The sequence below is a fragment of the Dromiciops gliroides genome, chromosome 6 (assembly GCF_019393635.1).
Source record: "Dromiciops gliroides isolate mDroGli1 chromosome 6, mDroGli1.pri, whole genome shotgun sequence".
NCBI classification, from domain to species: Eukaryota; Metazoa; Chordata; class Mammalia; order Microbiotheria; family Microbiotheriidae; genus Dromiciops; species Dromiciops gliroides.
The window spans coordinates 13,654,041-13,720,549 of record NC_057866.1 but is presented as its reverse complement, the minus strand read 5'-3'; the positions used below and the strand labels follow the sequence as shown (position 1 = coordinate 13,720,549).

The 66,509-nt window shown below is 53.8% G+C and overlaps 4 protein-coding genes across 9 annotated transcripts; 2 read left to right on the top strand and 2 right to left on the bottom strand.

Annotated features, from left to right (window-relative positions):
• Window positions 1–8,562: 8,562 nt before the first annotated feature.
• DDB1 (damage specific DNA binding protein 1) lies at window positions 8,563–34,328 on the bottom strand. 2 transcript variants are annotated; one of them, XM_043971454.1, is made up of 27 exons: window positions 34,074–34,328; window positions 31,966–32,114; window positions 28,806–28,922; window positions 28,063–28,284; window positions 26,197–26,311; window positions 23,964–24,061; window positions 23,082–23,240; window positions 22,390–22,473; window positions 21,766–21,882; window positions 20,726–20,828; window positions 20,156–20,231; window positions 19,958–20,066; window positions 16,535–16,713; window positions 16,286–16,449; window positions 16,092–16,199; window positions 15,712–15,919; window positions 15,493–15,588; window positions 15,254–15,365; window positions 14,927–15,050; window positions 14,345–14,509; window positions 12,793–12,887; window positions 11,911–12,081; window positions 11,437–11,546; window positions 10,778–10,947; window positions 10,501–10,603; window positions 9,618–9,741; window positions 8,563–9,256 (listed from the first exon to the last, which is right to left on the bottom strand). In XM_043971454.1, exons 1-27 carry the CDS (start codon window positions 34,132–34,134, stop codon window positions 9,173–9,175), a joined length of 3,423 nt encoding a protein of 1,140 aa, XP_043827389.1. In that variant the 5' UTR covers window positions 34,135–34,328; the 3' UTR covers window positions 8,563–9,172. The 2 variants fall into 2 exon arrangements, with proteins under 2 accessions (XP_043827389.1, XP_043827390.1); XM_043971455.1 differs by lacking the exon at window positions 34,074–34,328 and adding an exon at window positions 33,133–33,269.
• Window positions 34,329–34,474: 146 nt separating this feature from the next.
• Window positions 34,475–48,734, top strand: TKFC (triokinase and FMN cyclase). The gene is made up of 18 exons (XM_043971456.1): window positions 34,475–34,540; window positions 36,427–36,554; window positions 41,047–41,236; window positions 42,271–42,381; window positions 42,461–42,642; window positions 43,218–43,296; window positions 43,977–44,066; window positions 44,215–44,249; window positions 44,341–44,425; window positions 45,158–45,247; window positions 45,457–45,573; window positions 45,891–46,010; window positions 46,105–46,242; window positions 46,436–46,542; window positions 46,716–46,819; window positions 46,958–46,991; window positions 47,111–47,200; window positions 47,968–48,734. The coding sequence occupies exons 2-18, from the start codon at window positions 36,552–36,554 to the stop codon at window positions 48,127–48,129; spliced, it is 1,737 nt and encodes a 578-aa protein (XP_043827391.1). The 5' UTR covers window positions 34,475–34,540; window positions 36,427–36,551; the 3' UTR covers window positions 48,130–48,734.
• A 1,595-nt stretch (window positions 48,735–50,329) lies between these two features.
• LOC122731394 (lysosomal membrane ascorbate-dependent ferrireductase CYB561A3) lies at window positions 50,330–59,451 on the bottom strand. 4 transcript variants are annotated; one of them, XM_043971468.1, is made up of 8 exons: window positions 59,170–59,299; window positions 57,799–58,554; window positions 54,523–54,652; window positions 54,209–54,399; window positions 53,067–53,275; window positions 52,462–52,616; window positions 52,078–52,234; window positions 50,330–51,689 (listed from the first exon to the last, which is right to left on the bottom strand). In XM_043971468.1, the coding sequence occupies exons 4-8, from the start codon at window positions 54,390–54,392 to the stop codon at window positions 51,666–51,668; spliced, it is 729 nt and encodes a 242-aa protein (XP_043827403.1). In that variant the 5' UTR covers window positions 54,393–54,399; window positions 54,523–54,652; window positions 57,799–58,554; window positions 59,170–59,299; the 3' UTR covers window positions 50,330–51,665. The 4 variants fall into 4 exon arrangements, with proteins under 4 accessions (XP_043827403.1, XP_043827404.1, XP_043827402.1 ...); XM_043971469.1 differs by lacking the exon at window positions 57,799–58,554 and having other exon boundaries at window positions 59,170–59,305; XM_043971467.1 differs by lacking the exons at window positions 54,523–54,652; window positions 57,799–58,554 and having other exon boundaries at window positions 59,170–59,451.
• Window positions 59,452–59,462: 11 nt separating this feature from the next.
• Window positions 59,463–66,150, top strand: TMEM138 (transmembrane protein 138). Of its 2 annotated transcripts, none has more exons than XM_043971474.1 (5): window positions 59,463–59,806; window positions 60,378–60,597; window positions 60,760–60,858; window positions 65,269–65,344; window positions 65,573–66,150. In XM_043971474.1, the coding sequence occupies exons 2-5, from the start codon at window positions 60,436–60,438 to the stop codon at window positions 65,683–65,685; spliced, it is 450 nt and encodes a 149-aa protein (XP_043827409.1). In that variant the 5' UTR covers window positions 59,463–59,806; window positions 60,378–60,435; the 3' UTR covers window positions 65,686–66,150. The 2 variants fall into 2 exon arrangements, with proteins under 2 accessions (XP_043827409.1, XP_043827408.1); XM_043971473.1 differs by having other exon boundaries at window positions 60,687–60,858; window positions 65,573–66,141.
• The last annotated feature ends 359 nt before the right edge of the window (window positions 66,151–66,509 follow it).

Sequence of the window (66,509 nt, the reverse complement as noted above, 5' to 3'; positions counted from 1 at the left end):
GTAAAGAGCTGGGGCCCTGGGAAACCCGTTCGGATCTCTCCCCTGAGGTCGATGACGCCTCGGAACCCTGACCTGCGGGTATCCGGAAGAAGAGCCAGCCCCCTTTACGACAGGCCTTTTCATCCTAAATACTCGTTCCTCCAGAATAAGAGTGAGTGGCTCAACCGAGAAGCTGCCGCATCTCTATCGGACAGCCGCACGAGAGTGGATCTGGTCTGACTGAGAGACCCTAATGGCTACAGGGAGCCCCTAGGGACTCACAGAGCATCCAGTGCAGTGGCTAAGACTGGCAACAGAAACGGGGCACAGGGGAACACCTATTCAGAGGGAAGTGCAGAAGGAATCATAGAACAGGCTATTTAATTGTCATCTCCTGCCAGAAGTTGGGAGGACCTGGGTTCAAATCTCACCTCAGACACTTACCGTGTGACCCTGGGCAAGTCACTTCACTCCAACTGCCTTAAACATCCAGGGCCATCTCCAGTCGTCCTGGTTATACATACACACACATACACATACATATATATATATATATACACACACATATATAAATATACATACATATACACATATATACATATATATGTATCTTGCTGCTGGACCCAGATGGCTCTGGAGGAGAGAGGGAGGTTGGTGACCTTGCACAGCCCCCCCTCATGGAAATCCAATTCACTGCAAGTCATGACATCACCCTGATGTCATGGTCCTCTTCGAGAATGAAGGACAAACAACAACACCCCTTGCTATTAACGCCTACAAGTCTTAGCCTCTGCTTGGACACTTCCAGTGACAGGAAGCTCACTACCTCACAGGTCGGCCTTTTCCATTGTTGGGCAAGGGCTGATTGGTAGAAGGTTCTGCCTTCTCAGGGACTGCATAGGATTTAGATCTAGAGAGGACCTTAGGGGTCATTTAGTTTAACCTCCATTCGGAGAGAAAGAACCTGAGGCTCCTGATAGAGTGGGAAGAGCCCAGGGTTGGGAGGGGGTGTCGGGCTTTAAATCCTCACTCTGCTGCTTTCTGTGGGATTTTGGCTGAGGTATTTAGCTTCTCTGGGCCTCAGTTTCCTCATCTGTAAAACAAGGGAGTTTTGAACTAGATTCTCACTTCAAATGGATGACTTTATGTCCTCTAGGGACCACTAGGTGGCGCCATAGTGCACAGACTATATAGAGACTGAGCTTTCCAAGTTCAAATCCCAACTCAGACACTAACTGAGTCACCCTGGGCAAGTCACTTCACCCTGTTTGCCTCAGTTTCCTCATCTGTAAAATGAGCTGGAGAGGGAAATGGCAAGCCTCTCCAGTATCCCTGCCAAGAAAACCCCAAATGGGGTCACCAAGAGTCGGGCGTGACTGGAAACAACCAAACAAGTCCCCTGTGACTAGCTCAAGGTTCCCTTACCTTACCTGGTAAGGTTCCCTGCAATCTGGCTCCAGGCCCAGAGTACTGCTCAACTTGCACCCCAGCTCTGCTCCTTGAAGGAACAGCTCACTTCCTTTTTCCACATATCTGCTTTCCCATGGGTCTTGTCTCTTTCCCAGGTAAAACCTAGCTCATTGATCTAACTAGAGCTGGAAAAAACCTCAAAACTATTGAGTGACAGGACCAGGGAATTGGAGGGTTGAAAGAGACATCCTCAGGGATTCTCTGGTCCAGCCCAGGAACAGAGGGAATTCTTGCTCTGACTCTGGGTTCGCTCCAGCCTAGGCTCAAAGACCCCAAGCAGGAAGGTTCCTCTAAAGGCAGCACTTTCCCATTTTGGACGCCTGTAGTTGGTAGGAAGTTCTTTCTGACATCAAGCCTAAATTTGCTTCCATGCCCCTTCTACCCAGTGCTCCTGGTTGTGTCCTCTAAGGTTGAACAGAGCAAATCCAATTCCTCTTCCACAGGAAAGTCCCTCAAATACTTGAAGCCAACCACCATGTTCCCTCAGAATCTCTTCTCTGGGCTAGACCTGCTCAGGTCTTTTAGCTTGTTCCCATACACCATAGACTCCAAGCGTGTCCTGGTCCCCTCCTCTGGACACTCTCCACTTTACTACCCGCCCCCCACCTTAAACCACGGTGCCCAAAAGCAAGCACAGTACTCTAGCTCAAGGAGGGTAAGAGCAGAGGGCCCAAGGAACGTAAGGGAGGACTGCTGCTACCTTCAAGGTTCTAAAGGTAAGCCATGGTGGCTGTCCTCACAACAACTAGATCAAGAGCCCACTCCGGTGTGCTTCCCCCTTAACAATCAATCAGTAGGTCCAGCTAGTTCTTTAGCAAAAACATTTATTTACCCCAATGGCACAGTAAGAAGGGCAGTTACAAAGCATTTCCCCCCAACTTGGGGAAGGGAGTGTCCTCATAGGGCAGTGTATCAGTGGCTGCCAGGACGCACCTGGCAAGTCACAGATACATCCTGCCCGTCCCTTATCAGGAAGCCGCTGACTTGGCGGCACTCATCAGTGGGAATGCTACATTGTTCTTGAAGCTAGAACTTGGGAGCCTCAGCTTGGGATAAGCAGAAGCCTCTTTCTTCCTTCTTAGTTCCCTCAGAGATTCAACTTATAATGTCACTTCCACACTCACTCAAAAGCCCCCTTTCCACAGTAAGACATTCCACCTTGCCTTGGGTAATCTGCTCCAGTTCAGTCAGTTCTCCTCCCCATAATCCTTTGTTGACTTTATGTAGATGAGTGAGTTGGGACCAAGAGATATATTTAGTCTGTACCCCAGAGGCACGTTCATTGTCTCCCTGGCCTCTCCCTAAGTAATTGAGCTTATGAAGGCTGTGAGACTTCCTAGGGCTGGGAAGGCCTATTTGGCTTCTCAAGGATTCCCTCTTTATGTTCCAATGTCTCTGTGGTCCCTCCAGACCCTTAGACTTGGTTAAAGTCTCCCAGGGCTCCCTTGGACGCCTCGAAGTTACACTCCACTTCTTGCAGCCCAAGATGTTATTTGATTTTTAGCGGCTTCATCACGTTGCTGATTCATCCCAAGCTTGCTGTTCACTAACCCCCAATGGCCTTTTCGGAACCACTGTTATCTCTCCATGCCTCCCCCATCTTATACTTGTGAAGCTGATTGTTTGTGCCCAAGTGCAAGACTATATTTATCCCCACTGACTTTCATATTAGCTACAGCCCAGTATTCCAGCTTGTCTTGGTCCTTTTGGATCCGGACTCGGTCATCCCATGTGTGAGCGAGACTCTCCAGGCTTTGTGTCTTCTGCATGTTTTGTGTGTGTGCCGTTTATCGCCCTATCCAAGTCATTGGTAGCCCAGTGCAGATCCCTGGAGCCCTCCCCTGGAGACCTCAAGCACATGGAGCCATAGACTCTGAGCCAGGCCAAGCAACAAATTCCAAGTCAAGTATATTATCATCGAATCAATTTCTCCAACCCCTGGCTTTGGAGACAGGGAAACTGCCTACAGAAGGGTTTAGCTGCCTTGCCCATCTCTGACTCTTCCCCCCATTCCTTCTGTAGCATGGCTTCCTGACTTCTCTATCCTGGTCACCCTCTACACACTCATCTCTAGACAAACTAAGCTGTCAGTGAAGGTTTTTAAATGTGCTACCCACAGCCGAGCACAATATTCCAAATGCGGTCTGACCAGAGCATCAGGTCAAGGCTCCACATCCCAGTGTTCGCTCACATTGGATTTAGAAGTAGGGGCAGCTGGATGGTGCACTGGTTAGAGCACCGGCCCTGGATTCAGGAGTACCTGAGTTCAAATCCGGCCTCGGACACTTGACACTTGCTGGCTGTGTGACCCTGGGCAAGTCACTTAACCCCCATTGCCTAAAATAAATAAATAAATAAATAAATAAATAAAGAAGTAAAGGATTTAGAATCAGGAGAGACCTTAATGGTTCATCCAGTCTTACGGTGAGGGAAGAATAGGAAGCCCAGTAACAGGGACTGATCCAAAGTCACACAGATTGTGGGTATTGGGGCAAATATTTGAATCGTGTCCATGGACTCCAGACCTGAAGCTGATCCCTTCGTAAACATTCTGTCCTCTCTGAACGCAGTCTTCTAAAAGTCCCAAGTCAGTTTGAAACGACTTTAAGCTAACTTGGCACCATCTTACACCTGTGTAGTTGCTTTTGGACCTACACGCTAGACTTGAAGTTTATCACCCTCTTACTTCATCCTATTAGATTCAGCCCAATGTTCCAGCCTAAATTTAAAGGAAAGGAAGTCATGTCTGGTAAATAAATAGGTGAACCCAATTCAAGGAACAGCATGAGTCTAGCCAAAAGGTACCGGCCCTAAAAATAAAGATCAACGGGATCAACCAAGCCCATGCTGCCCTCCCTTAACAGTGTCTAAGTCCAAGGATACCAAACATCCTTCCCTCCTACCTGATCCCCCCAAGCCAGCTCCCTTCTCCACTTGGGCACCCCAGTGCTTTGTGCCACATTTACATCGCCTATAAAGTGTCTTCAGTGGGACTAGACATCCTCTAAGGCAGGGGTGCCAAATGGGCCACCTTTGGGGAATATGGCAGGAAATGCTCCCCATCTGAGTACATCCCCAACAGCATTAAAATATAATTGGGATGGGGGCAGCTAGGTGGCGCAGTGGATAGAGCACCGGCCCTGGATTCAGGAGGACCTGAGTTCAAATCCGGCCTCAGACACTTAACACTTACTGGCTGTGTGACCCTGGGCAAGTCACTTAACCCCAATTGCCTCACTAAAAAAATAAAAAATAAAGTTCCCATACAATGGGATTTCTTCCTCTTCTCTGGCAAGTGGACTGCCACAGACAGTTGTTAATCACCTTCTCCTTTTTATCCAGTAGAAGACACATTCCATAAGCCCACCAACTGCGCCCCCCAGCCCCTCAGCCCTGAAGTGCTAGTGCATCACTTCCCCTTTAGCCTCATTCAAGACCCAGTTCGACTGCCATGTGCACTGGAAGCCTTTCTTCCCAATAGCCTCGGTAGTGCTTGTTCCCTCCTCAAATTATCTCATACTTATGTGCTGTTTACGTGATGCGTGTCTCAATAGATTGTGAGCTCCTTGAGGTTTCGTCCATGCCTTTCTGTCCTCGGTGCTTGGCTCGGTGCCTGGCCCGTGCCAGATTAGGTTTTTATCAATATTTGCTCAGTTGAGTAAGTCACTTAACAGGTATTTGTTCATTATGAATTCTCAATTCCTCTCACCCCTCTAAATGCAGGAGCCTTCATGTCTCTGGGCATCTCTCTCCCGCTTACTGCTTGTCCACTTCCCCACCCTTCTCTGACTTGCTTGTACTGGAGTTAAGAACTCAGAGGTTCTCTGCCAGATTGGCCTGATACCCCATCAGGGCAGGTTGGGTAAATCTCATAATTAAATCCCTCTCCCCCGGACTCCAACCCAGTTTTATAATCCTGCCCATCTTGGTAACTCATACATTCAGTGAGATGAAAGGGATCCCTAACTCCTGTGGCTGCTAAGAAGGCTGGCTTGCAACCCATTCCAAACAATCATGTGATGAGTCAGTAAGTTTCTATTATTTTCCCAAAGGTCAGTTCGTGCTGAAGCCTGGAGCGAGGTTAGCTCATCAGAGGCTTCATGGAAAGGGGCCATTCCAGCTGGCTGCAGTCAAGCTCCAGTGATTCATGGTGTTTGAGGGGGGCTGTAAGAGCAGAACATCATTCCCCCAAGGGTTGCTGCTGGTGGGACATGTGATGATGAAACTTAATTCTGAATGACAATTCCCAGGAGTGTGGGCCCCAAGGAATGAAAGTGCCAAAAGGCTTCAGGGGTCATGAGACCCAAGACGGGGCTACAGCCGGCTACTCTCCAAATAACAGAGGTGGAATAGGGCCCAGTCACCTTACCAGTGGGGAAACCGAGGCTATGACAGTCTAAGATTACAGTGGTTGGGGAAATCTCTCTTGATCGCTGGCCCTATACTGTGGGCCACAGCCACGAGAAGGTGTGAGGAAGCCACTCGGGCTGAGCCTCAGTGTCGATGAGATTCTCCCCAGGTCCGAGGGGGGTGCTCCTGAGCGGTGCAGGCTCTGCATAGCGGAAGAACACCAAACGCACAAGAGACTGAGTCATAAACCTAAAAGTCAATTTATTAACATACAACGGGGTTAGAAGGGATAGATCCTTCCAGTGACTGAGACACTCAAGTCCATACCCCAGAACACCCCTTTCTCAAGACTTCAGAAAAAAAACCCAAATCCCATTAGGAGGCCCCCTAGAGAGCAAGTGGTCAGAGCTGAGGAAGGTGGTTTTGAGGGATGTTCCTCTTGGGCCGGGCAGGGGGAGACCATGGAAGATCATCCCTGCTCCAGCAGAGGGCGCGTCCTTGGAGGGAACAGAAATGCCTGTGCCGACGTTAGCTTCTCCCTTGGATGGCACTGGATCAATGTTGCCAAATCGTCTCTCCTTGGATCTTCTCACTTGGAGCACTTTGTTCATGGTAGATGACATGTGATGACTAACTAGATCATGTCTAACTGAATTAATGTTTCCCACACAGGAGGTCATGTAATCCAAATCCAGTCTCCTTATTTTAGGGATAAAACTGAGGCCCAGAGAGTTCTATCCAGTGTTACACAGGCACAGTAAGTGCTAGTGCCTGTATTTGAACACGTCTTTCTACACACAAACACTATTTTTTCCACATTATAACCTGGTAAAGTCTTGATAGATGGCCCATTATCTTGAGTGCATTTGGGAGACACCTCCATTTCATCAGTGATCCATTGATAAACCACCATGGCATGGGCAGCTTCTGCTATTAATCTTACCTATGCTATATAGATTCTTAGTTTGAGTTTCAGGTGGTGACATTTTCTGATTTTGTCCCTAAATTCCTATTTGGGGCCTACTTGTTGGCCACTCTGCTCTTAATATGCACTGAATATAATAATGAGCCAACCCAATCGCTAAAGACAACTTGGATAATCTTGGTCAATCACATGGGCATTGTCTTCCAGACCTTAGTTGGACACCTCCCTTGCCAAGACCGGTCCCCGGCACGGGGACAAGCCTGATCAAATTCAAACCTTGTCTTTAAACAATTAAGTTCTGCATTTCGGTTAGCGAGGTCTGAGACTGAAGGATCCCATGAGAGAGAAATCATTTGATTTCCCTCATCAGAAGCCAGTAGGAAAAAAAAGGAAGTCCCAATGCAGGGACGTCTGTCCTTCCACTCACTGAAAATCTGTTCGACCTGGGGAACAACTCCCAACTTTCTGGTGTTACTGGGGCTCATCCAACAGTCTCGAGCAGTGTGAATGCTCAACCCCTGTCCCTCTGCTCTCTAGCCCAGCCTCATCATGTCCTGCCAAAGTGACCTTCCAAGTCTACAGGGATGGCAGTTCCTGGCTCTGCAGTGCTTGTAGGACCCAAGTCTAAGTTCTTCGCCTGGCATTCTAGGCCTCTCACAACCCAGCTCAATCTGGTTCATTGCACAACCCTCCACATCCCAGCGATGGCATACTACCCACCATATTGGAATTGTCTCCTGCCTAGCTCTACCTCCCCAAATCTACCTCCCCTGCTGCTCACTGGGCCTGGGACACACTCCCCACCTCCTAAACTGATACCTGTTGAAAGCCTTCTCCTTTGTTCAGAGCCCAGGTCAGGGGCTAGGTGCCTGTCCTCAAAGCTGCCCTTGGCTACGGTGTCCCTCCTGCAAGACTCCTCCCGAAAGCACCGCTGTTTACATTCATCTTCTCTACCCCCTTGGAGCCCCAAAGTTGCCTCACCCCCACCCCCCCATCCCTTGACTGAAGCACTCTCAGAATGACTCGGGCACACCCCTGGAGGAAAGGTGGGGTCCACATACGCTTTGCCTCCGAGCTGAGACAGGCTGAATGTAGAGTCCATGGGCACCCAAAGCTTCCCGAATGGACTTAGAAAGGGCGGAGAACCAGACCCTCGGCCCATTCTTGTGCTTCTTGCTCCAAAGCTATCAGTTGCTTACTTAACCTGGCCAGGCTCAACCAAGATGCAAAGGGAGAATATGATTGTGTGGCACCAGGAGGCTGGCTGATAGATCAGTATGTTTTATAGGGGAGCCCAAGGAACTATCCCCTGGTATCTCTTCCAGGCCTCTGAGCCTGGTGGGAGGGTGCTGGGCACCTGCAGGATCATTCAGGGTAGACCAGAACACCACAGGACTTTGGGAAAATCTGCCTCTCGGCTGCTCTCTCCACATTCTGACCACTGGTAGGAGAAGCAGGCAAAGAAAGTGCCATCGTACACTGGGCAAAGGGAATCTAGAAGAAATGGAAGCAGTGGCGGCTTCCCAAAGGAAACTGTCCCTGGCAGAAGCCAACTAGCCCACAGCACAGGAAAGGGAGACTGGGCGGAAGGCTGGGCTTGGGAGAGGAAAGCAGCGAGGGGCAAAGAAACATGGGTTCCTCAGATACGACGTCCCTGGCTGGGAGGCCATCCCGGACAACCAGAGAGGTGGAGGCGTGAAGAGTCGCTTCAGCAATAGGACCCAGGGACAGTGATGCTGTCCCGCACACAGGGACGTGGGAGAAGAGCTGCGAGGTGTTTCCCTAATGGGACTAGCCAGGCCAGGCAGAGGGGGAGGAGAAGCAGAAACAATGGGCTCTTTCCTCTTGGATTCTACTTTATTTGGTAAAACTCAGAAACCAACAACCCGTTTGCTCCCCCCACTCTCCTTGTCCCCAGAGGCAGCAGCTCCCAAGAGCCCCGTGGGCTGGGTCACCCCATTGCCTTGTGGTCAAGGACTGACCGAGGGAAGCTCTCAGAGGCAGCAGTGGGACCTGGCTTCAAAGACGATGACCCCCCCACCCCCACCCCTGCCTCCCCCCCAGCAAATTCAATCCAAAGATCCTAGAGAACAGTGAAGGAGTGAGTCACAGATCTTCCCTTCAGCTCAGCCAGAGGTACAGAAGAGGACGATTGGCCAAGACCAAGGCTTGGTGGTCCCTGGTGACAGCTGAACTGTGGGGCAGGTGAAAACCTAGGCAGGAAAGTACTGTCACCCCCAGCCCATTTCCAGTATCTCTAGTGAGGTGGCCTTAGTTCCAACAACACCCGCTTCCAGGGAGGGCAGCAAACAGGTGGCCCTTGGGGCTGTTGGACAGCTCGCTTGGGGAAAGGGTCCCTCCTCTGCTAAAGAAAGAAGGGGGCGGGGGGAGACTCCAGGTGCAAAACATGGAGAGAGGTTCTAGTAAGGATGGATCCCGGCCAACTGGCTAATGGATCCGAGTCAGCTCCTCCACAACCTTGATCAGGTCGTCTGCGGTGGCTTCGCGCTTCATACCACTGCCATCATCGTACTGTAACAAGGAAGCCCGGTTTGGGAAGAAAGTCAGTCAAGAAGAAATGAGGCACCACCCTTCCCCATAGGGAGACCGGGGTAGGTAGAGATATCCTCTCAAAGGAACCAAAGTAGAAAAGATTCAGAGAAAGCAGCTCTTCTGTCCCAGAGAAGACAGGACTCACCAAAAAGTCCACAGCATGTGGACAGGTAGCGGGTAAGGGAGGGTTATGAGCTCCTGCCTGACCGTGTATGGGCTGGGGCATGACGGCCTCTTCAATCCCCCCCCCCCATGAGGACAAAAGGATGAGAAGGGAGATGCTCCCAAAGGGTCCTGAGCCCCACACCCCTCCCTACCCTCGTGGTAGCCCCAGGCGCACCTGTAAGTTAGCCACAACTTCTTGCATCTTGGGTCGGCTGATATCCAGGAAACTTTCGATCAGATCGCCATCAATGAAACCTGTAGCTGGCTCTGTCTTGCGCTCAGTATGAAACGATCTCCAGGTACGAGGATGGGTTAAGGAAATACACAGACCCCCCCACTCATCCCGGCCTCCTACGAGACCTCCCCGCCAAAGTACAGCTCTCCCCGTACTGAGCAGTCTCCTAGTCAAAGACTTAAAAGCAGATGAGACCCTGAAGAGCATCTACTTCAAACCCCACATTTTGCAGGCGAAGCAGCTGAGGCTCATAGAGAAGTGACTGGCCCAAGGTCCAGCCCTCGAGAGTAACCTCTCCACTCCTTGCCCAAAGTTTTAGAGCTTCTGTTAGGATATTGAGGAAGAGCTTGGGGTTTCTTAATAGCACACACACTCTTTTTTTTTTTTTTTTGCAGGGCAATGAGGGTTAAGTGACTTGCCCAGGGTCACACAGCTAGTCAAGTGTCTGAGGCTAGATTTGAACTCGGGTCCTCCTGAATCCAGGGTCGGTGCTTTATCCACTGCACCACCTAGCTGCCCCCTGCACACACACACACACTCTCAATGCTTAGGTCACCTCTGAGGACATGTCCAGGGTGACACTTAGCCTGGTGCTTTATCTCAGGCCCCTGTGATCCAGCCTCGTCTCCTCCCTCCAAACCCCTTCATCAAAGACAAGCTCCGGCATCCCAGTGTGAGCTGTTGCTCTGCCCAAAGAAAGGCCAGCAGCATTTTCCTAGGGTGCCCTGTCACCGGCAACCAAGGCAGATATGTAGGGCACCCTGGGTAGATTGGGGTCTGGACTCAGAAGGACACGGGGTAACAAGAACTCCAGGAAGGATATAAGGAGTGCTCAATCTTGCCAACACTTTTGATGACTTTATTGAGTCGGTTCTGCATGTCCAAGAGGAGATTGTACCAACTTTCTGACAGTGAAGTCACCAGACCTGACAAAGCAGAAATAAGAGGGAGCTGGGGCACAGGTCTGAGTGGCCACTTGCCCCAGGGTAGCTGAGGCCACAGAGCCCCGTGACACGACACGGAGTCGTGAAGCCAAAACAGGAGAGTGAAGGAAGGTGGAGGTACGCGTGGGGAAGGTGCCCTGGGAAGGCCAGCCTTACCGATCATGCCGTTGACTGTGCCGAAGAGCACAGAGCCTTGCGTGGGGGTGGAGGTCTCCCCCAGGTTCTGCATCACCAGGGAGCCATGGCAGAAGACATTGACAAACTCCCCCAGGTGGAAGAGCCCCACCTCCTGCAGATGCTGCCGCTCCTCATCAGTGGTGGCAGCACTGGAAAGCACAAGGGAGTGGGTGCTCACCACCCCGCCCCCCCACCATGCCACTCCTGTCTCTGGGGGCTCAGCTACACCTCCGAAGTGAGTGACACCGCACAGCAGGCTGGCTGGTCACTGCTCTGGAGGATGGCCAAGAGTGGCCCTCTGAGAAGGGAATATGCCAGCATGGCTTAGGGCCTCGAGAGAGCAGATGCCTCAGTCTCAAAAACAGAGGTCTCTGGCTGGCAGAACTGACCTCAGATGTGACCTGCAGAGGCCACTGGACACTCGTACTTGAGCAGATGTGGAGAAGGATCCAGAGAAATGGTCCAGTGGTGCAAGAACATCTGCTTTCTAAATTCCATCGATCGGTATTCCTAAAGCCGCATGATCTCTGGCAAGCCTGCCAAACCACTCTATGGGCAGTGCAGAGAGGCCAAATATACAGAACCCCCCTCTCTCTACCTCGTCCCCCTTCCCGTCACTCTCACACGAGGTCACTCACCTGTCCTTCTGACACACAAACAAATTAAAAGCGTTCTCAGCCCCCAGGAAATTGTCGTCATCCAAGATTTCTACAGCGCTCATCCAGTTGGGGTTAAAGTCCCGGGCAATCTTGAAGGAAGAGGAGGAGGATCAGTGAGTCCCATGGAACACAGTCTGGGGATGGTCTGAATTCTGGCCAGAAGGCCGAGCATCTTATTTAAGGACGGGCCCGCGGTGTGGCCCCCAGCCCTACTGCACATCCCAGTCTGGCAAAGGGCACTGACTTTCCCGAGTCCTTGGGGGCTAGAAATCACACAAAGCAGGTCCATTCCTACCGGCACCACAAAGGTCACCCATTCAGGCCAGATGTATAACCCCGGCAGAGCAGCTGTCCTTAGCCAGACGCCTGGCCATCCCCCACACTGCCTCCTCTAGACTCAGCCTCATGTCACAGCAATGCCTTTGCTGAACAAGAACCACTGACGGCTCCTACCTCTTCGAAGTTGCCCTCCATGGGCTTGTAGGCGAGAAGCAGCACCGAACGCATCAAGTCGCCAACCAGGATGAAATCCCCCTTTGTCTTCAAGTATAAAGCCATGATGTTGTTGTAGTGATTGCACTCTGTCCTAAGCTCCTTCTCTGCTGTCCACTCGTAAAGTCGCACCTTGGAAAGACAACATATCCCTCTCAAACTGATGCAGAAAGATTTCCTCCTAATGAACCAGAGAGCCCTTCTTGGCTATGAGGTTCGCCGTGCTAAGAAATCTCCCTGGAAAGGAAAGGTCACTCCCCAAAGTTCTGACGTCCAATTAGAAATGGACGGCATCCCTCTCCCGTGCCAGCCGCCCTCTCTTAAATATTTCCTCACAACTCAGGCCCTTCCCCTGACCTACACGCCTGGAGAGTGGGCTGAATACAAAGAGCTAGACTGACGGTGTATGTACGTAGAGATGAAATCGAATCATTAATATTAACTATGTAGAGAAATCTCCCCTATTCCCTCGAGCTCCCTGATCGGGGCCATGGATGTCCAACTTGACGCCCCTGTGAGTTCCCCTGGTCCCAAGGCAGAGAAGCCTGGCCACCAGAACCCACTAAGCACCAGTCCTCCTGTTTCTGCTCGAGAAGGCCTCCTTACGAACGTCTGTCTGGCTTTCTCCAGGAGGACGCTTCAAGAGCAGGACCGTCATTTCCTTTTCTCTTTGTAACTGCTAAGGATTCTGTGCAAAGTGAAATGTCAATACAAGCCCAAGTCTTTCATCTTATCTTCCTAAGAGAGTGAGTCCCCCATCCAAAGGTGGGGCCCACATGTCTGATATCAAGGACGACGAGCCCATCAGAGAGGCCCCATGCAGGCAGTAAGAGGAGGTCTCACCGTACTGTTGATGCTGGCTAACAGCTTCCCATTGAATTCCACCATGGAGTATACAGCCCCTTTCACTTCCTTCTCGGCTACAGTTTGCAGTTTGCCTGGGAAAGTAAGAAACGTCCTTCCGTCCATTTCTGTCCTGCTCCTCCTCCCCCTCTTTCACTCTCCACTCCAGCAGGGCCTTTCCTTCCCCCGGGTCACTCTCTCATTCATTTTCTGCCTGGCTCTCTGCCAGACTGGGGCAGATCGACAGCAACCCTCCCATCTAGTGAGGAGGTCCAAGAGGCATTACACCTCTTTATCCAGTCACAGACAGACTATTCATGAGAGAAATAGCAAACTGCTTTATTAGGTGAAAAGGGATACGCTCTGCTATACCAGGTCCCTGCTAGTCCACACTGGGGAAGATACAAAGACAGCTAAGACACAGGCCCTGCCCTGAAGGTGCTTACCAACCAGTAGGGGATACAGAGCAAGCACACCATCAAACAGCCAAGGAGAAAGCCACAAGAGAGCTACAAGAAGCCCCGTGCCTTAGGAGAGCTCCCAGAGGAAGAGTTCACTTCTGACTAGCAGGATGTACATGGGTCACATGAATCAGTCAGAGAGCTTGCTGCGGTGCTGGGTGCAAAACCTCCCACAGGCTTGTGTCAATGCCAGTCTCCAGTCAGACTGAGGTATCTCGATGTGGGCAGAACCTCCCAGTGGGTGCTGATGTGGATGCTGCTGGCACAAGGCAGGACATCCCCCCAGCTCAACACGCTATCCAGGAAGTGGTGACCAAAATGACACAAAACGGCTGCTGGTCTAGGGACCCAAAGCAAGGCTCTCATACCCACTTCCTTCTGAGAGCTGCTTGTGGGCAGGGGGCCTAACAGTCTGATAAAGCTCATCGACTCAGGTTCAGGCCTTGTATGCCTTGTTTCTGGCCCACCCCTCTGAGAGAGCAGGGAGCAACAGACCGGTGCTCAGGGCACTGTGGCGGTGAGGAAATGAGAATGGATGACCCACATGTTGTGAACGACCTCACTCAAAGCTAGATGCACTGCCTTTCAATTCTAGGACGTCTTTAGAACAAGGTCACAAACATTCTCCCCATTTTATGGATGGAGAAAACTAAGGGCTACTGATAGTAAATAGAAATGTCCAAGTTACCTGACCACTAATTCCTTCCCAGCCCTGCTCCACACTCCAATAAAGTCCCCACCTTTTAATTGATTTTTTTTGGTGAGGAAATTGGAGTTAAGTGACTTGCCCAGGGTCACACAGCTAGTAAGTATCAAGTGTCTGAGGCCAGATTTGAACTCAAGTCCTCCTGAATCCAGGGCCGGTGCTTTATCCACCACACCACCTAGCTGTCCCCAGCCCCAACCTTTTAAAAGTGAAAACAGCGAGAAGTAGAAGAAACAGGAAAGAACAGGGAAGGCACGTCCTGCTGTGCAGGCCTCCCTGAAGCCTTAGCAGATCACACCTGGGCATGAGGCTGGGCACAAGACCAGCCAAGCACTGCCTGATTTTCCAGGCCTATGTCTCCTGGAGTCGCAGAAGCAACACTCACCATCGGAATACTGGAAAACGACAATTCGGCCCTGCTTGGGCTCTGCCTCTTCAGGATACACCATGGCAGTGCCCACGATGAAGTAGGTGTTGGGGTCTTTGCCAAGCTTGCAGGAGACCAGGCTGAGTGCATACTCATTCTGTAGAAACTGGTGGGCATGGAGCACTAGGGCAAGAGAGATGACCCTTCTCACTTATGGCACATACGCACCTCTGACCCAGATGTGACCTATAGACCCACAACCTGTCCTGGGGCAAAGCTGACATGGACAAAGGGGCTGTGCCCCTCGAGCCCTCTCACTGAGTGGCCCCAAACTGGCCCACGAGAAGACAAGCTAGAGCAGGAAAGAGCAAGAGCTGCTGAGGAAAGACAAGGACACAAGACCATGACAGATACGTGGGGTGAAATATGCCCCACCCAAAGTGACCACAGCAAGGTGCAACAGGGACTGACTTTCTACCTTCACTGGTGGTGGCCCCATCCTCCCTTGTTTGTATGTCTGGGATGAGTGGGCAGGGCCTACACCGCATCCTCCCTCCCCCCCAGTCTGGGCATGCCTACCACCTGCTGCTCAGGCCCCACCTTCAAAGGTGTGCTGGTCAATGATGAGAAGGTTGTGCACCTCCACCTCTTCTCCAAAAGACGTCTCATGAGGGGCTGTGCTGCTGGAGAACAGCTTGCTGGAACTGACGCTGCTGGACAAGGCCTGGGGGCCAAGGCAATCTGGGTTAGACCCCAGTCCCTGCCCCCAGGCAAGAGCAGCCAAGCTGAGAAGCAGCTGAAGAAGCCAAGGATTCTTCAGGGGCCCGCCACAAAGGGGCCCATATCCGTGGAAGAGCGTGGGGGCAAAAGCAGGAGGTGGCAGCAGAGGCATCTGGCTGGCTGCCAGTCTGCCCCCAGTGAACTGACCTGGGTGCTGGCGCTGGGCCGCAGAGCCGTTGTCCCTCCACTGGCATCCTGCACTTCAATCCGGCTAGAGAGGACCCCAAAACACTGGGACACTTCCTGGTAGCAAATCTTCCTGTTTCAAAGTGTTTTAAGGGAAAAAAAAAATCTGGCAAAGATGGCCAGCAAAGAGGAGCAGGGAGGCTGCTGGGGGATCCCCGGGACAGCTCCCCTCTCCACCTGCCCTGTGTGGGTGGGCTCACCTCGGGGATTCGTAGAGAGGCACCGTGCGGATGTGCAGTTTCTGAATCTCATCGATGGTACCGATGGTGAGGGTGCTGTTGTTGGCCAAGGCCAGACTGGAGAGAAGGAGTTCAGCTTAGAACAGACACTCTGAGGTGATCTGAATGAGGAACCACCTCTCCATTACGGAGAAAACACAAGCCCGTCTCCCGCTGCCAATCACTCGTCGCTGCGCTCACCTGTCGGGGTAGCCATCCGAGTTGAGGGGACACATGTAGTTGACCTCCTTGAGGTTGACATTGGAGAAGACTAACTTGTGGTTGCTGCTGTAGATGACGGTGGGGCGGTCAGAACATGCAAAGACATTGGTGGTGGAGAGGGAGCGAAACGTTCTCAGGACCGTGGGCTGTGTCCCGAGAGTCACCTTCTTCCGGTCGCTCAACAGACCTAAGGGCAGAAGGGCATCAGGCCCGGGGCCCAGAAACAAAGGGCCTGGCCCTGCCAGTCTCTGACATTCTGTCTGGTTGCAGAATCCCATGGAAAGGAGGAAAGAGGGGAGAGGAAGGGTATGTTTCTGGCGTTCCAGAAGGGAAGGCTCCTGCCCACCCCGCACGCTGACCTGTCTCGATGCTGAGCCCAAAGTAGAAGAGGGCACCATCCCCCAAGGCGCAGAGGAGGTAGTGGCTGCTCTCGAAGGTGGTCATCAGGATGGACCGAGGAATGATCTCTGCCACACACAAGGGGAGACAGCAGGTTGTCATGCAGTACTGTGAACACAACCAGAGCCCCAGCCTCTAAGCAGCAGATACCTACCTCCCCCGAGCATCTCTTTGTGCAACAGCTCGAAAGAGGGAAGCTTCAAGATGCGGGCTGAGATATCGGTCCAGAGGCCGATAGCGCAGAGAGGAGACATCCCAGTGTTGTCCCCCAGTGGGGTGATGTCCAAGCATGCCACCTCATGCTCCATCTCTGTATGGCTAAAGAGAAGACGACAGCGGATGAAGATGCCCGGGCCTCAGGTGAGGCCCCAAGAATGGGGAAGGAAAGCCAGCCAGTGGGTACCTTATCTGCCGGAGCTCCTGAGGATGAATCTGCAGGTAGTAGAGGGCCCTGCCCACAGCCACCACCACCTGGCTGCTGTTACACGAGGCCACGCTGATGTTCTTGCCCTGAGGCTCCTTCCATTCACTCACTAATGCTTTGGGCTCCTGGCTGACCAGCCGCACTGAAGCAGAGGTGATCTAGACAGAAGCAAAAGAGAGATCCCTGAGAAGCAGCCCCGGCTGGCTGGAGGCAGAGGAGAGAGTCAACAGGAGCCAGGAAGAACGAGTCCTGAAATGCTCTGTCCACAACTCCTCTTCCTTGACAAGCATCCTGGCTGTACCTTTCCCAACAGTCAATCAATGGGATGCTATCATAGGGGAAATCGTGAAGGAGAATGATTTAAATCAGGCTTCCAGGAAGCTCAATATAAGGGAAACGTCCAATCTCATGAAGTGAATTTGGAATTCAGTCCACCACCTCCACACATCACATGAAGGTATCAGTAACAGGCCTGTACCTCAGAGATCAAAAAAGGCGGGGAAAGATCCATCTGCACAAAAACATCGACAATGGCTCTTTTTCTGGTGGCAAAGAAGTGGATGCCAAGGGGATGCCCCTCAGCTGGGGAACAGCTGAACAAGGTGTGGCACATGAATGGAATGGAACACTATTGTGCTCTAAGAAACGATGGGCAGGCAGATTTCAGAGAAACCTGGAAAGACTGAAACAGACTGAGGCTGAGTGAAGTGAGCAGAACCAGGAGAATGTGATACACAGTAACAGCGAACCTGTGCAATGATCAACTGGGAACGACTTAGCTCTTCTCGGCAATACAATGGTCCAAGACAATTCCAAAGGACTCATGATGAAAGATGCTATCAGTCTCCAGACAAAGAGCTGATGGAGTCTGAATGCAGATTTAAGCAGACTATTTTTCACTTTCTATATTTTTTTGTTTTTTTTTCCCTTTTGGTCTGTCTTCTTCTATAACACGATTAATATGTTTTGTGTGATTGAACACGTATAACCTATATCAAATTGCTTACTGTCTCAGGGAGGGGGGAAGTCAGGAAGGGAGGGAGAGAATGTTAGAAATCAACATTTTAAAGAAAATGAATGTTTTGAACGTATGCAAAGTGGAATAAGCAGAACCAAGAGAGCACTGTACACAGTATCAACAACCCTGTGTGACTGATGATCAGCTGTGATGGACTTGGCTCTTCTCAGCAATACAATGATCCATGATAATTCCAAAGGGCTCATAAAGGAAAATGCTCTCCACATCCAGAAAAAAGAACTGTGGAATCTGGATGTAAATAGAACCATACTGTCTCTACTTTTTTTTGTTTTGTTTTTTCCCTTTTGTTCCGATTCTTCTTTCATAACATGACTAATGCAAAAATGTTTAATGCGACTCTGTGTGTGTGTGTGTGTGTGTGTGTGTGTGTGTGTGTGTGTGTGTGTGTATAAACCTTTATCAGATTGCTTGCTGTCTTGGTGAGGGGTGGGAAGGAGAAAAATCTGAAACTAGAAATCTTATAAAAACAAATGTTGGGGAAAAAAAAACCCCAAATGTTGAAAACTACCTCTACGTACAACTAGAAAATAATAGAATACTCTTATGATTAAAAAAATGAATGTTAAAAAAATTATCTTTACATATGACTGGGAAAAAATAAAAAATTATTTTAAAAAGTATTAGTAACAGTAACCTTCCATTTAAGTAACATCACATTTCTACTTCATCCTACCTTCACAATAACTTCTTGATATGGGTACGGCAGATGTTACTCTCTGCAATACTAAAATGAGAAAATAGTGTCCAGAGGGCCTCCGAGCCACTCTGTAGTGCAAAGAGGACTCACAGGCCTTTCTTGCTCCATGGGCTCTCTCCCCATCTAGAGTGTCCAAGTGCCCACGCAGGATCTGTTTCAGCACTTCCAGTGACAAGGACCTACCTACCAGAATCCATCTCATCTGGGGAGTTCTGTATCCGGTAGAAAATTGTTCCTCATACTGAGTTAAAACTTGCGTCCTGTAGTTTCTCTCCATTAATCCCAGTTTTATTCTCATAGGAGCACAGACTTCTAAAAGACTTCCTTCCTTTTAGAGTGGAGGAAACTCAGGCCAAGGGAAGGGACTTGCCCAAGGTCACAGACCTTCCTCCAGAAGGGCCTTCCCCTGGAGCAGCTCAGAACTGAGTCTAATTAGTCCTTCTTCCACAATATTCAAAGATAACTGTTACAACTCCCTAGTCTTTTCCAGGCTAAATAACACATTCCTTCAACTTGATATTTTAGTCCCTCTCAATCGCCTCAGTGCCCCCTTACAGACGCTGCAGTTCTTCAATGTGAGTAAGGCCAGCCAATACAGCAAAGTGACACGAGTGCACTGAAAGGAAGAGTAGGATGCACCATCTCATCTGGCTAGTACATCGCATGGGCTGAAGGGGGATGGTAATGCAATAGGCCATGACAAAGGGATGGCTTCACCATGTCCCAGGCCTGGTCCACCCACTGATGAAATGCTCCTCCAGTTCTCATCCTGCTAACAGGAATAACAGCTACTATCTACACAGTGCTCCACAGGTATTATTAACTAATTTGTCCTTGCCACAATTCTAGAGGGAGATGCTATTACTAGCCTCAGTTTATAGCTGAGTAAACTGAGGCAGGCAGAGGTTAAGTGACTTGCCCCAGATCACGCAGCTCAGGAATTGCCTGAGGCTGGATTTGAACTTAGGTCCAGAGCTCTACCCCCTGAGCCTCTCAAGTACAACCAACCACTTGAATGGAGCTAGAACAGTAACACATAAAGGACTGGAGACCAGGATTTGAATATGGAAGCACCCAATACACAACAAGAGCAACCTATTTACTTTGTGTTCAGGTCAAGGTGAAAGACAGTGGAGAAGGTGGGCAGGAAGCTGATTATGCCAAAGGGGCTGGGGCAAAATTCTGACCCCATGCCCTTGTGAGAGAGCCTGGAAAAGCATCAGGTGAAAGAAAAGGGACTCAAAACATCCATTTCTGTGGCCAGGTCAGAAGCTGGCACGCCAGATTGCCAACACCCACAAGGTAACCATAGGAGAGTCATGCTTCGGATCAGAAGACAGTTATGGGGGCAGCTAGATGGCACAGTGGATAGAGCACCCGCCCTGGAGTCAGGAGTACCTGAGTTCAAATCTGGCCTCAGACACTTAACACTTACTAGCTGTGTGACCCTGGGCAAGTCACTTAACCCTAATTGCCTCACTAAAAAACAACAAAAAACAAAAATAAAAAAAGAAGACAGTTACGCAGAAGGCCCCATCGATACAATCATCTCTAGGAACTGCAGGCCTATCCCCAACACTAGCAATGCCTGCACTCTGTATTATGTAATGGGGGGAGGTGGTAGGCATGCAGACTTTCCTCTCTAAGCCCATGGCCAGGCAGTTACCTGGATCAGCTGCTGATGAGCCACGTTCCCACAGAAGAAAGTCTGCTGATCATCGACAAAGCCGGTCAACTCTGTCTCCTCCACCTCCTCTCCATTCAACATCAGAACTCTGCCAACAGATGGAGAGCCTGATCAATCTGAAGGCATCCCTGAGAGGGAGGGCCCCTGCTTCCCAGGGCCAGGACCACACTTACTTACCTTGTCTGGCCCACAAAGGACAGCACCAAGGTGTCATCGGTTTCTCGGCTAGAGTCAGACCTTAGAGGCCATAAGCCTAGAATGAGGATGGAGATCAGGACATCAGTATGCTGCCCTCAAGAAGTCCAACCAGTGACTCTAGGAAGCCTGTCTACCTCCAGGACTCCTAGACTCCCCATTTGCCACGTTCCCCTCTGGCTTCAAGAATGGAGCATCCCCAGGCAGGAGACCAAGTCTCCCTCACACTGTGCTTCTCTCTGAAACCTCCTCAATGTGGAGTCACCAGCCTTCACCTACGGCCTCCAGTGAGGAGGCCTGCCCCTGGGGCCAATTCCAGGCCCCAAACTGGAAAACACTGACCATTTTCCTGATGCACAGATTGAACTGTTCTTCTCCTAATTTCTCCTCATTGTGCATCAAGCAAAGCAGACTAAGCTCCCTTCCACAGGACAATCTTTCAGTTGCTTGAAGACAATTCACAAGTTCCCTCCTAGTCTTCTCTCCTTCAACAAGTCTTCATATGGCATAACCCCTGAACACTCTCCCCCACCGAGGCACAGGACACCATACCTTTGATACCCGGCAGGTCAATACTGGCGTGTTCATGGATCCCGATCCCATTTCGGATGATTCGCAAGGAGCCTTCCTTAAAAGCCCCAGAACATGTGACCAGCTAGACAGAAAGAGATGGTCACTGATGACCCCAGGGTCACACAGCACTGCAGGCCCCTGATTATTAAAGAAGCCCCAAGACAACCCGCCAAGGCGAACAGCACCAAATGTGCAGCCAAGGGCACGGAGGAAATGGACCCCTTGGAAGCTTGCCCGTTTAGCCAACCCTAACCCTAATTCTGAGATGCTTAAAGTAAGGAAAAGTGAATCAAAATGTAAACGTAACCAATTCTGAGATTGTGTCACATTAAAAAATTCCCCACCCTCCAAATTTTGGTGCCATGGGACAAAGTCCTGACCCCTGCCTTTATTATGTAAAGAATTAATTGTGATTTCTAGCAGCACTTTGTGTCATAGCAAAGAACTGGAAGCAAAATAGAAATAGGGGAATGGCTAACTGAATTTTGGCACATTATTATCCCTGGATTCTGTTGGGTCATAAGAAACAATGACCAAGATAAATACAGAAGAAAAAAGACTTATGTGAACTGATGATGGAAAGTGAAGTGCGCAGAGCCAGGAAACCGACACATGCCCAAGCGCTCCTAACAATATCAAAGGAAAGAACCACAAAATGATTGCAGCTGAATGTTGAGCAATTACGAAGCCCAGGCTCACCCTCCAAGAGGAACAACATGAGAAGACCATTTCTCCTTTTTTGGGCAGAAATGGGGTCTACAGACAGGAGATTTTTTGGTTGAACTCATTGGTTTTACTGCATTTTCTCTTTTCCCTCATTTTAAGTCTTTATTATAAGAGGTGGCTCTTGGGGAGAAGAAAAAGAATCTAGGGTAAATGTAGTCAATGTAAAAACAGAAGAGAAAAAAACTATTAAAAAAAAGACTTCCTGCACGTCCCCCCTCCCTCTCCTCAGCCAAATAAAGAAAAACGACCAGTTGAATGGTCAACCCACTTGCCCCTCAGGTCATCAGCCTTACCTGGCCCTGGCCCTGCCTCTCTAGGTCCACAACACACATGTCCACAATGGGACCCAGATTGGTGAAGGTCTCCATGGCCACAACATAGGAGCCTTGCTCGTTGCTGTCTACGTTGAGCTGAAAGTAAACAAACGTGTTCCTCGTATAACAAAATTTCAAAGCTATCTCATCTCCTCAAGTTTATTTTTTTGTTTGTTTGTTTGTTTGTTTGTTTTTGTGGGGCAATGGGGGTTAAGTGACTTGCCCAGGGTCACACAGCTAGTAAGTATCAAGTGTCTGAGGCCGGATTTGAACTCAGGTCCTCCTGAATCCAGGGTCGGTGCTTTATCCACTGCGCCACCTAGCCACCCCCCTGTCTCCTCAAGTTTAAAAGAGACAAAGCTTCTGATCTTCCCTTAAGCCTTGGAATCTGCTAACTCTGCCTACGGACTGACCGCCCTGAGGTAGCATGGAGGAGTCTGAAATGGAAAGGCCTTGTTACTAATCTCCACCATGAAGAACTCAGTAAGGCAAAATGGTCCTGGTAGCACTTCCCTGTGGGAAGCAGCACTGACGATCTGGCCAGACAGGAGGCAAAATGATGATGAAAAGAGGTCAAGGAACAAGGAAGAGAAGGCTTCTTACCTTTACAAGTTGAGAGTCGCCAAGGCGGGAGCCAACAAACACAACCCCATTGTCCAGGTATGTGAGGCATTCGGCGATGGAGGTCTAGAAGGAAACACAACTTGCAGGAGACACCATGTGGGAGCAGTTGTTGGGCTGCCACCCCCCAACTGAACATGTGTTGGGGCTGCACTCACAGAGAGCTAAAAGTCTGCGTCAAAGTGAAGTGGAGGGAAACTTGGGTTTCTGATTTTGCTGGATTCTGAAGGTCCTCTAAAGCGAGGCTTCAAAATTTCTGATCCCACAACTCCCACTTATAAAGTCCAGCTGCCACCATCCCACTTTCCACAACAGTGAGCCCTCCGCAGCGACACGCCCAAAGTTCCCATCCCCACCCACTGAGATGAACACTGCCCTCTCAGACTTCCCACTTCTAGCAACCTCTCCCAGTGCTATGACCATAGGATTGCCCTGGTGTTTTCAACACACGCATGCCATTTCTTGCTCACCCTTCATATTTATGCCTAAGGTTCCTGATCCTGATTAAGATTTTCTTAAAAGCTAAATTCACTTTTCAATAGAAGAACTAAGAGGTCGTTGCTAGTGGATAGGGTGGCTATGGAGAAAGTGATACACTTTCTGATGGTCTGGCACAGGCTGCCCCTCTATGCTGCTGAGCAAAGAAACTTCCAAGAGCCTGGGACAAGCATCACCTCTCCGAGAAGCTCCACACGAAGATCCTTCAGGGTCACTGTGCCGTCCATCTGCTCCTCTTTCTCTAGAAGCAGCATGAAGAGACGGCCCTCCATGTCTCCCAGCAGGTATCGGGAACCATTTGGATCTACTCGATTGTGGCACACAATAGTGCTTTGCTGCCCCCACGGAAGGAAATGTAATTAGGGAAGAGGTTTTGGTCTCAAACCAGGGAGTAAACCCCAGGAGGCCGCTCCCTTTACTAGGAAGGCCTCACCATTTTATCAGAAGGAACCAAGAAAGCCCCAGGATGCCTTTGTCTGACAACAGAGACCTGGGTGCCTGGAATGCACACGAGATAAAGGAATGAGATATGAAAACTGTTACACATGGGGAACCCTCTGTGTCTTCTGAGACAGAGAGAGGGGGGTAGGGGCAGTTATTTTCTGCACAGAACAGATACAACTAAAGATAGCTCTAAGTATTCACATTAAGGTGAATGCTATTACAGGAGAGCTTTGATCGTCTATATTTTCACCCACCAAAAATGAATAAAACTGCGTAATTTTTCCTTCTATAGTGAATGTAGATTTTTCTTTATTTTAAAAATTATAAAGCCTTAGTCTTTTTCTCTACATGAGCCCCAGGGATATTAACATCTCCTCCTTATATTCGGCTATGCCATCTAATTTGTTGCTACCGCTACTGAGTGAAAGCTTCTCTTTTATGTATATATCTGGCCCCTCACTAATCCGTAAAGTTTTCGAGGGCAGGCTAGCTTGATGTGTCTCCAGAGGCTGACAAAAGTACTCCATAAGCACCTGTGGTAGGTCTACCTCCACACCCTAGTCCCAGAGCAGCAGAAGGGGAAGGGTTAGGGGGAGAGGAAGCAGGCATCTCACCTTGATGATGGGAGGGGCAATGGCCAGATATTTGTCGCCATTGTGATAGGTGATGGATTCCTGGCCAATAATGATAGCGCCACCAAAAGGCTCAGGGACTGCAAAAAAGCAAAGAAGCTTTAGAACAAGCACGGGTTTCCCCTATCAAGGATGAGCATCCCTGCCACTTAAAGAAAGGAAAATGAACAGAGGGGATTCTCCTGATGTACCACTGCGGACTTATTCAGACCTGCCAGCAACTCCCATTGACATCTCTCTTTCCTTCTCATTTCTTTAGAGGTTTTTCAAGGACTGAACGCTGCAATTTTTAAACCTCTGTCCCTCCTTCCATTCTCCCCCAATCCTCATTGAATCCTTGCTCAGCTGTTCCTTATAAAGGATCAAAGCAACTCGCTGAGGCACTACGGTGAGGCTGCCAGACGAGGGGAATGCCAAAGTTCCTTTCAGCCCCAACTCCATGCCACCTTCTCTGCTAAATGAGGCAGCAGGAGCTATGGAGGACCTATGGGCAGGAGCACAGCTAACACCACAAATGAACAGTGGGGCAAAAATATGCGCAGTGAAATAAAGTTCCAGGAGGCAGTTAGCTACACTTATGTGTAATGATTGGAATGATGCCACCTACTGGAGACTTGCTGTGGGAAAGCTTCGCCATGAGGAAAATGCCTCAGAGGCATTGTGGCTTTTCCTTGGCGTCAGGAAATGACGTTTGCTCATGAGTGCTGTCTATCAAGGCTACCAGCCAATCAACTTGAGGAGCCTCCTATTTTCTGGGAGGAGACAGGAAGGAGGAAAGGGAGCCTGCACAGAGAGCTCTTGCGCTTTTGGGTTCCTGCCTTGATGGTGGTGGTGGCGGCAGAGAACTGCACAAGAAATTTGAGGAAAGATAGGAATGCCAGGCTGTTGGAATTCTGTTCTCAATCTTTTTCTTTCTATTTTCCAATAAACCCTTAAAAACCTAAACTCGTTTTATCAGTGATTTTAGTCAGTTTCCCCCAAAACTGGGGGAACAGATTAGAATCCACATTTAGAATCTTAAATTACACATATGGGAAAAGTGGGTAGCCGGCAAACACTGTTACAACAGGATTCCATGGCTTTACCAGAGAGTTGGTTTTAAGTTGTTAATGATGTGATTGCAAAATTGCCTTGGTTGGGGCAAGCCTATGCAGGGAATGCCAATGTTGGACCCATGTCCAGTCAGGATCAAGACTGACTGGACTTTTCTAGACCAAGGCTCTCTCTCTCCCTATCACCAGCTATGTGATCTTGGGCAAGTCACAAACTCTCTGTGCCTTAAGCTTCCTCATCTATAAAAGGAACAAAGGAAGATCTAAACTCTGATCCTTTCCAGTCCTAAAAGTTGATGCCACATAACTTTTCAAGTGATTTCCATAAGACACCCAGGAAAATCAGCCCCAAAGACTACAGAGACAAAAGATAGGAAGAAAGGGGTAGGAGAAACAGTAGGATAATACTTTAAAATACTCAAATCTATCTATAAACATATGCCAACTATCATTTTCTAACCAGCCCAGACCTGGGACTTCATCCAAGTGGAGAACTCTGGTGTTTAGACCCTCCCTTCCCAGGGCAAATGAACAACTTATTTGTAACTCATTCTCTTAAAAAACGTTAAGCCATTTGCCCAGGGTCACACAGCCAGCAGATATCAGAGGAAAGACCTAAACCTCTGGGTGTTTGGATTCTAAGATTGACCTTCTATGCCCTAGGCCATGGTGCCTCTCTACTAATAACTCAAATGTGGAGAGTGTGCTTTACCCACAAAGCCCTGGGAGGCTAGGTCATTTCATTATCACTTTACATTGTAAAGGAAGGGCTAAGGGATTTGCCGCCTCAGGTCAGAGGTAGAAGGGTCAGAACAGGAATTAGAGCCACGCTCTTTCTCCTACACCTGCCAAGGAGAACTGGAACAAGCTGGGGATGATAATTAGTACCAATAACCTAAGTGATACCGTAAGTAATACCGTAAAGGGCAAGGGACAAAATCAAGCAAAATACAGAGGGAAGAAGAAGGCAGATTTCCTTAAAACTGCAAATCTAGGGGGCAGCTAGGTGGCTAGGTGGCCGTGGATAAAGCACTGGCCCTGGATTCAGGAGGACCCGAGTTCAAATCTGGCCTCAAACACTTGACACTTACTAGCTGTGTGACCCTGGGCAAGTCACGTAACCCTCATTGCCCAGCAAAAACAAACTTGCAAATCTAACCAACCTGCAATCACCATTGAAGCTTCCGCCTCCACATTTTCCTGCTTCCAAGGGCCTTTATTGAACTCCTTCTCTCGAAGAGACACTTCGTAGGTCTTGACATGCCGTCCCTGGGGGTCCTGGCCTCAGAAAAAGGTGGAATGTTAAGCACAAGGAAGAAGGGGCATTGGTGCTGGTCAGCAGTAAGAAATGGAGCCATGCCATTGGCCAAAGACTAGAGTCAGAGTCACCTGGAGCCAGCCGGTCCATAGGGGTCATTACTAGTGGAGGCCAGGTAAGTCAAGGCTGACCTTTTGGCCTCAGGCTCTGTCCCTGCTCACCCCCACACAATAGCCAATTGACAAGAATTCGTGAAGGGCCTTGCTGAAAATGCCTCCAAGTATCAATCCACAGCCTATCTTCAAGAACAACGCACAAGAGCAGATGGTAGGAACACGACCATTTTGAAAGAACATTCTGTTGGGTGGTGGTGCTCACAGCAAACAAGTGAATCCCAAACCTTGGCCCAAACCCCGACACCCCAATGATCAATCCCTGCCCCATTTCTGATGTGAACTCATGGCCACCTGCTCTGCCTTTTGTGGGTCACTCAGCCAGCCTGTCCTGGGGAGGAATGAGGACTCCAGGCAGCTGCTGGACACAACCACATCCCTGACCTCTGGGCTCTTCAGGTGCAGATTCAAAGGTGAGCTCACCATCTGAATGCAGTGAAGCAGGAGGCAGCTTTTAGGAAGGAGCAGGAGGGCCACACCCTGAGGGTCTCCTCTAAGCTCACGGAGCCCATGAATCTAAGGCTGAACTTTCTCATGGGGTTCAGCCCTTGTACTTCAAGGTCTTTACAGTCAAAAGGAAAGGGGAGGACAGCTAGGTGATGCAGTGGATAGAGCACCGGCCCTGGAGTCAGGAGGACCTGAGTTCAAATCCGGGCTCAGCCACTTAACAATTATTAGCTGTGTGACCCTGGGCAAGTCACTTAACCCCAATTGCCTCACCCCCCCCCAAAAAAAAAAACTGGAAAGGAAAGGGGCCAACCCTAAATCTAAGGCACAGCAAACAGGACTCTTTCCAATGGTTCAGGCTTGTTCTGGATGTGTGTCTAGAGGAGGGTGCCAAGAACCTTCTGAATTGTCCTTCTGGAGCAGTCTGATAGCCAAACTCAACAGCTCGGACCTTGATAAAGGTGGATGAAGAAGAGAATAGGGCCTGCACTGCAGCTTCTAAGAACCGATGGCACCTTCAGTTGCCAACCCTGAGCCCCACCTGTCACAGCTCAAAAGGACAAACCTGGGATATGGACGACAGTCTCTGTGAGTGAATTTCACAGAAAGGTAAACAATGAGTCAGGTGGGAGCTTTGTCCCAGCGGGTGCCACCTGACAGTGCATCCCTTTCCTTTCAAAGATAACCTCCCCATCAGCGCGCTCGCGCTCGCGCTCGCGCGCTCTCCAGTCAAGCCTTAAGGAGCTACAAACACACTTCAGTGAGGCCTTTGGGCCTGGGTCACCTCATGTTCTTTCCCAAGAGAAGCATCCGGAGAGCAGCACCAGGGCCGAGAAAGCACTCCCCCAAAGCCCCTTATTTCCCGTGCTCTCGTCACCCTCCCAGGCAGGCACCGGCACCAGCACTGGCACTAGCACCGGCACTCACCGGCACCGGCACCGGCACCGGCACCGGCACCGGCACTAGCACCGGCACTAGCACTGGCACCAGCACCGGCACCGGCACTGGCACCGGCACCGGCACTGGCACCGGCACCGGCACCGGCACTGGCACCGGCACCCTGAGGACGCGAGCATCCCGTCAGCCTGTTACTAAGTAACCCTCGCAGAGCAGGACCCAGCTGCTTCTCCCTGCCCCCGCCCAACCATTACCTGGTAGACAAAGCAGATGGTGGGGGCCTGGCAACCATACAAGAACTTGACATCAATGACCTGGAGCTCCTCCAGACGGATGTTGAAGGCTTTCAACTCTTTGTTATCGCGGTCCAGAGGGATAACCTTAAAGAGGCCGTCGTAGAGGCGCAAGCCGATCATTCGGCACTCGGGGTCAATGATGCCAATGATCCCAGTCTCAGAAGGACGGCCAATCCGATCCTAAAAAGGAAGATCAAATGATGGGTCTCAGCAGAGGGCACTGGGCACCACTTTCTAGCCTCTATGGCATCTGGAGATGCAGGAAAACAATGAGCTGGGGCTACCTACTGGTGAGAATAGGCCCAGAAGCCCGCGGGCTGTTACTTAGGTCCGGTTCTATCAACAGCTCAACTCTGGTAAAAGAGTGCAGTTCACTGACACGACTTGCCCATTCTTCAGGCTCCCAAGGGCACAGGAAGGGAATGAAGGAAGACAGGCTCTCCTTTCCACAGCAAGTGCAGTCCACAGTGGGATCTTGGTTTCTCTGGCCACACAGGAACTTTCCCAATAACCTTAATTTTTCTCAGCCAATAATGGAGCATCTGATCATTTTTTCTTTCTTTCAAAGGCTGGGTCCAATTCGACTCCCTATCGTCCAGTTTTAACGATCCCCAAATTTAACAGTAAGTTCTTCAGGAACGGATAAGCAGCCCTGGTTTTTTACATCCCCCTCCCCCCAGCCTCCCGTGGCTTCCCCTCACCTGGACGTTGCCATGGGCTCGGGTGATGATGTCGATGCTTTCCCCACTCTGTTTATACTCCAAGATGCAGGCATTGTATTTGGCCGTCAAGATAAACAGAAGGTCCTTGCTCTCCCCCTAGAAACCAACGGCATCATTAAGAGGGTCTCCTTCTCAGACTGGGATGCTGGACTCGAATACCATCCTTTCAATAAGACGACAAATGGACTGCTCAGATTCCAGGCCCTCGCCCTCTCTCTCAGCAGTCTTGGTCACCTACGGGTAACCTTGGCCTTTGTGGAGACACACAAGGGCCTCCTTGTCCCACTTCTCTGGCCCGCTCTCTCACTCTGCCCTTCCTGCGATGCCCTCTTCTCTTCCCAAACCCTGCATTCCCCTCACATGGTGCTGATCCCATCCAGAATGTAGTGATATAGCTCTGTCACCTCTTCTACTAACTGGTGCACTCATTCAGGGTTGCAACAGGTGTCTCCTAGAACTGTACCCCCCAGCTTTTATACAATAAGGACTCCAATGCGGACTGAGCAGCCTGATTTTACCCTGAGGACTCCACGATTAGCAGCCTTCTCCAATACTGGCTGCTCCCTCCCCCACACCTCCTATCTTACAGATGGCCTGGTCCTTGCTCCCCACTCCCACTTCCAGACCCTTTCTCAGACACCATGCCATCCATCTCTACTACACAAGCCAGGGACTTGCTGTGGTCACATGGCAACCTCCAAGGCCCACCCACCTATCTCTGTGTCTTGGCCTCTGATGCTCAGTCTTCTTCTCCAACCCTTCCCCTGCCACATTCACAATGATGACCCTTCTAGTGCTTTCTCCTGAGAATGCCTTAACATGGAATTCCTACGACTTCTTGGCGCTCAGTGGGGGAGTGGCACCTAGACTCTGAAATTCCCCTCAAACCAAATCTCTCTTATTCTCTGACTTCCCATATCTGTTCGTTATCCCCGTCCTTGACTCCTCCCTATTTTTCCAACTCACCAACCCCATTTTGGCCTTCTTCCTTTCTTGTGTCATGTCTGGCCCCATACTCAGCCATTTCAATACTGCCCCCTCTCCCACTTTGGAATGCCGTGTTCCCTTTGACCTTTACCATTCACCTCTGCTCTCAAGCAAATGTTACTGGAAGAAATCGTGTAACCGAACCAAATGTGTCTGCCACCTCAAACTGAGTGCCAACTATTGGATAGAAGTCCTTCTACTTTTCTCTTGCTGACGTTCTCATTCTCCAGAATGGCTGTTCTAAATCTTCTCTTCTCCCTTCAGCCCTAGCTGTACCTTTGAGAGCTGCTCCTGCCCTTGGAGATAACGGAGACCACTGGCCTTACTCCTCCTCCTCCTCCTCCTGATGCCCCAAACCCCTCAGGGTTAGCTGTCCAAACTAACCCTCTTCACCTCTGCCTCTGTTCCTCAATCACACCCTATCAAACTTTCAGTATCTTCCTCTCTACTGTTCCTTTCTAAAAAGTGTGCTCTTATTATTCTAGCCCGCAAACATGCTCAGGCCTCTTCTATCCTAAAAACTTTTGGGCCCACTAGCCCTTTAAACCACCCTTTTCTTTCTGATTCTCCTGTTCCCACCACTTGGATCAAAGGGCTCACAAAGCCAACTGACCTCTTTCCCTAACATAACCAACGGGTGACATCCCCTCCTTTGGGAGACTTTCCAGGATCATCTTCCTGCCTCTCTGCCTCCTTTGTAGGGTTAGCCTCTCCCTGCTTGTCCACAATCGGTGTCCCCCACTCTTCTCTCTCAACAGTCTCTCCTTTGGTGAATGCCTCTGTGCCCACAGCTTCAGTGACCACCTCTCTCGGAAGATGACTCCCAAATCTTCCCTGTTAGTGTGCCAGTCCTCTATTTCTAACTGCCTGCTAGATATCTCCTCTGGCATTTCACACTCAACAAGTCCACACTGAACTCGTTCAACTGGAAGGGAAAACGATCTACTCATACAATGAACTAACAACCTTACCTCTTCTCATCCTTCTATCTTGGCTCATGCTGCTAGCATACCTGCAGCCCCCTCACACTCTCCCCTCTTTTACAGACTCCCATCACCGCCAATCCCATCCCCTCCTCTTCACCCCCATTCCCCTAACCTAAACGGCCTTGGTGGCCATCTCGGTGACCACCATGCCCCACTGATTGCCACTGTGCAGCTCCTCTCCCCACTCTGTGCACAGCACTGCCACAGGACTCTTCCTAATCCCAACACCTTCCTCAAAAACCTTCACCAACTTCCCAGTGGTTTAATTAAACTACAACGGCTCGATCTGCTGCTCCAGCCAACTGTTCCCCTTTATACACTGAGAATGCCCCCCCCCATTTTCATTCTGCCCCCTTCCATGGCTATGCCTTAGTTTATGCCATCCTTCCCTAACTGGAATGCACCCCCTCGCTGTTCCATCGGCCTCTGGGGGCCAACTTGGGGCCCACCCACTAATATTCTCCCTGGAGCCCTCTGTAGTACTGATCACATTTATTTGGGCTTCTCTCCTTTTTCTATCAGTCTATAAACTCCTTGAAAGTGGGTTCTGTATCATCTCTCTGAGTTCGCTGAAAGGAAACAAATTCCAAGCAAACGTCCATCTTCTCCCCAGCCTCCCTTCTCTCCTCTCCTAATCTGCACAGCTTTCAAGAAAGAACCCAGTATCCCCTCCACAGACTTTTTTTTTGGTGAGGCAATTGGGGTTAAGTGACTTGCCCAGGGTCACACAGCTAGCAAGTGTCAAGGGTCAGAGGCCGGATTTGAACTCAGGTCCTCCTAACTCCAGGGCCGGTGCTCTATCCACTGTGCCACCTGGCTGCCCCCCCCCCCCTTATAAAGCTACCCCTGCCCAAAGTGATTCACTATCAGAGTACTTTAATGGAGGTACCAAAAAGGCATAGAAATAAGTAATTGAGTAGTTCTGGTATCTAGAACCTAAAGTTCATCCTCAAAGAAATTAAGAAATTTCCCAAAAGGCCCCCTTGTCTTCTAAGAGTCTTTCTAGGGTCCAATTCCATTCAACTCAGAATTCACCCTTTAAAGGGAGAAAAGCTGCTTGCTTGTCTTCCTCCCTAGCTGTGATTAAAAGTAAATACAATAAAACAACAACCAAGCTCAGAGCCTGGAGCCCACAGGAGGTGGTGAGCCTGGGACGCAGCACTGACCTTGGGCCGGAAAAGCTCCATAACAGCGATCTTGCCATACATGCCCACTTCCTTGACGGGCCTCAGCCCCTCGGCCGTGACCACATAGATCTCCAAGCGCGTGTTTTTGGCAATCAGCAGATTCAAGTCTTCCGCAGAAGTGAAGTGGCCTGAAAAAGAGTCACCACAGTTCTCTCAGGTCTAAGAAAGGGCCAAGACCTCCCAGCAGCATCTAAGGCAGCGCTTGTACATTTCTCCAATCTCCAGTACTCGTTTCCTTTCCTGATGCTTGAAACAATTTCACTCTCGTATATTTGCCAGGAGAAAAGCAGGTTCCTTTGAAAAAGCAGACCCTAAAAACTGGACCCTTTCTAGGAACCAGAGAAACTGGCTAGAGTCAATGAAAGCCCCTGGGAAGGGGAGACCCATCTACGGATCAACAGAAAGACAGACAAAGAACACAGAAGGACAGACAGAATCTCCCTCTCTCAAGCTTCTTTCAGTTTTAATCCTGGACTGCAAAATGTCCCTGCTTGAGCAATCTTCACCTAGTCTCCAAAATAACGTGGAGTAGGGGTCTTAGACGTCCAGGACAAAAGATAATAATCTTCTGCCCCTTTCCTAGTACTTCAAGAGCTCAAATGTTTCACATGTCTGGGCATCCAGGTACCAAGGCAATGGGGGGGGTGGGGGTAGGTGTTCTTTGGGTGCAATTTGCTCATTAAAAATTCAGGGAGATCCAATCTGCATTACTTGTGTCTTCTATATGCCGTTATTATTAAAAATAATTCCCACACATGGCCGGCTAACAGTGCAAACCAAAGTTTAGCCCTTGTCCTCCAAACTCGTTGGCCTGATCCCCCCCCCCCCCCCACACCTGTTCCTTGGTATAAACAGCTGCTCCATCTAAACGGACTGGAGACCCATTTATCGGGAATGTTTGGTCAGGTAAAAAGACAAGCCTGGAGAGCTCTAAAGCGGGCACTCCATGGTGCACCCTTTCTCATCAGCGATTCCGCCTCATCTCAATCCTGAGAGCCCCCTAACAGATTCAGGGGATCAGAGAAGGGAGAGCTCCAAGGAAACTTGGAAACCCTTTGTTCAAAGCCTTCATTTCACAGAAGAAAAAGGGCCCGGGGGCATCACTTGAACCCAGGTCCTCTCACTCCAAGGCTAGGCCAGGCTCACCGTGCCACGCCCCCTCCCTGCAGTTGCAGCCGGGCACCCTTGTGCGTGGCACGGACCCCCTGGGCCGTGGGCTGACGCCCGTGGACCTCCTCCTGAGAGCTGCTGTGGTTCTTTAGGTGACGGGGTGTTTTTCGATGCAAAAAGTACAATTCCGTAGCTAGGATTACAGGGGGGGGGGGGGGCTATCGTTCTGAACGCATCAAACCCAGCGCCCAGGCCGGGGAAGGACCCCAGCGAGAGGCCTCGCGTGCCGCCCTCCGCTGTGCCAAGGGATCAGTCCATCTCTGGCAAGGAGGCAGCGCCTCCACCCGTGCCCGAAGCCTCTGCCCAAGGCCCCGCCCGGGGAGGAGATGCAGACTTCGGACGGGGGCGAGGTGAGGGCGGCTGCAAACCCACGAGGAGGCCCCGGGGCGGGGGCGCTCCAGCCTCCTCCCCGGGCATCTCCCCGCTCGGGGAGGAGGCCGGGTCCGCTCTCCCCCAAGGGGAGGGTCCCCCAAACCCCGGCGCAGCCCCGGCCGCCTCCTCCGAGGCCCGGTAGGGACGCGCACCCGGGGCTCCGCGGTCACGTGGCTAAACAGAAGGGAGGGAGGCGGGAGGGATGGGGGGGTCTGGGGGGCCGGGGCCACGCCGGTCCCCAACAGCACACGGCTTCCGCTTGAGCGGGCCTCAGTTTCCCCCGCTGTAGGGCTACGCCGGCTCGGCTTCCAGGGTCACTTGCAGCCGTGAGCCCCGTGGCCGGACCGCTCTCCGGGCGGGCCTCAGTTTCCCCCGCGGCTCCGGGCCACACGGCCCCTCCTCCGAGTAGGCCTCAGTTTCCCCCGCAGCTCTGGGAGCGCTAGGCGCTATGGGGCCCATGGCCCGCCCGGGCGGGCCTCAGTTTCCCCGCGTGGAGGAACGCTTCCCCCACCCCCGCCCCGCCTCGGCCCGCGGCTTCCCCTCACCCGTCACGCAGCCGTTGACGGCCGTGGGCTTCTGCGCCGTCACCACGTAGTTGTACGACATGTCGAGGCCGGAGCCCGGAGCGGGCGGCCCGGGGGCGGAGCGGGCGAGGGGCCGAGGAGGCGAGGGGCCCGGGCGGCCGCGGGTACACACACGGACACGGACACGGCGACGGCCGAGAGACGAGCGGGCCCCGCGCGCAACCTCCGCACCTACACCGCCGCCGCTGCCGAGACGCGCCGCCGCCGCCTAGAGCACCTTGGCCGCGGGGCACCACGGGACGGGAGCGCTATCCTCCCCTAGCGGCTCGGAGGGCTCAGCTCGCTTTCCCAGCCTGAGGATGCGGGCGGGCCGCAGGCCCCGCCCCCATGGCCCCGCCCCCTTCCGCCGAGCCCCGGATGGAAGGACGCTCTACCCGCCCCTTCTCGGCACGTCAGGAGCGGAGCACGCGCCGAGCGAAAGGCGGCAGGTGAGCTCGCGCCCAGGGCGGGGGGAGAAGCCGAGAGCGCTAACGCCAGTTCCCCCTCAGATCCCACCCTACCCCGGAGCTCGCGCCCCGCGTTCTGAGCCCGCCCCCTGCGCCGCAGTCCCCCAATAAGGAGCCGAGGCCTCCCCCACGCCCCGCCCCCAGGGCATTCCCGGCTCCTCCCCCAGCTGCTGCCGTGCTGCAGATCCTACTCCCTCTGCCTTGTCTTCCGGCCGCTCTGCCCCTCCGGGCACCGGCTGACCTTGGGGAAGCTCCTCCCACTCTCCGGGCCTCAGTTTCCTCCTCGGGACCAGCCGACCTGGGCCCCGCATCCCTTTTCTGAGCGGAGCCTGAGGCGTGCTCGGGTCACGCTCACCAGCCCGAGGGTCCGCCGGCATTTATTAAGCACCTGCTGTATGCCGAGCCTCCTGCGTGACCTGAGAGACCGAAAACGTTCAGTCAGAACCAAGCCACTGGATCTGGGGCCAGAGGCCTGTCCTGGCCTTGGCGCTTAGCGCCACGTGACTCGGCCTTTGCTGGACTCAGTTTCCCTCTCTGTAATAGGGCAGAGTTTGGATCAGTGTCGCTGTGGCTGGGACGTTGCAATGAGCTCACTCCAAGACCGGCGAGAGTTTGGGGCAAAAGCCCCCAACTGTCCCGGAAATGTGCCGGACCGAGCCCGGGAAGGGGAGGAATACCACCGGGAAGTTCTTGCCACCGCACAGAATGTAGACCTAGAAGAGATTGGGGTTCAGTCTAGCGCCCCCTCCTCACCCCAGGACGCCCCCCAGAACCAGGACCCATTTCAGCCAAACCAACCCAGAGCACGTGGGCCACACCTGAAGGGGGGGGAGAAAAGCCGGGGGTCCCCCGAATTCTAGGAGCCAACCAGGTTGTCCAAGCCTTCCCTAGCTGGGGCACCCCCCTCACTGGGCCCCAGGGCAATTCGGGGCAAACCATTCACTATCTTAACCCTTGGACACCCCTAGGATGCTGCCCCCCCAATCCTTTCACCTCGGGAGGCAGAGTCAGGGGTGATTTCCACCCCTGATTCAAGTCCTGGCACCTCAGCCTTTGTATTTTCACTTCATTTTCCTAGAGGAGAAAGGAACTTAGACTGGGAAAAATACTATTTTCATTTGAACTAAAAAGGATAATTTAATATGCTCTCACACAGCATGTGCCTCATTCTGCACCCATAGTCCACCACATCTCTCAAGAGGAGGGCAGCATGTTTCACCACCAGTCCTCTGAAGTCACCATCCCTACCCCTTTCTTGTACAGATGGGTAAACTCTGGCCCAAAGGGTTTATTAAGTGACATGTTCAAGGTCTCATAGCTAGTAATTAACAGTCAGGATTCAAACCCAAGTCCCGGACTCTTTCCACTGCACTGCACTGCCTGCTCTATCTCATTTCCCCAACTTGAGGATCCAGAAACAGCTTCTGCTGGGAGCCCAAATCAAGGTTGTTTGCTCTGTTCCCACTGGGCCCCAGGGGGTCACTAGCAGGTATCCGTGCTGACCGTCCTGGGAGCCCGCCCAGACCACATGGGCTGCCCCTGCCTGGAGCATTCTGAGGCAAGCCTGCTCCCCAAGGTTGGATGTGTGCCCCACATAAGTTTTCCTGCTGCAGAGGGAGTGGATTTGGGGCATGTGTGGACTTTGGCCTTTCTCCCCCTCTGCCTTCCCCACTCCATCATTGGGCCACGTGCTAGAATTTGGACTTAGATCGAAGTCTCAGGTGGGAGCAAGATCGCAGCGGGCACAGAGCTCCTGAGGGTGCCGCTGGGCTTGGCGTAGCTCAGCCCCTTAATAGGCCGGCCCCCTTGCGACCGAGTCTCCAAATACTGCCCCGACCTCACATACACCCACTCACTCTCTCTCCTAGGGCTGGAGTGGCCTTTCCCCCTTCAGCTCAGCAGAGTCCCAGGTGGACTGGCCAGAATAGCCCCAGAGGCACTCCTTGGTTGAGAACTCTGTGCATTCTGCGTGTTCCTGGCAATCCTGCCCACAATGGTGAGTTCTTCGGGCCTGAGGAGGGAGAAGAGAGCTCCAGTTCAGAGAGGGGCTGGTGGTGCCCGGCCTGGCAGCCGGTCCAGCTAAGAGTGGGAGCTGCTGGAACCACAGAGCAGAGAGCCAGCTGGCTTCCCCGGGGTGACTGCGAAGCCCCGTTTCCCACGTGGGCTTTGAAGGCAGGGGCTGTGGCAAGCCTCGTGGCATTGGGCAGAGCGTCCCTGCCAACAGAAGTCGGCCCCTCTCCATCTCCTTCCTCCACAGGGCCCCTTAGGTTCAGTTCTGTGGGCTCCCAGGCAGGGGGTCCTCTGTCATTTCAAGGGGACTTAAACTGCCATCTTCTACAGGAGACCCTTCCCCACTCCTCTTAAATTCTAGTTATTTCCCATTTATCCTGTCTGCAGCTTGTTTGTGCCTCCCTCTTATCTCTCCCCATTAGCCCATGAGCTCCGTGAGGGCAGGGACTGTCTTTTGTCTCTTTATGTACCCCCCCCCCCCCGCACTTGGCACACTGCCTGGCACAGGATAGGTGCTTCATAAACATGTGTTGACTAGCTGGTCTCAAACCCAGCACTGGGCCATCCAGAGACTTCCAAGGGGCTGTGAGATTTTGGTGCAAGGCTAGTTTGGGTCACATTCTTGGCTGATCTGAGTGAGCAGGCCCACCATCGAGGGGAGGAGGGGGCCCCAGAGCTGAGCCCAACAGCAGAGCACAGCCCTGAGCAGGCTGGATGCCGACCCCCCAGGCCCTGGAGTCATGAGTGGTGGGCTGTGCGGAGCTCAGAATTCAAGCCAAGCCATTGACCCTGAGCTGGACAGTCAGGCTCGGTCCTGGCTGCCTCTACACGCCCAAGGCTTCTAGCCATCATGGCCAGTTCTCCCCAATGCTCCTCATTTGTTTTTTATTTTTTGGCGGGGCAATGGAGGTTAAGTGACTTGCCCAGGGTCACACAGCTAGTTAAGTGTCAAGTGTCTGAGGCCGGATTTGAACTCAGGTCCTCCTGACTCCAGGACCGGTGCTCTACCCACTGCACCACCTAGCCGCCCCCCTCCTGCTCATTTTCAAAACTTTGCTGCATGCCAGACACTAAACCAGACCACTCTATTGGGGTGGGGAATGCGAGTGACTACAAGTAATTGGAGGACAATGGGGGAGAGTGGGGTACGGCCTGGCCGAGTGGTCACCTTGATGGTGGGAGGAGGCAGGAGACACCCCAGCTCTGTGACCTCTCTGGGCCTTCATTTCCTCATTTGTAAAATGTCACCTTCAGAGCTGGCTGCTGTGGGCATGGTGCCTGCTACCACGGGCACTCCTCTCTCAGGCTCCCTCGAAGGCTCTCCATGAACCGAGCAGGCGCCACCTGCTTGAGATCAGTGCCTTCCCTCTGCCCGTCCTGTTGCGTCCGGCCACTTCCCTGTTCCTCCCCTCCAGACTGAGCCTGCAGCTCAGGTGCCTCGGGCGACAAGCAGCGTCACAGGGGCACCTGCCCTGGAACCCTGGCCCTGAAATGAGCCTTTTCGTTTCTCCGGCCACGGGCTCTTCATATGGAAAAGGAGGGGATCCCTCCTGGCTCTCAGTCTGTGATCTGTGAATGTCCCGGTCAGGAGGTGACTGGTCCATAGACCATTTGGCCGGAGCATCGGTAGAGGATCAGGCAGCATCGTTACCTGGGAGTCACGTAAAGTAAATCTGGGGAGGAGAAGCCGAGGTGAGGAGAGCGTCTGGCTCCAGAGGCGATGGGAAGCCGAGGAGATGGTTTAGTACGAGCCGGGCATGCTCAGGCTCCAGGGGTAACTAGTGTGGGGCGGCTAGAACTTTGTCCCAGGGCGTAGAGATTGAGAGGGTGTTGACAACACTTGTTCTTCTTTAGCAGCTAAGAACCTTGAGCTTAGCACCCAATTAGCAAGAAGAATGAGCTCAAATCTCTGCAGCCCAGGTGGACTCTGCCCGACCCCACCCTAGGCTCTTCCCCTTGGTGAAAGTGCCCTTGAGTGTCTCAGGGTCTCCGTCTCCGTCTCCCCGCTGCTGCAGAGCAATATTGGGGGTATTTCCCCCTGGAGCCTGGTGTCTTAGTGTCTGCCCCAGGCCCAAGAATTGCTAGAGGAGGCCTGGACCTGGCTGATTCTAGAGAGGTGAAGTAAAGGGAACTCCACAAAAGCTGGGGCTCCATGTCCTTTGTTTCTCTCTTTGAGAGTTAAGTGACTTGCCCAGGGTCACACAGCTAGTAAGTGTCAAGGGTCTGAGGCCAGATTTGAACTCAGGTCCTCTTGAATCCAAGGCCAGTGCTTCATACACTACGCCACCTAGCTGCCCCATCCTTTGTTTCTCAAGAACAGAGAGACCTGAGTGTGTCTAGAGCCAGATTAAGATGTAAGTGGAAAATGTTTAACAAAATAAATGAAAATATGATATAACATAGATAATGCTGATTTGTAGTTTTCTGAGTCGCTATGAGCCCTGGAGAGCTGTTTATGTTTGACAGTACTGCTGGAGAGGGCATGGGTAAGACAAGTGACCCTCATAGGGTGAGGTGTCTTAGTTGCAGGGACCAGTCCACTGCTAGCACAGGTCAGACATGGCCAGAGAGCTCCGCTCCTGCTCAGGAGGAGCCAATGAGGCTCATGGAGCCCATAGAGCTGATCTCTCTGGACGAGTCTGGACCAGATCGCAGCTGGGTTTTGAGGCCCCTGGCTCCCTCCTTGATGAGCCTGCAGTCTTTTCCAGCTTTAGCCACTGGCTGGGCTGGACTGTCCTGGCCTTTTGTCATTTGGGAGTGTTACGGTGCGCCTGTCAGCCGGAGGGCTCAAGCAAGGGACAGGCCTTTAGTTTAGGATTCACAGAAGCCACTGCCCTTTGGGTCCCTCAGCACTTCAGCCTTGTGTTTGCCACCTACAGGCAGAGAATGGGAGACATCTTGCCTCTCCTGCATATTCACAATCTCCTGGCTCAAAACCCTCTTCCCTAAGTAGGCCACTCTATCTTTTCTAAATGTGATTAGTCTCATGTGAATCCAGTCAATTCTACTTCTCCTACTTCTGCCTAGTGTCATGTAGGTGGCAGTGGAGAGAGTGAACTCATCTTCCTGAGTTCAAATCCAGCCTCGGACACTTCTTAGTTGTGTGACCCTGGATAAGTCACTTCACCCTGTGGGCCTCAGTTTCCTCTTCTATAAAGTGAGCTAGAGAAGGAAATGGCAAACCACTTGAGGATCTTTGTCAAGAAAACCCCAGATGGGGTCACAGAGAGTCGTCAGACATGACTGAAATGGCAGAATAGCCACATCTCTCTATATATTTAGAGGGGAGTCTGGGACAAAAGTATGGATGCACTTGGTATTCTGGAGCTGGGCTGGTTGTCTCCGGGGCCTTTTCCTATTCAGTTGAGCTGTTCTGAGTTTCTAGGGAGAGGGAATGTTTGCTTTGCCTCTAAAAGCCTTCTCTTTCCATTCCGATGTCTCATCTTTTGGACATCCTGCTCCAACCTCTGCTGTCTCCCCTGAGAGCTCCTTGAGGGCTTGGTATCCCCCCACCCCCCACCCCCAAATTAAGCCCAGTACTGGATATTCTTCACAAACGCTTGTTGATTGGCTGAGCCTGGCCTTGAAGGAGGAGGAGGAAGACTCCTTGGCTCAGGACTAGGTCTGGAGATGCAGAGATAAAATAAAGCAGCCCGGCTCTCTAGGAAGACTTCCAGGCCTGGAGAATGGCCTGTGAGTGCAGAGGGAGGAGATTGGGAAAGAGCTGAAAGAAGGCTGAAGAGGGGGACCCAGTCAGATTGAGCAGAGCCTTGAATGCCGGGCTAATGATAAGGTTCCAAAGCACTTCACATGCAAGATGTCATTTGATCCTCCCAGTCCTGTGAAGTAGGTGTTATTATCATTTCCATTTTAGCGGTGAGGAAACTGAATGGAAGAGATTGTCACCCAGGACTGAATTGGGCCAGGACTCCAAGGGCTGCACTCGATGTCCTAGGCTGCCCTAGGCTGCCCTAGCCTGTCCTAACTTGTCCTAGGCTGTCCTAGGCTGTCCTAGGCTGTCCTAGGCTGTCCTAGCCTGTCTTAGCCTGTCCTAGGCTGTCCTAGCCTGTCCTAGCCTGTCCTAACTTGTCCTAGCCTGTCCTAGCCTGTCCTAGCCTGTCCTAGCCTGTCCTAGGCTGTCCTAGGCTGTCCTAGCCTGTCCTAGCCTGTCCTAGCCTGTCCTAGCCTGTCCTAGGCTGTCCTAGCCTGTCCTAGCCTGTCCTAGGCTGTCCTAGCCTGTCCTAGCTTGTCCTAGCCTGTCCTAGGCTGTCCTAGCCTGTCCTAGCCTGTCCTAGCCTGTCCTAGCCTGTCCTAACTTGTCCTAGCCTGTCCTAGCCTGTCCTAGCTTGTCCTAGGCTTGGGAGTTGGTCTCTTGTCCTAGAGGGAAAGGGCCTAAAAGACCACATGGGTAAGCTGAAGGGCAAACGCTTCCTTTGAGGATAGCACTTTCTCCCACCCCTCACTTTCTCTCCCAACAGTCCTCCAAGAAGCTGGTGAATTCTGTGACAGGCTGTGCCGATGATGCCCTGGCCGGGCTGGTGGCCTGTAACCCTGACCTCCAGATTTTGCAAGGACACCGAGTGGCCCTGCGCTCTGACCTGGAGAGCCTGAAGGGGCGCGTGGCCCTGCTGTCGGGTGGCGGCTCTGGCCACGAGCCTGCCCATGCAGGTGAGCTCCGGGGGAGGGCTTGGAGATGAGGTGGAGGGGGATGCTGGGGCTGAGGGAAAGAGAACCAGCATCTTCGTTGTCTCATGAAAACATCTGCCGCCTCTGAGTCTTCTTTACGCCCTCCTCTTCACTTAAAATGCTCTTTCTTCTCCCTTCTACCCTCTCTCCCCACATTGGGGAGAAAAAACCCACCTGCCACAAATAAGCATCATCTGGAAAAACATGTCCCCATATTGGCTGTGTCCAAAAATGTCAAATGTCTCACATCTGCCTGGGTCCGTCATCTGCCTGGAGATGGGAGCACCCTTCGTCCTCAGGCCTCTGGAGCCATTCGTGGTCAGGTATTGATCCGATGTCTTAAATCCCTCAAAGCCGTTGGTCCTTACAACACTGTTGCTGCTGCGTTGTTCTCTCTTCCCTCTGCATCGGTTCATACAGGTCTTCTGAGGTTTCTTGGACACAGTGACCCTCCGTGTTTCTTAGAGCACAGTAGTATCCCGTTCCCTTAGTGTAGCATGTGCCGCAGGTTGGTCCTGGGAGTTCTGGGCCCGTAACAAATCTCTCCAGGAAGAGCTTGGTCCTCCAGAACCCCCCCATACCCCCCTGAGGCTCCCATCCTGCAGGGGTCTCAGCAGAGGCTCCCAGGGCTAGTCTGTAGTGGAGCCTGTTCTGTGTCCTTCCTGAAGCTGTTTCAAATGTGCCAGTCTTGGGCAGCTAGGTGGCGCAGTGGATAAAGCACCGGCTCTGGATTCAGGAGTTCCTGAGTTCAAATCTGGCCTCAGACACTTGACACTTACTAGCTGTGTGACCTTGGGCAAGTCACTTAAGCCCCACTGCCTCGCAAAAAAAAACCCAAAACAAATGTGCCAGTCTTGTCTTCCCAACAATACGGTCAGCCCTTTGAGGGCAGTCACCATTCTTCATCATCTGGACTCCCCAGAGCACCAGGCAGAACTGCCGAAAACACATGGGGTCAGGGCCAGAGGGAGGAGAAGTCTGCAGGGCATGGCCCCCACCCTCGCCTTTCCCCCCAGGTTTCATAGGCAAAGGGATGCTGACTGGGGTCATTGCTGGTGCGGTGTTCACCTCCCCCGCGGTGGGCAGCATCCTGGCTGCGATACGGGCCGTGGCTCAGGCGGGCACAGGTATGGCTGTGGGTCTGGGACGGGAGGGCGGGAGGACTGGGGGCTGAGCTCTCCCTGACCTTCTCCTCGGCTTCTGCAGCGGGGACGCTGCTCATCGTGAAGAATTACACCGGGGACCGACTGAACTTTGGGCTGGCCAGGGAGCAGGCGCGTGCCGAGGGCATCGCGGTGGAGATGGTTGTCATTGGTGACGACAGTGCCTTCACCAGCCTGAAGAAGGCGGGCCGGCGGGGCCTCTGTGGCACAGTGCTCATCCACAAGGTTGGTGGGGGGGCACAGGAGCTTGCAGCACTACTTGGGAGGGGGGAAGGGTCTGTTTGTCTTGTTGCCCTGGCACCCAGCGCCTTGGTGAATTAAGAAGGAGCCTAGGACTCCTGCTGTGGTCCTGCCCACCAGACAGATCTACCTTGGGGGGTGGGGAGGACTAGAACCCAGGACTGCTTCCTCCTTTCCCTTTGGCCTCCTCACCCCCTGGGCTCTGGCTAGCTGAAGTGGGGTGCACTGCTTCACCTCTGCCAGGATTGACAAGAAGATCCTAGCCTTAGAGCCTGAAGCTACCTCCCAGGTCAGCTAAATGAGAAAAAAGGTCCAGAGAGGGAAATGACTTGCCCAGGGTCACCAAGGTAGTAAGTAGAAGAGCCAGGGTTAGGACCCAGGTCTGCACCCGGACCTGGACCTCTCCTCACACTCCACTCTGCCCCCACTTGGATCGGGCCATTGGCCGTGACGGTGACCCAGAGGGAGGAGGCCGTCGTGCCTTTCCCCCTTGCCATCCCCCCTGTTCACCCTGCCCTCAGCCCCCAGACTGTGGCATCTCTTGCCCCTTATTGGCACAGGTGGCTGGTGCTCTGGCTGAGGCTGGTGTGGGGCTCGAGGAAATCGTTCGGAGAGTGAGTGCGGCTGCTGCAGCCATGGGTGAGTGCTGGGGGGCATGGGTGGGTGCTGGCATGGGGGGGATGGATGGGTGCTGGCGTGGGGGGCATAGGTGAGTGCTGGTGTGGGGGGAGGGTGGGTGCTGGCCTGGGGGGAATGAGTGGGTGCTGGCCTGGGGAGGATGGGTGGGTGCTGGCCTGGGGGGGTGGAATGAGTGGGTGCTGGCGTGGGGGGGATGGGTGGGTGCTGGCGTGGGGGGATGGGTGGGTGCTGGCCTGAGGAGGATGGGTGAGTGCTGGCGTGGGGGGGATGGGTGGGTGCTGGGAGGGGTGGCAGTCACATCGGTGAGTGGAGCCTGGGTGGGGGGACTCCTCATCCCCTGGAGTAAAAGAAGCATTATGGTGGGAACAGGACCTTTCTGGAGGGAGGGTACAAAAGCTTGAGGGTGTGCAAGGCATGCTCGGTATCTCTGGTGAGCAGCTGAAGGCTCTGGAGGTCTCCTGCTCTCAGGCTGGCATTCTAGGAGGTCCCAGCTCACCCCTGGTGCCCAGTGTGGAGATCCTTGGGCTGGGTCTTTCCCTGAGGCAAGGTCTCACCCCCAGGCAGTGGCCCCAGCAGGCTCCCCCAAATGACTCAGCAGCTCGCTGGTTAAGCTCCTGCTCTGGGGACAGCTGCATGCCCTCCCAGCTGGTAGCAACATGTCCTGCCCTCTTCCCTCCTAGGCACCCTGGGGGCCAGCTTGTCCTCCTGCAGCGTCCCCGGCTCCAAACCTACCTTCCAGCTTCCTGTGGATGAGATGGAGCTGGGCCTGGGTAAGGATGTGCGGCCTGCACCCCCAGCAGCTTTGGGCCTTGGCCTTATGGCCTCCCTGTCCCATTGGGCAGACCCCAGTCCCGGGGTGTCTGCAGGCTGGGTGCTGTGGCTTGGCTGTTCCCCATGCCATGATGTTTTCTTTCCTAGGGATCCACGGGGAGGCTGGTGTCCGTCGGCTGAAGGTAGGTGGGGGCACGTTCGCTCACAGCTCACCTGGCTCCAGAACAAGGCCTCAACCCAGCCCCCTCACTCTCCCCCGTCTCTCGTGCACAGATGGCCACTGCTGATGAGGTAGTGAAGACCATGATTGACCACATGACCAACCCCTCCAATGAGTCCCACGTGCCAGTCAAGTCCGGTGAGTTGTCCAGGCCTGTCTTGTCTCCTCTGTGTCAGGGGGCTCTGGTGTCTGGTTTTGTCAGAGGCACCCCACTTCTTCCACTGTCCCTGGAGCCTCCCTGTCCCCCTCCCCCGTGTCTCCAGCCAGTTGTCAGACCCCCCCCCATTTCCTCAGCATGTATCCCACCCTTGGCACCAGTGTTGGCGCTGCCCCTTATCCCCCTGCCCCAGACCATGCAGCAGCCTCCTCACGGCCTCTAACTGTAGGAGCTTCCTGTGAATGGCTTTAGGGATCCACACAGCCTGGCACCAGCCTATCTCCCCAGCCCGGCTGGACGTTCCTCTCGCTCACATGCTCAGCCAGCCTGGCTCCTCATCTGTGGCCTCTACACCTCTGCCTGCACCTTACAGAGTCCCAGAGCTCACTCCCCTCCTTGGGCACGAAGCCGCGCCCGTCTCTAACTCCTCTGGGTAAAGTGAGGATGGGACGGTGTCTGGGAGGCCCTTGATGAGCCTGTTGTTGCCGTCATCACCCGCGTAATCGCTCCCTTCAGACGCACGGGGCACATATTCTCACATGTCCTCGTGGCCGCCCTTAGACCGGGAGCTCCTCTGAAGGAGGGACCGTGGTCCTCTTTGCCTCCTACCCTCCCTGCCTGGCACAGAGCATGTGCTTAATTAACAAATGTCCAGGAGACGCTGACTGATTGCTTGGCCGGGGGCTGCTCGCCCCCTGCTGTGATGCCCACAGGCTCTTCGGTGGTGTTGGTCGTCAATAACCTGGGCGGCTTGTCCTTCTTGGAGCTGGGCATCATGGCTGACGCGGCAGTCCGCTGCCTCGGTGAGTCCCCAGTTGAGGGGGGATGCGCCCACCTGAGTCCCTCAGAGCGCCATCCCTCTGCCGAGATGAATGGGCAGGAGACGGTAGAGAGGGGCCCGGGGAAGGTGGGAGGTAGGTGGGGGCTCTCTCGAGCTCTGCCCATCGCCCCTCCGTCCTTTTTCTCCCTCGTACCCTCCTTCTTCACGGCTGCCTTCTGCTCTGGATTCTAGAGGCCCGTGGGGTGAAGATTGCCCGTGCCCTGGTGGGCACCTTTATGTCGGCCTTGGAAATGGCTGGCATCTCCCTGACTCTTCTGCTGGTAGATGATGCCCTCCTTAAACTGATAGGTGAGGGGCCCAAGGCCAGGGTCTTTTCTCCATGGGCTGAGGGGACAGAGGTAGCTGGGGGAACCTGCTCCTCCTCATAGGCCAAGGGCAAGGTGAGGGATTGGCTCCCCCTGCACAGGTTCCCAGTCTAGCTCTTCCTTCCTGTTGTATTTGCCCCCGGGAGAAGCTGGGGTTGGGATGCTCAGATCTTCCGGCTTCTCTCCCAAGCCCTGCATCCTCTTACTGTGGGGTGAGGAGGCCGGGAACCTTCCCTTGCTCGTGGGAAGCTGAGCCATGTGGCTGGGCCAGGGCTGAGCCTGTCTCCTTTTCATTTCCAGATGCCGAAACCTCAGCTTCTGCCTGGCCCCATGTAGCCAGAGTGCCCGTGACGGGCCGCGCACGGAGCCGAGCAGCCCCCGCAGAGAAGCCAGAGGGCACCGAGCCAAAGGCAGCCGGAGGTACCTGCCCACCTGGTGGGGGGATGGGAGAGGGACCGCTCGGCCCCGGGTTTGGCCCATCCCAGCCCCCTTCCTGCTGGCCTCTCTTTGCCAGGTGCTGCCTCCCAGAGGGTGGCCACCATCCTGCAGCGAGTGTGCACCACCCTCCTGGGCCTGGAGGAACATCTGAATGCTCTGGACCGAGCCGCCGGGGATGGCGACTGTGGAACGACTCATAGCCGAGCTGCCAAAGGTCACTGCCAGGGAAGGGCTGGGGAGGGGATGAAGGACCGTGGGCCTCCCCCAGCTCCCCCAGCTCCTGCCTTTGCTCCTTACCCGCCCAGCCCCTGCTTCCTTGAGCTTGGCCTAGGGAACACTGGGGTCTGGGGCACCTGCGCTCCCCCTCCTGCCACCTGCTCACTCAGAACCGCTCTTTGCCTCTCCAGCGATCCAGGATTGGCTGAAGGAGGGCCCGCCTCCCAGCCGCCCTGACCAGCTGCTTTCCAGCCTGTCCAGGCTCCTGCTGGAGAAGATGGGAGGGTCATCGGGGGCGGTGAGTGCTAGGAAGCCAGGGTCCCAGTCAGGGGAGCCGGGAGCCAGGCAGCACAGGGAGGTGCCAGGGAGGCCAAGGGGAGGATGCTGGGTGGCCAAGGGACACCAGTACCGCAGACCCCCAGGCAGAGGCTGAGTGGTCACAGCCTTCCTGGCCTCCATTCTGGTCCTCAGCTTTACGGCCTCTTCCTGACTGCGGCTGCCCAGCCCCTCAAGACCACGGCCGACCTGCCGGCCTGGACTGCCGCCATGGATGCAGGCCTGGAGGCCATGCAGCGGTGAGTCCCCTTCTCACGACCGGCGTCGCCCCCATTCCCACAGATATGATCTCTCTCCCTTCTAACTTGGGAAGTGCTGGGAGGCCAGGAGGCCCGGCGGCCCTGGCTCACTGAGGCTCCTTCCGCTTTCCCTGACAGGTACGGCAAAGCTGCTCCTGGGGACAGGACCATGGTACGTGCACCCCCCTGCTCCGCTGCCTCTGCCTCGTTCCCTTTGGAGCCCCCCAATTCCCTATGGTCTCCTGTCTGCCTCAGGCACACGCTCAGTGTTGCTCTCCCTTGTCTCGGCAGCTGGACTCGCTGTGGGCTGCAGGCCAAGAGCTCCGTGCCCTAAAGACCCCGGGGGCCAACCTGCTGCAGGTGCTGAGCAAAGCTGTCAAGGTGAGTGGCTGGCCTTGGGATGGGGAGGCTGGGCAGGCTGGCCCATGGGGAGCGTGCAGAGAGCTCCCCTGAGGCTAGGCCCAAGCGCTTAGCTGGCCCCGAGGCTACAGGGAGAGTCCCCTGCCCTCCAGGACCTAAGCTGTGTGACCCTGGGCAAGTCACAGAACCTCTCTGGGCCTCAGTTTCCTCAACTGTAAAATGGATTCCAGGGCCTTTCCCGTTCTCTCTACATCCCTAACCCTTTGATGCCGTGGCACGTTCTAACGTGTCTGTGTGGGGAGGGTGTCTGCGGGTGAGCATGGACAGGACAGCATGAGCGGGAAGGAGCCAGCACTGAGGTCTGGGGGTCATCCTGGGCTTCCCTCCGGGGTTGGCTCAGGAGCTCAGCCTTGAAGAGGAAGCCGGTGAGGGATTGTGAGGTGTGGAGGTGAGGAGGGAGGCAAGCTGGGCAAAGACACCGAGAGAAGAGATGCGGTCGGTTCTAGAGGTGACAGGGAGCCATGGAAGCTTCCTGGGAACACAGTGGTCAGGCCTGAGTCTAGGGAGATGAAGAACAGAACCCCCCCCCCCACTGCTGGTCAGAACCGAGTGTGGGCCGTGTAGTGACCCAGCACGCAGAGCCATCTACCAGGCCCACGTGCTCCTCCCTGGCAGGGCTACCCAGGCTTCGGGGATACCGGCAGAGCTGCTCTGCCTCCCCCAGACTCAGGCAGGGGCGGGGCAGGGAGGCTAAGCCCCACCCTGATCCCCCGTGCCTTCTCCTGCAGAGCGCCGAGGCCGCCGCAGAAGCTACCAAAAAGATGGAGGCTGGGGCCGGCAGAGCCAGTTACATCAGCTCAGCCAAGCTGGAGCAGCCGGACCCGGGGGCCGTGGCAGCTGCTGCCGTGCTCCGGGCTATCCTGGAAACGTTACAGGGCCAGGGTGTGTGACCGCCTGTCTCTGACCCCAGCACCGTGGCCATTGCTGTGCAGTTGCCCAGGGGCCTACGTCCTCCTCTCTGCCTCCCGTGCCATTTTGTATGATGGCCTCTGGCCAGCCTGTGGAAAGGACCCCTTTGCACAATCATGTTCTAAACGCCTAAAATAGGAGATTACAAAGGAAATCGATTATGCTGCAATATAAGCAATCAAATAATCTTCCCCAAGCCCCAAATTTCTCAGCTGCCCCAGAAGTCCTCGTCCCCTCCAATCATGCAGGAAGCCCTGATTTTACGCCCAGAATGAGGCAGGCCATCCCCGGTCCGGGGAAGTGGTTCTGCAGCTTTGAACAGTTCCTCCGCCTTGTCCTTCTGGCCTTGACACCAGGGCCGATTCCCGTTCCAAGCCCGGCAGGCTCTGCTCCCATCATCCCTTCTCCTTCCAGGGAGGGTGGAGCAGAGCCTGGCAGGACCCCAGCCCCTCCAGATCTCAGCAGTGAGACTTTCTCTGTTCCTGTCAGGGTTAATGGGTTTTCAAGGATCTCTCTTTTGTAAGCCTTTCTGTCAGCAAACTGGCAGAGGGCAAAGCCCAATAAATCATGTCCAAGCTGCAGCAAATTTGGTGCAATGTGGTGGTTCCTTCCTTCTCTGCTATGCCCACTGGTTGCTCAAAGCCTGAGCCAGAGGTGGAGATGAATCCCATCTGCTCATCTGCAGACGGTCAGCCCCTTGACAGCTGTGACTGAGATGAAAATTGTCAAATTTGAACACGGAACCCTGGGGTTTCTACCCTTCAGAGCACATACCCAATGCAGGCGAGAATGCCAGCGGGCACACCTCTGCTCTAGGGCAGACAGAACCCGTTTGCAGCTCCACGAATGGCCGAAGAAGCTGCCGTGTCTCAGACAGAGTAGGGAGGACCAGAAGTCTCTCAAGCTCTACCACCTTGTAGGCCAAGAGTCACATACAAGTGCAGGGACCAATTTTTCATTGGGGAGTGTTAGCCAGGTGGCTCACCGCAATACTGGGGCAAGGAAGGAGAGCGGCAGCTTCCCTCCAAACAGAGCAGGATTTATTTAACAAGAATGAATTTTAAAAAACACAAACAGGATCAGTAGGATCAAGGGAAAGGAAATAAAATGGGGAAAGGGAAGTAATACAACCTGAACAACACCACCGCCCAGGAATCAGCTGAGACCACACAGCAGCGTCCTGTCACCTTCCAGCTTCAAGCTAGAATGCTGGAAAAACTCCCTGCTTCCCAGCAGACCACAGGCAGACCCCAGGCAGACCCCAGGCAGACCACACACAGCCCCCAGCCAATTGGCTGGCCGCTCTGACGGTCCCATGACTGCCCTCACCGGGCTTCCAATCATAATTTTGCCAGGCCCATGTAGGCGTCGGCGAGGGGTGATGACTGAGGTGCCAGCGCCATGGCAACGGCTACAAGCAGCGAGTGGAGCATCGTGTGGTTTGGGAATAACAATTAACTCTTTACACAAGCCCAGTCCTCTGATCTTCTCATCAAGGGTGACTTTGGCTAAGTCCTGGCCTGACCAGGAAGAGGAGGCTGCCACATCAGCTATACAGGCCCAGCGGGCAGAGACGCTGGGGTGTCTCCAGTGCCCCACAATGGTACCATTTTGTTGCTATGTGGTTGATGGACCAAACAGAGCCTGAGGGGAGCCCGGATGGGCAAAGACCAGTCTCCTCCCTCTGGTGATGGCAGCTGTGGCCCACAGAAGACGCTCACCCACAGGATGCTGTGGGGTGTGACTCGTGGTTGGGACACGTCGGCTATCACTGAATACAAAGCAGCCTTAAGGAAGGATCCGGACAGGCCGTGTCTGCAGTGGGAGGGGGCAGCGGTCCTTGGGAAGGGGCTGCTTCCCTTCTGCAGCAAAAGAGAGTGATTTGGCTCCGCGGATGATGCGCGGAGGGCCAGCCTTGCATCATGGAGATGCGGCCCAGCTCCCTAACCTGAGGCGGCTTACTTAACCTTGGGGCCCAGATGCACATTCATACAGAGGCCCATCGGGCTAAGCAAGGGTCAGGCGGCTTTCCCAAACCATCCTGGGCCCTGGGATCACAGCCCTCAGCATCACACGGGATCTCTGAGGTCATCCAGTCTCCACGCCTGGGAAGCCAGGGACCCACAGGGGAGGCAGCCCATTCTAGGCAAGGCCAGGGACTCAGACGCAGGAAATGCAGTAAAAACAACTTTAATGGTAAGAAAAGGCTAAAAGAATACAACTGATGAAGTTAAAAAGGATACCCTTGAGCTCCACAGTGACCCAGGCCCCAGGTGATATTACACAAGCCCAGCTCCAACCATGATCCCTTAGGAAGTTGGTTTTCCCCTTTTCTCAAACCTAAATTTGCTGACAGCCTCAGGCCACGAAGCCTGAGGGTCTTGGATCCTTAAAAAAAACCCAGTCCCAGAGGGGTTGCCCCCAGCTCTCCCCCAGCACTTGCTGAGCCCTTCCCCCCAAAAGAGAGCCATGGCATCACTAGGACGGGCCTGTGTAAGCCAGCACTAGGGCCCCACTCGGCCTCCCTCCATCTGAGCCAGGGCCCAGAAGGAGAAGCTGAAGTGGGGAGGAGGGATGAGTGTCCTTTGCTTGAGAACAGCAAGAGAAGAGTGAGGAGCAGATGTAGCCCCTGAGTGTGGCCTGCAGGAGACCCTCTGGGAGGGCCTTGATCAGCCCAGCCGGGGCGGGGGCGGGGGGCTGGGATGGGAGTGTGGCTGCATCAGATGGGCAGGAGGGGGAGGATGAAGAGGCTGCTCTGGCCGCTGGATGGCCCTGGAGTCTCCTCTCCCACAATGCCCATGGGCCAGCCTGGACCATGGAGCCACCTGGCTTCTGCGCCATTTCCTGAGGAAGGATGCTGGGGGTAGGGAGGGTCAGGAGCCTGAACTGGCGGGCCAGGAGAAGGCCCCAGCCTCCTGTGGGGCGGGAGGAGGCCAGAAGATCCTGTGCCAAGGCAGCCCTGTCATTAGTCTCGGCCCGATGCAGGCTTCTTGGGAGGGCAGCTTAGCAGAGCAGTTGTCAGGGGCTGGAGGCAACAGGCATGTAAGCGATGGGGCGAGGCCGAGAGCCAGGTCCCAGCTGGAGCAGCAGCTGGAGGGAGCGACAGTCACACGTCCCTATTACTTTACAAAGGTGTGGGAGAGAGGACGGAGGGTAGAGGCCTCCACTCCCATGGGAGGGCTGAGGCCCATCCATCCACACTCACCCCTGCCCATCTCAGCACAGGCCCGTGGGTGGGGGGCCGTGGGGGCCGCCTCGGGCACAGGCCCAGCCCTTCCTAACTGCCAGCATCGGGCTCCTGCCAGGGGAGGATGTAGCGGACAGTCAGGAGATGGCAGCAGAGCTTGGCAGGAGGGCCTGAGAAAGGGGCCAGAGGCGCAGAAGCCCAAGAAGAGCCCATGGTTAGAGCAGGACAGGCACAGGGGGCAGAAGGAGGCTGGGACCCTGGACCCTTTCCAGGCCATTGCGGAGCCCCCAGCAGAGAAGAGCTTGGGGGAGGAGGAGCTGGCCCTCTGCCTCACTCCCCTTCATGCAGCAGGGGCTGGAAAGAAAGTGGGGGGGTTGGGTCAGTGTCACCCGCCTCAGGCCACAGAGACCGATGCTCAACACCAACAGGGCCCCCACTGGCTGCGGAGGTCCAGGCCAAGCCACCGACCTTCCCAAGAAGACACACGGGCCCAGCCCAGAATGCCAAGCCCAGGTGCTCCAGTCGTCCCCAAGAACCCAGGTGCCCCGCCCCACCAGTCACTGAGATGGCGAGGTAGACCCCGCCCTAGGTGAGAAGAGGCCCAGCTCAGGAATCTGCAGTCCCTGCCCAGGGGCACCAGGCTGGTACCCAGGCTCAGTCTCGGTGGGCCACTTTCTCTCAGGGCCCTGTCACCCCCGGCCTCACTGCTCTCCCCTCCCCCTCCAGCCGAGTGCCCCCGTACCTGTCTGTCGCTCAGGATGCCCGGTTCAGGTCGTTTCCACGAGGAGACAAGAAGGATGTAGAGGACCAGCACCACGAAGACGACCACCAGCATGCCGGTGACGTTGGCAAAGCGGGCCTCCGGGGGGAGGCTGGAGTAGGGGGCAGTCGTGTTCTTCCTGTGGGGCGGCAGTGATGGCTGTCCCTGGATGCCCCGCCCCCGTGACGGCCGCCTGCCCCCGAGGCTTCTGTAGGGGTCCTGTTCCCACTATGGTGGTTGCCCAGCCGGCCTCCTCCGGACGGGGGATGCTCTTCTCTGCCCAATCAGGAGGCCCCCAGCCCTCCCGGCGCAGACACACGCGCCGCCCCCCTTCCCAGAACAGCCAGGGCTGAACCAGAGACTCACAGACTGAAGAAGAGCTTCTCGTTGATTCCTGAGAGGACGGAGGCCATGGACAGGGACAGGATGGCTGCCCCAAAGAAGACATGGATGGGCTTGAGGAGGCTGCGGAGCCACGGGGAGGCCCAGGGCAGCAGGAAGATGCTAAAGCCCAGGAACCACTGAGGGGACAGTCATGGATCGAGGGGAGGCATGAAACCGGCCATCGCCCCACCCCCAATTCCACCCCCCACCATCCTTCAGGCCCCGGACCCTCCATTTCACGGGAAGCCCCAGCGTGCTTCCAAGGATGCTCTACACCCAGTAACCCCGCAGCTCTGAGCATGGCCGGCCTCAGACTCAGAAGACCCGAGTTCTAGTCCTGCCTCTGACACAAACAGCTGTGACCGTGACCAAGGCTCTCCCCTCCTGGCCACTCCTGCCCCCTCTGGCTCTCCCAGGCTGAGTGTGCAACTGCATAAGTGGAGTGAGTTTCCACAGCAGGAGTTCCCGTTCCAGGGATACCCACACATTTAGACCCTCCCCCCTCTTCTGAGCGGGCATGGGCTGTGACAAGGCTCAGCAAACCCTCAGAAGTGTGCTGATGGGCCAGGCAGGGGAAGGACGCCCACCTGGCAGGCGAAAAGGGTGACGGCCGTGATCCCCAGCCAGCTGTGCAGGGAGTAGAGATTTGCAATGTGGTTGTGGCTGTGAAACTTGAAGACTGCGACCATGCCCAGCACCGCCAGGACGAAGGCCACCAGGTGCAGCACCGCGTGGAGCAGCTTCCATGGCAACTTGGGCCCCACCCAGGACTGGGGCATTCGGTACACTAACGAGGCTGCAGGGAGACCGGGAACCAGGGCCCATGCCTCAGCTCAGAGCCTTCCAGCAGCCCCAAGGGGCACGAGGGGGCAGAGAGGTCCCCCTTCTCGCCACTGGCCACAGGGCAGAGGTCAGAAAGAGGGAGGAATGGTGGCCCCTTAAGTCAACTTTAGGGCTGCAAAGGACCATCCAGTCCAGCCCCCTCATTTTACAAAAAAGGAAACTGAGGCTTAGAGTGGGGAAGTTCCTCCCACAGGTAGTGGGCCCGGCTAAGATAAGACTGGAACTGGGGTCTCTGACCCCAGGGGCTTCGGTATTTTCAAAGTCAGTCTGAGCACCTGCCCCACCTTCAGAAAAGAGCCAAGAGCAGGCCCAGGCCAGCCCTGGGGGCCCACAACGGTGGTTCTGGCCTCTGCCCACTGCCGGGAACCTCACTCAGTCCAGGCTCTCTTCCCCTAAGAGCCCCATGGTTACAGAGCCCCTCACTTGGGCTTTCTTCTCCTGGTCAGACCCTGGGGACCAACGTGAGGAGCTCCCGGCCTGGGCCCAGCCGCTCAAGGACAGCCTTACTGAGCTGCTCTCATTACCCTGAGAAGTCATGACTGATCTCCCCAAAGAAGAGCAGCTCCCATCTCGAGAGCCCCCCCGCCCCCAGCTCAGGGCCCCGGAGATTACAAAGGGTTCTCTTTGCAATAATCCAGGGAAGGAAGGAAGCGGTCTTGGACCGTCATGCCCATGGACAGATGGGGAAACCCATGCCCGGGATTTGCCCAAGGCAATGCAGGAAGCTGCAGGGTCAGGATGTGACTCAATTCCCAGCTCCCAGCACTGCCCCCCCATTAGAGAGGGAGGCAAAATGACCCCAGGCCTGGAAAGCCTTGGGGAGGCCACAAGGGAGCCCATGCCTCCCCCTCTGCTCTCCCAGGAGGCCCATCCACTCCCTACTCACCGGCCCCGTACAGCACCACCATGCCAGCCACCATCAGGACTGGGTGCCAGTTGAACATGAGGCTAGTGCCATCCCAGCCAAAGCCGCCACGCCAGTGATGTACCCAGTAGACTGTGAAGAGCACACAGAGGGAGCCCAGGGTTCCCAGGACCAGGGAGAAGAGGTAAAACTGTCCCACGGCCATCTCGCTCCTGGGGAGGGACAAAGCAGTTCACCCACCCCTCTCATGGGCTCCCTGAGTGGCAGCCCTGGGGCCGCCCTGCCAAGAGAAGCCAACACCTCCTTCACCCTGGTCCCTCCTGTTCTGGCCTTACCTGCATAGACTCAGCCCGAGTTCCCTGCCTGGGTGTTCTGGGAGCCAGGTGAGTCAGAGATCTAGCTGCGAGAGTGGGGTGGAGCCCTGCTCTGGCATCTAACAGCTCCTTGGAAGGCCCCAGGCTGGAGCTGTGAGGAGAGAGGGGCCGGGCAGGGGGCCCATCGAGACAGCCTTGTGAGGGGGCAGCCTTGGGCATATACCACTAACATGCCATGTGACAGCCCCATATCTGCTGCCCCCGCTTCTGCTTTTTCAGACCCAAGGGAAACTCCGGAGGAAGAGAAAGAAGCAGCCGGTCATGGTCAGGGGACCATGGAGCCTATTTTGAGATTTCCCCCACAAGGGCTGCTCCGAAAGGGAAAATTAGCAAGAGGCCCTCAGGTCATCATGGGACACGGTGCCCACACCTCTCTGGGGCCTCTGCCATGGGCCGCCATTAGGAAAAAAGCCAGCCTTGGGGGTGGGGGCTGGGGTCGGCCTGGCCTGAGAGGCCCAGGCCTAGTCTGCCCCTTCTACTGGGCGGTCACGCCCATCCCACCTCACTACCTACACGACTCTGGGCGTTTCTCTCCTGTGGGTGTCTGCTCCCTCAGCTGTAAAAAGAGGGTCAGAGCTTTTAGAGGTCCCACCCTCTGATTTGGTGAGTGTGTCACCAGGGCATAGTGGGCTCTGCCCTTGACACTCAGCCCCACGAAGAGCCTGGGGGCTCAGCCGAGAAAGGGGAGATGCACTTCAGGGGACAAGAGGGTGAGAAGCAGCTCAGCCTGCACCCACCAACACCCCTCATGCATTTAACAAGCACTCTGGGCGCCAGGCATCGCCTTGGCCAATGAGGATCCCCAAATGAACCAGGCTGCCCTGACCTCGAGGGGCTCACATGCTAAAGCACAGAAACAACACAAACATCAATCCAAGGGAGACACAGAGTCCCTTATGGATAGCTGGGAATGCACAAGCAACTCAAAGCGGGTAAGAAATAGGAAGGAGACGGTTATTAAGCATCTACCATGTGCCAGGCCCTGTGCTAAGTGCTTTCCAGGCATCATCTCATTAGACACTAGTATGATCCCCATGTTACAAATAAGGAAACTGAGGCAGACAGTGACTTGCCCAGGGTCACACAGCTTAGTGTCTGAGGCTGGATTTGAACTCAGCTCTTCCTGACTTGAGGCCCAGTGCCCTGTGGTGCCCCCTAGAGAGCAGAGGTAGGGGAATGGATTGCTCAAAAGCATATGGGGTATGGCCAGTAGGCCAGAGGGGTGGGCTGCAGTCAGATGGTGAAAGGTTTTCAAGGCCAGACTGCGTATTATCCCAAAGGCAGAAGGGGCCCTAGGAGGGGATGGAGGGAGTCTGACCCAGGCACTGCAGGGTGGACTGGCCAGGGAAGCCAACGAGGAGGCCTTGGCTTCAAACCCAGCCTTCAGCAGGGCATCCAATCTTGAAGCCCGAGGTCACCAGGCTTGCTGAGGCTCCCAAGGAAGAAGCTCCCCAGGACTCTCCTATGAGCCCACAGCTTGGACAGGAAGCCACGGAGCTGGGCACCGAGCCAGCAAGCCCAGGGTAGGGTCCGGAGGTCAGTTAAAGGGTGAAAAACAGACCAAAATCTCCATGAGGCTGGCACAAGCAGATCACGCCACAGGCCTCCTGGCAGTGCTATGTGGGTCTGACCCCGACCCCAGCTCTTCACCAAACAGGTTGAGGTACAGCCAGGGGTCACTTGCCTCAGCCAAGGGAGAGTTAGAATGGGCCTCCTGCCATCTGCTCAGCCTTGCTTTTCTCCTCCCGCAACAGGAGCCTCTGGGTGTGACCTGGAGACACCGAGCCCCGTGCCCCAGTCTGTGTGGCAGCCAGGATGAAGTTGCCTGACCCATGGATGGCACCAGCTGGCTCAGGACCGTTCAAGTCGGTAGGGAGCCTCTAGACCCCAGCACATCCCGTCAGCCCTGGGCCTTGGGACCCACTCTGGACTCTGACCCTCATCCCAGCCAGGCAAAAATCTGCCAGAAACCTGGGCCTTGCCAGGAGTCTCACTCTACCGGCTGCCTGCCCCGTAGGGCCCTGAGCATTCTCCACGGCTCACCAGATCCGCCAGGGCCACCTTCACGCAAGGCTGCTTCACGTCTCTAGCTTAAGGTGTGCAGGAACAAGTCCGTGTATGGCCCTGTGGTTCCATGGACACTCAGGGGGCTTCTCAGCCAGGCTCCCCTCCCCCCATGGGTGTGGTGCCCTCTTTGAGGGCAGGGCCTAGCACCCATAATCCACATAACCATCTCTCTGGCCACGGAGTGTTTATGCCCCTCCCCCACCTTGTTTTCCTAGTCTTGCCTGTCACTCTACTGCCTTGGGGCTTCCCAGACCAAACCACCCTCTTCACTTCCTTCCCTAGTTTAGAATGTAAGCCTGGGGAGGGCAGGGACTGAATCACTTATGTATTTCTGTCTCCAGGGCCTAGCACACAGTAGACACTTAGCCCTAGAAGGATCGAGCCTGTCAATTACGTCAACTGACCCAAGAATTGTAAATAATTTTAAAATGTTTTATAATCTTGCTGCAACTTACTTTTTCCTATGGGTGAAACGATACTTTAAGTACAAATAATTACAAGGAAATACATTAATTTACTTTGAAATAACAATTTTCATCTTGTTCCTTCTCCAAAGTTCGAATGCCTTGTGCCAATTGATGCAGCTTAAATTCCAGTCCTATCAATAAGAGTTTTTTTATTCATTCATCCTCAAGTGTCGCCCTCAAATCTGCCTGGTGGAGATGAGGACTCACACACAGAAATGTCAAGAAAAGACGGGGTCCTGTAGCCTGACTGACAGCAAACACAGGGAGCATGGAGCAGAGCTGGGTTGGTGGCAAAGCGGGAGTGGCAAATCTCTAGCCCAAAGCTTCTTAAACTGTGGGTCGAAGAACTGAATGAGGTTGAGAAAAATCTGGCAATGGTAAAAGGTCACACCAAGCTATTGCATATACCTATCTACCCATGGCCAAGTCAAGGCACAAAGGGATCTCGAGTGGAAAAAGCTGAAGAAGCCCTGATCTAGTGACATGGCCAAGTCAAGGCACAAAGGGATCTCGAGTGGAAAAAGCTGAAGAAGCCCTGATCTAGTGCCTGGCCTGGGTCCTCAGTGGAAGATCTGAAGAAAGCTATGGATGAGAACTGTGAGAGCAGAAAAAGAGCAAAGCATCTGGAATCAGCATGGCTGGGAGGTGACTCGCCCAAGATCACCTTATAAGCCTCTGGACAGGCCACTGGTGAGATGCTCACCTCTCATTTGGCTTCAGAACTGAGAACTGTACCCTTGACCTGCAGAAGGGGCATGCTGGAGCTAGGACACCAGATCCCTGGATGGAAATGGTCGGGAGAGCAAAACCAATACTGGGTCCAGACATCTGGTGGGGCTTCTTAAAAGTTAAAATAGAAGGGGCAGCTAGGTGGCGCAGTGGATACAGCACCGGCCCTGGATTCAGGAGGACTTGAGTTCAAATCCAGCCTCAGACACTTGACATTTACTAGCTGTGTGACCCTGGGCAAGTCACTTAACCCTCATTGCCCTACCAAAAAAAAAAAGTTAAAATAGAGTTCACAAGACATTCAGACTTGTAGCAAGAAGCTAAGCCGGGGTCACTGCTGAAGGAGTAAGGGTGATAGTAGCCTTTCCCCTTGGCTTGCAAACGTTAGCTGAGTGTGTGAACTTCACTTCCATGCTGACAGAAGTCTAGACTCTAGAGCACATAGTTTTTAAAAAGGCAAAGTCGCAGAGAACCAGCCCGGATCCCCCAAGCCTTGCTCGGCTGGTAGACAGGTAGGAGGCTTGCAGGACGGTGGTCACTGGTATGAGAGTCCCCACACATTCGGCCCGATCAGACTATCCCAGAGGTTCGGTTCAGTTTGAGGCACCACATTTTGGGGGACAGAGATATTCTGGAGGGTCCCGGTGTGGGGAGAGCAGGACGGAGAAGGATCAGAAGATGATGTCACACAAGGAGCAGATGGAGGCACCAGGAACGTTAAACTTGAAGACTGTGGACACATACGAGTGGCTCAAGGATCTAAGGAGGTGATCGGGGGAGGAGGACTGGGTTTGTCCTTTGCGGTCCCAAAGGCTGGAAGGAGGGGTCGTGAGGAGTGAGAGAGAGGAGGGGGCCGGCTCGGGCTCGGTGGGGGTCTGGGAGCTAAGGTCAGCTGATGGTCTCCACTCCCCGGACTCTCATTCTAACACTGGCTGAACTGGCGTCTCTGAGGGCAGAAGACGGCTCCTGCCCTCAGAGAGTTTGAAATCTAGCCGGGGGAACAAGCCGCAAACCCCCAGGCAGAAAGGGCGGGAGCCGCGAGGCGGGGCGGGCTCCGCCGCCAACGCGACCCTGCACAAGCCGCTTTATTTGGCCTTTCGGGGCCTGGATTCTGGTTGCGGAGGGGAGGGGGACAGGCCCAGCCTGCCTCTGTTTCCCCAAATGTCCCGTGGGCCCTCGGCCTTCTGAGGTTACCTCGGGTCCCGACGCCGGGGATCCGCGGACATTGCACCCGCAATCCCTTCCCACAAGCCCCCTCCCCAACCCACGACCCCACTGCACGTGACTAATAGGGACCGCCCCACGGGCTTCTGGGAAATAGAGTCCCACAGACTCAATCACTTACCCAAGACATTCTCCAAAGAGCCGGCGGAATGCCCCGCCTCTCCCCTTTATAGTAGACCACAACTTCCGGCTTCGCGCGAAACAGCCTGGGAGATGGAGTCTTGCGGGATCCCACCTACCCAGACGGCTTCTCATAGCTTCAGAAAACTTCCGGTCCGGCGCGAGGCAGCCTGGGAAATGGAGTCCTGCAAGTTTCCTCCGGATGGCCTATCATCCCTTCAGAGATTTTCCGTCCTCGCGCGAGGTAGCCTGGGAAATGGTGTCCTGTGGCTCCACTTGGCCTCCCTTCCGGTGCCCCAACTGTCGCTGGGCCCCACCCACCTTCGCATCCTTTTGCTTCCCTCGCCCTTAGTATCTTCCCACCGCACCCTCCGCGCGACAAGAACTAGGGGGAGGGGGAAAAGGCAGTCTCTAGCAGGGCGCGGAGGAAGGAAAAAGGGGCCGGTTGCTGGGCGCTTTTGTCTGAGGGGATATAAATATGGCCACCGGTTCGACCATCGAGGGGCGCGCTGGGGCTGGCGGCTAGAGCGGCCTCGCAGCCCGCGGTCACACGCACTTCCGGGATTTAAGAGCTCCCTCCGGAAGGTGAGGGGCGGGCACTTCGGAGTTTCCATAACAACGTAGGATGGCGGTACCAGGTGAGAGAGAGAGCCGTGGCTCAGCTGTGCAGGGAAGGGTGGGGAAGGGGAGACCGGACCTGGGGGCTGGCGAGGTTTGGCCGGGCGGGTCAGCCGGCGCGGTGGGTTGTTGCTCCCCGTGGCCCGGCTGGGTGACCTTGGGCCGGGCGCTGCCCCCGTCGGACCTCAGTTTCTCCTTCTGCACTGTGGCCGTTTCCGTAGCGGGTTTTTTTGGGGGCGGGGCCGTGGGAGTTAAGTGACTGGGTCACACAGCACGTAAATGTCAAGTGTCTGAGGCCGGATTTGAACTCAGGTCCTCCTGAATCCAGGGCCAGTGCTTTATCCACTGCGCCACCTAACTGCCCCGTTTCCGTAGCATTTCAAGGCTGACAAAGTTTCTCCCCACCTGGGAGGTAGGAGCTGTCCTTTGAATCTGGCTCCGATAGGGATGCCACGGCCCCCCGCACATCCCACAACAGCTTCCGGCCGATTGTTGGGGCTCCCGGCCCCGTCCTCAGTCGCGGGGTGGGATGGGGTGGGGATGGTCCTGGGGCTACCCGACCGACGCCCCCTCCCCGTCTCGGCCCCACAGGCCCTCGGTCCAGAGCGGGCAGCAGGAGTGTCGGGGGTCCCGAGGCTTGACGTGGGGGATGCGTCCCCCAGGCCGGGCCCCTCGGACGGAAGATGCTGCAGACCAGCAACTACAGCCTGGTGCTGTCCCTGCAGTGCGTGCTGCTGCTCTACGACCTCTTCGTGAACACCTTCTCGGAGCTGCTGCGCCTGGCGCCTGTGGTACAGCTGGTGCTCTTCATGTGAGTGGCCCTCGGGACAGGGCGCGGGGAGAGGAAGGGGAGGAGGGGCCAGCCACCCACCTGCCCGTCTTTTGTTTGTGCCTCTGCAGCATCCAAGACACCGCCGTCCTCTTCAACACCATCGTCATTTTCCTCATGTTCTTCAACACCTTCGTGTTCCAGGCTGGGCTGGTTAGCCTTCTCTTCCGCAAGTTCAAAGGGACCATCATCCTGACGGCCATCTACCTGTCTCTCAGCATCCCCCTCCACGTCTGGATCCTGGTGAGTAAGGGGGTAGGGCGGGGCAGGGTCTGCGAATCCTTCAGGGGCCGAGGTGGTTTCTTCTGTGTGCTCAAGTCATCTGTCTTTTTATATCCCCTGTATGTGGCCCTCTCCCAGAGGGCCTGCCAGCAGAGCCCAGGATAAAAACAAAGGGAAATGCCCATGTTCCTCCCCCTCTGCAGGGAGGGAGGAGCATTCTCATAGCCCATGGGAGCACAGACCCATTTTGGTGTTGCTGCTGCTGTCATTGTTGTCTTGGTGGTTCTCATCACTGACTTTGTCAGAGTCATTTTTTTCCTGGTTCTACTTTCTTCACTTTGCATCAGTTCTCATGTCTTCCTGTGCTTTTCTCAAGTCATCATTTCTTACAAAATGGTAAGAGTTTTCACTTACATTCGTGTGCCATAGGGTGTTCAGTCACTCCTCACTTGGGGGGTGTTTACTCTGTTTCTGGTTCTTAACTACCACAAGAAGTATGGCTGTAGGTATTTTGGTGCATATGAGGTCTTTCTTTCGATCCTTGCTCTCCTTGGATTTTGGAGTTTCTGCCAGCAGTGAATCTGTAGGTTAAAGGGTAGAAACAGTTGAGTCTCTTTCTTGGTGCTTAGATGGCTGGACCAATTCACACGTGCACCAACAGGATGTTAATACCTCTGTCTTTCTCTTACTCTCCATTGTTGATGGTTGCCTTCTCTTGTCACCTTGGCTAATTTAGCACGTGTGAAGTGAAACAGAGTTGTTCGATGTTGCTTGTGTCTCTTCTTCTTTGTGACTTGGAGCAACCTTCTGTAAGGTTTTAAGACTCCTACCTTAGAGAGAGCACAACCATTGAAGAAATGAGCCAATCCTCATGTAGTCCTGGGTGATGACCCTGGGGCTATACAAACCAAAGTCCACCGATCCCTGCTCCCAAGGGGTTTGCTGCTTCCTCTCTGGAGGTGCTAAAGGCCGTTCATTTTCCAGATGATCATTTGCAGGAATCATCTGAAGCCAGGTCACCAGAACAAGTTCTCCAACTGCCAAACCCTTGGGATGACGTTTTCTACAGCCAATGGAGTCCAGCAGTTTTCTGCTGGTCCAAGAGTGTAGTCTCTTGTCCTCCAATGTGACCATCTTGCCCAGGACAGGGCCATTTTCTGGCTTTTTCCTCACACATGTGAGATACTGCCAGATCCTGAGAATTCAAAGGAGAAAACAGAACTGTCCTCCAGCCTTCGGGGGGAGGCGGGTGGTAGTGGACATTGTACTAGGGAGGAAATGCCAGGTAAATTTTCGAGGGAGACAGCGCTAAGAGCCAGTGGAGTTGAGAAAGGCCTTGTGGAGGAGGGGAGGGAACCTGAGAGGGGCTTTGAAGGAGGGTAGACATTATAAAAGGTAGAGATTGGGGCAGCTAGGTGGCACAGTAGATAAAACACCGGCCCTGGATTCAGGAGGATCTGAGTTCAAATCCAACCTCAGACACGACACTAGCTGTGTGACCCTGGGCAAGTCACTTAACCCTCATTGCCCTGCCAAAAAATAAAGAAATAAAATAAAATAAAAGGGAGAGATCGGGAGACAGCCAGAGAAGATCGAGAGCAAGGATGAATAAGATGGGAAAGTGAAATGGAACCCTATCACAGTGGCCTTTGTATTTTATCCTAGCGAGGTGGGAACCTTCGAGGGTTTTTGAGCAGGGGAGTGATGTCATTCTGGCAGCTGTGTGGAGGAGGAGAGACTCAAAGTAGGGAGATCCATTGGTCTCTTCCAAGAGCCAGGTGAGAGAAGATGGGCCTGGCCCTAGGTTAGAAGCTGTAGGCATGCAGAGATGGGTGCTGGAGAGTTCAGGAAAGACGTAAAGGGAGCAATCCAGGTGGCTGGAAGAAGTTTGGGGGAGGATGGAGTGACTTGGCCGGTCGTCTGAAGGGGAGGAGATGGATAATGAGTTTTATTTTGAATGTTGGCACAGCAGACAGTAAGCACTTGGTAGATGCTTCTCCAGCCATTGCTGTTGGGTGTGAGGTGCCTACAGGATACCTAGGGCAATTAGTAACATGGCACAGGATTCAGGAGAGACTTGGGTTGAATTTAAAGATTTAAAAGTCGTTTGCTTGAAGACAATAATGGAACCTGTAGGAGTTGGTGAGATCACCAAGGAAGGGAGAGGAGAGAGGAGAGAATAGCAGGCCCAGAACATAACTTTTATGAGGGGATTGATAATGAATAATCCCAGTTAGAAAAAGGACCCAGGAAGAGAAAGAAAAAAAGTTCTAATAAAGTTTATTTATTTATTTATTTTACCCAGAAAACAGAAGCAGTGAGGGTAAAACCAGTTTAAAGAAGGCCTGCTGAGAGTAAGAAAGGTTTTCCAGGACAGCTAGACGGCTCAGTAGATAAAGCTCTGGAGTGTGAAGTGTCAAGAGGACCTGAGTTCAAATCCATCCTCAAACACTTACTAGCTGTGTGACCCAGGGCAAGTCACTTAACCCAAATTGCCTCCCCCCCAAAAAAAAGAAAAAGGGAAAAAAAGTTTTCTCAAGAGAAATCCAGGGTGAAAATGAAAGGCAACACAGAAGGAAATGTTTGTCACCGTCATAGAGATCGAATACAGGGTCCACAATAAGGAGGGATTTCTTATAGGGAACTCCTCCTGATGCTCTTGTTTATTATGGACGACACCATATTGGCCACATGAAGCCTCAGAACATGGCAGGGCCTCCTCGAAGAGATTAATAATCACTCAAGAGTTTGCTATAACCATTCACACAGGAAAAACTAAGCAGATGAAGACTACCTATTGTGATATGCGGTCAAATGGACCATCTATACAGTGCATCCATCATTATACACATATACACATGAATGTATGTATATATAAATAGTGCAGACAATGATTGTGTCCAGAATTGAATAGGAGGACCTCTAGAAAATAGCAAAGCTTTCTTAAGGACTCCAGTTGTCTCCTGGAAACAAAGGCCCATCTGCTTATTTTTTCTTTTTTTAAAAAAAGTATTATGTTTAGTGATATTTTATTTTTACATCAGCTTTATTTCATATGAAATCACCACCCCATTGGTCTCTCCCTTTGAACAGAGGTTAAAAAAGCAAGAGGAAAAGAACAGATCTGCCAAGCTTGACCACACAGTATCAGCCCTGCTGAATGGACAGTGCCCGTGATGCATGGAGTCTTGAGAGGAGCCCACTGTGCTTGGAGCAGGGGTCTTGTAGGGCTGGAATTTCTCATAGGACGTTCAGTTGTGCATCTCTCAGAGGCCCGTAATGAGGTGGCACAGGAGGTAGAGGATGGGTTTCCTTAGAGGCCTGAGAGAAAGGACGACCCAGCTAGTTACAAGTCTGAGGCAGTATTCCAACACGACTTCATTAATTCCAGGTCCAGCTCTCCATGTTCTGTTCTGGGCTGCTGCATCACTGGGTAGCTCCCTGTGCCCAACGGAGGCGCCCAGCACACTGGGTAGAACTCCACCTGGCCAGGAGTGGCACAGGGTGGGCAGGCATAGTGGGAACATCTACATCTGGGAATTGGCATGTTGAGCTTTCTGGGAGAATGACCACCCTGACATCCAGCAGCTCCCTCCCCCTGGATGACCTCCCTTTGAATTATCCAGGACGATGACCACCTGCATGTGCCCTTCAAGAGGGAGGCTTAGGGGAAGGCCTGCATTCCAAAGACTCCAGTCCTCCCGTTCCCCCCACTTGGTTCCTCACAATGACCAGGCCGTCTGTTCCTAACCCATTCCCCTAGTTTAGGTCACGGAGGTTCGTCCCAGCCCCCTTCACTGAGTGGGAGAGGAGCAGAGCTCTTAAGAAGGAAGCCAGCTAGTGTGGGTGAGATGGTGCCAAGCTTGTGCTGCCTGCCTGCCTAGCTGGGAGATAAGAGGATTTTCTGGGATCTTCATGCTGAAGGCAAAATAGGTTCTGCTTTTTGTAGAGCTGCTGAGCCGAGCTGTTTGGTTCTGAGTACCCCTGAATCCTTGGCCGCCCGGAGCAGAGACTGTGAGGAGAGGAGAAACTGGGCTGACCCTCCACAGGGGAGTCCCAGAAGAGGGGGCTCAGCACTGGGCTTCCTAGTCGCAGAGAAGCAGTGAAGTGCTTGACAAAGCACTGCCCGAGTCAGGGCTGTGCGCCCCTGTCCTTTCCCAGTACAAAGGGAGCTTGGTTAGTCCATTAAGGAAGTATCCTCAGGAGCAGCCAGGAGAGGAGGGGAGTTATGAACGACTGGGCTCTGCCCGTGGGTTAGCTACACCAAGTCTGGCCTCTGCTGGGTACACCCCGGGAGGCCAGAATGGAGCAGTCAAAGCCCCTTTGCCAGTCGGTGGGAGGCCTAGGCCCGAGATGGGAAGGAGACGGGTGGTGCTGACACAAGGGACTCGGCTGATGGCTGCCTTTTCCTTGATTGCTTCTCTCCCATAGAACCTGCGCTGGAAAAGCTCCAAGCGTTTTATCTGGACAGATGGTCTTCAGGCGCTGTTTGTGTTTCAGAGACTCGGTAAGGACCCTGGAAGCCAGAAAGGACTGATCCTTTCCCCTTTCCCATTGAGGCCCCACTCTAGACCCAGTGTGGGGCATCATATGGCCAGTGGCAGAGGCCCTAGGCTGCACAGCTGCTGGGCCTGGCTGCCCCATCACACCTGCAGGCCCTTGCTGGGTCTCCCCAAAGGAACAGTCTGGAGGGGGAGGACCACCTTTCAAGGCCCTTTCCCCCTATCACCCTCAGCTGCTGTTCTCTACTGCTACTTCTACAAAAGGACAGCCATCCGCCTGGGTGATCCGCGATTCTACCAGGATTCTCTGTGGCTGCGCAAGGAATTCGCCCAAGTCCGAAGCTGACCTCTCCTTATGAGATCCATGCGGCTGCCTCCCCCGGTCAATTGCTAGAACCCTAGCCTGGGACCCACGTTGAGGGCCTTGTAGGTGGAGTCAGAATTCAGAGACTAGCACTCACTAGCCATTCCTCACCTATCCCCTAATCGATGTCCTTCCTCTGTACAACTTCCCTTGGAGCCTCCCAGCCCATCCACTCCCTTCCTGCAATGAAAGAGCTCACCCAACTTCTGGCCCCCACAGAGAGAATAACTGAGAATAACGTTGGCACACCCTCCCCAAGCACACTTGGAGACTTGGGACTTGGAGGTTTTATGCCCCAGAGCCCTTTTGTATGTGGTTTGTTGTTTTTTTTAAATAGGAATTAAATGCATCCCTTTTGCCATAAATTTCTTAGATTTGTTTAACTGTTTCTGTTAGCGGTGGTATCTAATTTCCTTCCCTTGGGAGCCGGTTCCTCAGTTTCCCCAAGTTGAAAATGAGTTTGGATTCAGTGACCATTAAGTCTCCATCTCTCCATTTCTGTTCCTAGAATACTGGTTTCTGCAGGGTGCACCAAGCAGATCCGGGCCTTTCCCTTTTAGTGACTATATGAAGGCTTTATTACATTCTTGCAAGAATGGACGCGTCCTATAAAAGAGTGGTGCCCTTTGCCACGGCAAACTTCTCTTTTTATCCCTAAATCTAACACAAAGCTCCTCCCCTCTTCATCACATTTTGAGGACCAAGAGATGCATTCTTCCCCAAATATCTCTACCTATTTCCCTCCAAAGCCCCCCCCCCATAATCGAATGTGCGTGAAAATGAGCCCTCCCCCCCCCCCAAGGGTG

Coding starts and splice junctions, on each gene's coding strand:
- DDB1 (XM_043971454.1), bottom strand. CDS start 34,134: ATGTCGTACAACTACGTGGTGACGGCGCAGAAGCCCACGGCCGTCAAC. Junction 20,232..20,725: donor TGACCTGCCGGGTATCAAAG/GTATGGTGTCCT, acceptor TCCTCATTCTAG/GCTTATGGCCTCTAAGGTCT. Junction 12,888..14,344: donor CGTTTTCCAGTATTCCGATG/GTGAGTGTTGCT, acceptor TTACTTTCCCAG/GCAAACTGCAAACTGTAGCC.
- TKFC (XM_043971456.1), top strand. Junction 41,237..42,270: donor CCACGAGCCTGCCCATGCAG/GTGAGCTCCGGG, acceptor CTTTCCCCCCAG/GTTTCATAGGCAAAGGGATG. Junction 47,201..47,967: donor TGCTGAGCAAAGCTGTCAAG/GTGAGTGGCTGG, acceptor CTTCTCCTGCAG/AGCGCCGAGGCCGCCGCAGA.
- LOC122731394 (XM_043971470.1), bottom strand. CDS start 59,303: ATGAGAAGCCGTCTGGGTAGGTGGGATCCCGCAAGACTCCATCTCCCA. Junction 52,617..53,066: donor TCACCCTTTTCGCCTGCCAG/GTGGGCGTCCTT, acceptor CTGTCCCCTCAG/TGGTTCCTGGGCTTTAGCAT. Junction 52,235..52,461: donor GAGAAGCTCTTCTTCAGTCT/GTGAGTCTCTGG, acceptor GCCGCCCCACAG/GAAGAACACGACTGCCCCCT.
- TMEM138 (XM_043971473.1), top strand. CDS start 60,470: ATGCTGCAGACCAGCAACTACAGCCTGGTGCTGTCCCTGCAGTGCGTG. Junction 60,598..60,686: donor GTACAGCTGGTGCTCTTCAT/GTGAGTGGCCCT, acceptor GTGCCTCTGCAG/CATCCAAGACACCGCCGTCC. Junction 60,859..65,268: donor CCCTCCACGTCTGGATCCTG/GTGAGTAAGGGG, acceptor TCTCTCCCATAG/AACCTGCGCTGGAAAAGCTC.